This window comes from Heterodontus francisci, chromosome 3 (assembly GCF_036365525.1).
Source record: "Heterodontus francisci isolate sHetFra1 chromosome 3, sHetFra1.hap1, whole genome shotgun sequence".
NCBI classification, from domain to species: Eukaryota; Metazoa; Chordata; class Chondrichthyes; order Heterodontiformes; family Heterodontidae; genus Heterodontus; species Heterodontus francisci.
Genome location: NC_090373.1, coordinates 63,018,749 through 63,090,837, shown reverse-complemented (window position 1 = coordinate 63,090,837; position 72,089 = coordinate 63,018,749). Strand labels below are relative to the sequence as shown.

At 42.3% G+C, this 72,089-nt stretch overlaps 1 protein-coding gene across 4 annotated transcripts; it reads right to left on the bottom strand.

The window, feature by feature from the left end:
• Positions 1–41,442: 41,442 nt before the first annotated feature.
• Positions 41,443–53,531, bottom strand: trib2 (tribbles pseudokinase 2). 4 transcript variants are annotated; one of them, XM_068022730.1, is made up of 3 exons: positions 53,458–53,531; positions 51,413–51,705; positions 41,443–44,614 (listed from the first exon to the last, which is right to left on the bottom strand). In XM_068022730.1, exons 2-3 carry the CDS (start codon positions 51,565–51,567, stop codon positions 44,140–44,142), a joined length of 630 nt encoding a protein of 209 aa, XP_067878831.1. In that variant the 5' UTR covers positions 51,568–51,705; positions 53,458–53,531; the 3' UTR covers positions 41,443–44,139. The 4 variants fall into 4 exon arrangements, with proteins under 4 accessions (XP_067878831.1, XP_067878817.1, XP_067878825.1 ...); XM_068022716.1 differs by having other exon boundaries at positions 52,138–53,521; XM_068022724.1 differs by having other exon boundaries at positions 53,217–53,521.
• Positions 53,532–72,089: the final 18,558 nt, after the last annotated feature.

Sequence of the window (72,089 nt, the reverse complement as noted above, 5' to 3'; positions counted from 1 at the left end):
GACCTGAACACCCAAGTCTCCCTGTACATCAATTTTCCCCAGGACTTTTCCATTTACTGTATAATTCACTCTTGAATTGGATCTTCCAAAATGCATCACCTCGCATTTGCCCTGATTGAACTCCATCTGCCATTTTTCTGCCCAACTCTCCAATCTATTTATATTCTGCTGTATTCTCTGACAGTCCCCTTCACTATCTGCTACTCCACCAATCTTAGTGTCGTCTGCAAACTTGCTAATCAGACCACCTATACTTTCCTCCAAATCATTTGTGTATATCACAAACAACAGTGGTCCCAGCACGGATCCCTGTGGAACACCACTGGTCACACGTCTCCATTTTGAGAAACTCCCTTCCACTGCTACTCTCTGTATCCTGTTGCCCAGCCAGTTCTTTATGCATCTAGCTAGTACGCCCTGGACCCCATGCGACTTCACTTTCTCCATCAGCCTACCATGGGGAACCTTATCAAACGCCTTGCTGAAGTCCATGTATATGACATCTACAGCCCTTCCCTCATCAATCAACTTTGTCACTTCCTCAAAGAATTCTATTAAGTTGGTAAGACATGACCTTCCCTGCACAAAACCATGTTGCCTATCACTGATAAGCCCATTTTCTTCCAAATGGGAATAGATCCTATCCCTCAGTATCTTCTCCAGCAGCTTCCCTACCACTGACGTCAGGCTCACCGGTCTATAATTACCTGGATTATCCCTGCTACCCTTCTTAAACAAGGGGACAACATTAGCAATTCTCCAGTCCTCCGGGACCTCACCCGTGTTTAAGGATGCTGCAAAGATATCTGTTAAGGCCCCAGCTATTTCCTCTCTCGCTTCCCTCAGTAACCTGGGATAGATCCCATCCGGACCTGGGGACTTGTCCACCTTTATGCCTTTTAGAATACCCAACACTTCCTCCCTCCTTATGCCGACTTGACCTAGAGTAATCAAACATCTGTCCCTAACCTGAACATCCGTCATGTCCCTCTCCTCGGTGAATACCGATGCAAAGTACTCGTTTAGAATCTCACCCATTTTCTCTGACTCCACGCATAACTTTCCTCCTTTGTCCATGAGTGGGCCAATCCTTTCTCTAGTTACCCTCTTGCTCCTTATATATGAATAAAAGGCTTTGGGATTTTCCTTAACCCTGTTTGCTAAAGATATTTCATGACCCCTTTTAGCCCTCTTAATTCCTCGTTTCAGATTGGTCCTACATTCCCGATATTCTTTCAAAGCTTCGTCTTTCTTCAGCCTCCTAGACCTTATGTATGCTTCCATTTTCCTCTTAGCTAGTCTCACAATTTCACCTGTCATCCATGGTTCCCTCATCTTGCCATTTCTATCCCTCATTTTCACAGGAACATGTCTCTCCTGCACGCTAATCAACCTCTCTTTAAAAGCCTCCCACATATCAAATGTGGATTTACCTTCAAACAGCTGCTCCCAATCTACATTCCCCAGCTCCTGCCGAATTTTGGTATAGTTGGCCTTCCCCCAATTTAGCACTCTTCCTTTGGGACCACTCTCGTCTTTGTCCATGAGTATTCTAAAACTTACGGAATTGTGATCACTATTCCCAAAGTAGTCCCCGACTGAAACTTCAACCACCTGGCCGGGCTCATTCCCCAACACCAGGTCCAGTATGGCCCCTTCCCGAGTTGGACTATTTACATACTGCTCTAGAAAACCCTCCTGGATGCTCCTTACAAATTCTGCTCCATCTGGACCTCTAACACTAAGTGAATCCCAGTCAATGTTGGGAAAATTAAAATCTCCTATCACCACCACCCTGTTGCTCCTACATCTTTCCATAATCTGTTTACATATTTGTACCTCTATCTCACGCTCGCTGTTGGGAGGCCTGTAGTACAGCCCCAACATTGTTACCGCACCCTTCCTATTTCTGAGTTCTGCCCATATTGCCTCACTGCTCGAGTCCTCCATAGTGCCCTCCTTCAGCACAGCTGTGATATCCTCTTTGACCAGTACTGCAACTCCTCCACCTCTTTTACCTCCCTCTCTATCCCGCCGGAAGCATCGATATCCTGGGATATTTAGTTGCCAATCATGCCCTTCCCTCAACCAAGTCTCAGTAATAGCAATAACATCATACTCCCAACTACTAATCCAGGCCCTAAGTTCATCTGCCTTACCTACTACACATCTTGCATTAAAACAAATGCACCTCAGACCACCAGTCCCTTTGTGTTCATCATCTGCTCCCTGTCTACTCTTTTCCTTAGTCACGCTGACTTCATTATCTAGTTCCTTACAGGCTTTAGTTACTACCTCCTTACTGTCCACTGACCTCCTCATTTGGTTCCCATCCCCCTGCCACATTAGTTTAAACCCTCCCCAACAGCGTTAGCAAAAGCACCCCCAAAGACATTGGTTCCAGTCCGGCCCAGGTGTAGACCATCCAATTTGTAATAGTCCCACCTCCCCCAGAACCGGTCCCAATGTCCCAAAAATCTGAACCCCTCCCTCCTGCACCATCTCTCAAGCCACGCATTCATCCTGACTATTCTTTCATTTCTACTCTGACTATCACGTGGCACTGGTAGCAATCCTGAGATTACTACCTCTGAGGTCCTACTTTTTAACTTGGCTCCTAACTCCCTAAACTCTGCTTGTAGGACCTCATCCCGTTTTTTACCTATATCATTGGTGCCTATGTGCACAACGACAACTGGCTATTCACCTTCGCTTTTCAGAATGTCCTGCAGCCGATCTGAGACATTCTGCACTCTGATGGGTATTGGGGGGGGAAAGGAGTGAATTCTGCACTCTGATGGGTATTGGGGGGGAAAGGAGTGAACTCTGCACTCTGATGGGTATTGGGGGGGAAAGGAGTGAACTCTGCACTCTGATGGGTATTGGGGGGGAAAGGAGTGAACTCTGCACTCTGATGGGTATTGGGGGGGAAAGGAGTGAATTCTGCACTCTGATGGGTATTGGGGGGGAAAGGAGTGAATTCTGCACTCTGATGGGTATTGGGGGGGAAAGGAGTGAATTCTGCACTCTGATGGGTATTGGGGGGGAAAGGAGTGAACTCTGCACTCTGATGGGTATTGGGGGGGTAAGGAGTGAATTCTGCACTCTGATGGGTATTGGGGGGGAAAGGAGTGAACTCTGCACTCTGATGGGTATTGGGGGGGAAAGGAGTGAACTCTGCACTCTGATGGGTATTGGGGGAGGGGTGAACTCTGCTTTATGTTGTGCTGTTTGCAGGGCTGGCAACCTTTTAAAAATTGGCGCCAACACCTGCTCCTTCAACAGGTGACGCTGTGAGTGACTTCGCCAAGTGATTGGGGGTGGGGCGGCTGCCGTGAATATGTAAAATGGCCGCCTGTCATGTAATCGTGTCAGTGCGGGTTCCGTGGGGGACGGCCACCATGTTCTGCCCTGCCGCTGCTCCCGGAGGTGGGAATACAAAATCCAGCCCAATGTTTCTATTATGTGGCAGTTCTTGCATTATTTGAAGGCCTACATAGAATGAATGATTGGACAGGTGCTGGGAGATGAATGATATTCCTTGCAACAATGAAGGATGATCTAATTGAGATGCTTCCAAGACTGCTGCAGAATTTAAATACAACATGACACATGTCTCTGCCAGTAAAGATTCCACTATTTGGACCAGTTAGGCAAATTGCTCCTCTGTGGAACAGCGAAGCTGTCAAAAATTACCAAATGCTGCTGCATGCAACACAACTTTGTGGGACAAAGAGGGGTAAGCATGCAGCAGGACAAAGATAAGGCCCATGGTGTAGCAGTAGCAGAGGATGAGAGAGAGAGAGAGAGAGAGAGAGAGAAAGTAGGAGGAGCAACCAGGAAGATTGATGCACCAGCACTCAGTGATGACTACTTCTAGTAATTTCCAAATATAGCCCTTACACAAGTATTGCAGATGAATGAAACATCAGCGTCCCAGAAATAACGGGCTGGATTTTGCATTCCCGCTGCTGGGAGTGGTGGTGGGTGTGGAACATGGCGGCTGTCCCCAACAGGACCTGTGCCGCTGCGCTGACGTGATTCCACGGCAGGCGGCCATTTTACATATTCAGGGCGGCTGTCCGACCCCCCTCCCCACCCCACACTCCAATCGTGTGGTGGGGGTGGCCTCAATGAAGCCATTCACAGCATCACCTGTTAAAGGAGCTGATGCAGGCACCATTTATAAAAGGCTGCCAGCCCTGCAAACAGTACAACATAATGCAGAGTTCACCCCTTCCTCCCCAGAATCCGGTGGACCATCAAATGTCTAAATATAATTAATGTTTAAATTTTGTATTTTGATTACAGCTGCAATTCAACGCTTTTGCACTTTAACTGCCATGTTCACTTATTTCTTGATTTCTGCAATGTGTTTAATTTGGTTTCTGCTATTTAACTGGGTTTTGCGTTTTTCTGCATCACAATAAAATTTGAATGAACAGCGCCATGAAGAGTGTTTTTAGTTTCATTGCACAACCACAGTACACACCACATAGGAAATTTTCACCTGTTACTGTACTTATATGAACACTTTTCTCAAGTTAATATTCTGGTCTCAAATGGAACAGGTTGAGCCAGAAACCAGTCTAACTGGTCACAACTGTAAGCAATATAATTTTAAACTGGAACCAGGTTCACTGTTCTCAACTGGAACAAATAAAAATAGTCAACTGGTTCAAGTGGACCAGTTACAACTGGTTTAGATTTATGGGAAGGAATTAAAGTAAAATCAGTCCAGGATGCTCTAAAATGCAAAGATTATTAATCCATCAAATGCATAGTTTCTAGTAATGGTTTTGTTCTTTTTGATTAACATAAATTTATTATTTTGAATGTTATCGGACTTGATAATTTATAAAATGGATGAAATTAGTAAGTTTCATTTAAATAAACAGAATCTCATTGAAAGTTCATTTAGCACATTAGCCACAATGATTTAGATCATGAGTTATAAATCCAACCCAGTCAAACAATATTATAATACCCCAAAATAGACCTCATAACCTTTGAAAAGACCATCAGTGCTAACAGGAAGCATTTTAAAATGAGTTTCAATTTTAGGCAAATTAATGTAAATACTTAAATAATTCCCTTTGGAGGTAACTTTTGAAATATCTCCCATTATTGTGGAAAGAGAACTCTTGAATGACATATATTGAAAATTGGTGAATCAAATCTGCATATCTGACAGCAGAGATCCGAACATTATTTATTCCATGTTTAGCAGAGGTTGTACTTTCTCCTGAAAGCATCATAAAAGGTAGAGACGATCAATATCACACAGCTTGACAGAGTTCCATATTTCAAATGTTACAAATTCACATGTGGCACATGTGCTACTGCAGCCTCACATTTAGCTCATTAATAATTTAGTAGCCTGGTTTTAGTTTTTCCACATCATGAGCACATGACCTGGAATAAATGTCAGTAGTTTACAGGCAAACACATTGATCCCTCATTGTAGCATTTCCTTTTCAGTGTAAGTAATTAAAAGGTCAGCAATAAAAAGACTGTACTACACTCTCAATGACAAATTGCAACATCCTAGGCCTGAATGGCAGGCCTATATACTGGATGTCAAGATGAGCTGCTCAACATAAAGAAGATAATTTAATGTAGTGATACAGTGCAAGGCCACATAGAATAGTCAAACAAACAATAAATAATTCCTCAGGCCATCAAGTTCCAAAGGCCAGAAGCTTCCCACAGGAAGTGGGAAAGCTGGAGGAAGATAGGACGACCTTTAAAGGGAGAAGAAAAAATACAACATTGTAGGTGAATTTCAACGCATGAATGCAGCATACTGTTAATTTTATTAAATAGGCTTTACCAGTGGCTCAGAAATTTACTTGTGTCGGGCATTGGTTGAGGTTTTTAACACTCAATTCATGTGCCTGACTTGCTGTGCACTACATTGTGCTCCACAAGCTTTTGAAGCCAAAAAGGGGCTGTGCTGCAAGTGAAAGAATCTTATTTCCCTTCATCATTGTTTGAAAGCAGATACCACACATGAATTTTACATCTTTCAGCAAGACATCACCGATAGAAAACGGACGCAACTGCTCAACTGGAAGCGAGGAAGATGTTGTGTGTATGTATATATATGACACTGCCAGTCAAAATTGGTCTGCTCTGTCATGAAGCCCATCACTTTCACTTACCATCTCAGAAAGCTAACCTTGGGGCCATACTCTCTGGCCACAGGAGAGGTGCCAGAGGACTGGAGGACAGCGAATGTGGTATCATTATTCAAGAAGGCTAATAGGGATAAACCAGGTAATTACAGGCCAGTGAATCTAACATCAGTGGTAGGTAAACTGTTTGGAAAAAATTCTGAGGGACAGGATTAATCTCCACTTGGAGAGGCAGGGAATAAGCAGGAATAGCCAGCATGGCTTTGTCAGGGGGAGAATATGTCTAACAAACTTGATAGAATTTTTCGAGAAGAAGGTGACTCGGTGTGTCGATGAGGGTAAAGCAGTTGATGTAGTCTACATGGATTTCAGTAAGGCTTTTGATAAGGTCCCACATGGGAGATTGGTAAAGAAGAGCAATTTGGCAAATTGGATCCAAAATTGGCTAAGTGGCAGGAGGCAAAGGGTAATGGTCAAGGTTGTTTTTGCGATTGGAAGCCTGTGACAAGTGGTGTACTGCAGGGACCGGTGCTGGGACCCTTGCTCTTTGTAGTGTACATTCATGATTTAGATGTGGATATAGGAGGTATGATCAGTAAGTTCGCAGATGACATGAAAATTGATGGTGTCGTAAATAGTGAGGAGGAAAGCCTGAGATTACAGGATGGTAGATGATGTAGATGGGCTGGTAAGATGGGCAGAGCAGTAGCAAATGGAATTTAATCCTGAGAAGTGTGAGGTGATGCATTTTGGGAGGACTAACAAGGCAAGGGAATATACAATGGATGGTAGGACTATAGGAAGTACAAAGGGTCAGAAGGACCTTGGTGTACTTGTCCATAGATCATTTGCCTTTATTAGCCAAGGCATAGAATACAAGAGCAGGGAGGTTATGATAGAGCTGTATAAAATGCTAGTTAGGCCACAGCTGGCATACTATGTACAGTTCTGGTCGCCACACTATAGGAAGGATGTGATTGGACTGGAGAGGGTGCAGAGGAGATTCTCCAGGATGTTGCCTGGGCTGGAGCATTTCAGTTATGAAGAGAGACTGGATAGGCTAGGGTTGTTTTCCTTAGAGCAGAGGAGGCTGGGGGGGGACCTGGTTGAGGTATACAAAATTATGAGGGGCATAGATAGGGTAGATAGGAAGAAACTTTTTTGCTTAGCGGAGGTGTCAATAACCAGGGGCATAGATTTAAGGTAAGGGGCAGGAGATTTAGAGGGGATTTGGGGAAAACCTTTTTCGCCCAGAGAGTGGTTAGAATTTGGAACGCACTGCGTGAAGGGGTGGTAGAGGTAGGAACACTCACAACATTTAAGAAGTATTTAGATGAGCACTTGAAAGGCCATAGCATACAAGGCTACAAAGGTCAAGTGCTGGAAAATGGGATTAGAATAGATAGGTGCTTAATGGCCAGCACGGACTCGATGGGCCGAAAGGCCTGTTTCTGTGCTGTACAACTCTATGACTCTATACAAATAGGACTCTGGTTGCAATTTTAAGGGGTACATAGGGGCAGAACTGTCGATGGCTAGAATAATTTATTTTAATTCATTTACTTTTGTGGAACCAGAAGGAGGAGTGCTCTGCACAAAATACTGCAGGCTGCTGCCGAGGATGGAGGAGACCCCGGGATACAGGTCTTGCCAAGGGGGGCAGCCATCGCTGCCAGCAGGCCCTCTGGGGACCATGGATTGCTCCCAAAGAAGGGAGCCCCCCAAGGCTGCTAGGAGGCCACAAGGTCTCCTGGCAGAGTCTCCATGTGGCAGCAGACCCCTCCATCTTACATAAAATTGGAGTGGGGGTAAGAAGAGGCCCTCCAGTGGCCATTAATTGGCCTGGGGTGGGAAGGTAATTTCAGCAGACCACACCTTGTCATCTGTGTGACCCTCGCCGCCGATCCCGTTTCCAGCCCAATATCTCATATACAACCAGTTAGTCTCCTGAAGTGTTGCACACAGGGGGCTGAAGTTTATGGAGCCAGCTGGGTCCTGACGCCAGTCCTAAAAGGCAAGTGAAATCCTGCCTCAGCCCCTTGGAGATCCCCATGGCTCTATTTAACAGCACTCGGGCAATTTACTGCTCAGCACCATGGTCTCACCTCCAAGAGCTGCTGGCCAATCAGAGAGCCAGCAGCTCAGTAGTATTGACAGCCACCGCTGTTACAAGAAGCCTGGGCTCCCCAACCAACCTCCCCCCCAACCTCCCCCCCTCACCATCGTTATTTTATGGGTCCCCCGCCTTCCATCCCTTCTCCCAGGTGCCCATTAAATTCCAGCCAGGGAGCCAAGGACGTGCCACATTCAGGTTAAGCAGGGTCAGAGAGTAGGCAAATAGTTGGACCCAGGTGGGGGAGGCAAGAGTAAGGAGACAGTGGGCAGGAAAGGGATGAGCAGCAGAGAGAGAAGCTGCAAGGGAAGAGAAGAGGGAAGGAAAAAAAAGAGAAATGGGACAGGGGAAAGGTAATGGGAATGAAGGAGTCAATATTATTAAACTTCACCAAGGAGAGCACTTTGCAGTCTGGTCCACTGTTTCACTGGACCCAGCTTTCTTTAGTGGGGTTGGGGGAGGTTGGGTTGCTTAGTGGGTGGGTGATGGTCTGTTGCCCATATCAACATGGAGGGACGAGAATTAGATAATTTGTATGTTTTCTAGGAAAGAAGGTAGCTTGCCTTTCTTCTCATTATTTGCTGTTTCTAGAGGGATGGGGGAAATAAGGATTTTTATTTGGTCATCTTTCCTTGGATTTTTGTTTTCACTTTAAAAGGCAATCATGATGCACTCAGCGATTAAAGAGATCAGCTCTGCACTGTTGGCACCAGGTTGGCTTTGGTGACTCACTGAGGGATTTCATTTTATTCTAGGGAAGGTTTATTTCACATGAGTATTCACGATCAGGAATACCCAGAAATTAATATTGATCAGTGATCAGTTGGTATAGCTAGCCAGTGATGGCTATCACCTGATGTTAATTGGGACCTGCTGTACTTAATGGATCACATAACATGACCCTCACGGTACCACTGACTGCCACAATATCTTCAGAACATTGTGGGCACACAGCATTTTTAAATGTAAATATATAAATCAAGGGATATGGACAAAGGCCATATGGAATGAGATTTACATAAAGACCGCAATCCCATTGAATGGGGGACACAGGCTTGAGGGGCTAAATGACCTACTCCTGTTCCTATGTTTCCTGTGACTGGATGCAGGACTGCAGCATAATGTTGGGTTGTCCATATAATGCACAAGGACTTGAAGAATGGAAGGAAGTGCATACAGTCTACAAAATAATAGATATGCTCAGTAACTTGAAATTTGGCCAAGTGGAACATAATAAAAGTAAAAGGAGCTGTCTTCTCATGGCTTACCATCTCATTTAAAATCATTGATTTGATTATAGTATACCCTTGTTATTCATTCTCCAAGTACTGCTGAACAGCATTCAGCAATTTTTTTCTATTATTATAACAAAATTTAATTTCAGTAGTAAAAATATTCAGCACTGATTCAGGTAAAGCCTTTCCGCTTTTATGATGGCATGAACCTTCCTGCAATGGAAATTTGATTACACATTGTGCTACAAAAATTTAAATCTTCCAGAGGAAGTGGTAAGTTGCTTACTCAAAATATTCTCTCCTCCCTCAGATCTCAAAGTTGTAAATGAGAAATAACAAACCTGTAGATCTAATTTTAAAAGGAGTGGGAGAAAATTGTTCTTTCCCCACTTCCTGAATCAGGAAGTGCTATATTTTGTGGAGCTTCAATAGCTTAGCTTGCTAATAATAGTTTTATTGTAGAGAATATCATATGCCTACTTGTTGAACACAGCACTAACTAAATGACTGCATTCCTCATGTAAAAAGGTGATTATGCATATATATATATATATATATAAATAAATCAACAGCAGACACCACACAAATGGAAAAGTATCACCCCTCAGTGTGCACCAGCTGTAGCAACAGTGCAGATTCCTTGCACTCTGAAGTTTTTGTATAAATCAGTATTATAGGAAACACTAATCTGCAAGAGCAAATTTCTAATGGCCATTTTTGGTCTGTAACTCTTCTAATGTTCCAATTGAGAAGGTCACTAGTCATAGAGTCAGAGTTATGCAGCACAGAAACAGGCCCTTCGGCCCATCGTGTCCGTGCCGGCCATCAAGCACCTATCCATTCTAATCCCATTTTCCAGCACTTGGCCCATAGCCTTGTATGCTATGGCATTTCAAGTGCTCATCTAAATACTTCTTAAATGTTGTGAGGGTTCCTGCCTCTACAACCTCTTCAGGTAGTGTGTTCCAGGTTCCAACCACCCTCTGAGTGAAAAGATTTTCCTCAAATCCCCTCTAAACCTTAAATCTATGCCCCCTGGTTATTGACCCTTCCGCTAAGCAAAAAAGTTTCTTCCTATCTACCCTATATATGCCCCTCATAATTTTGTATACCTCAATCAGGTCCCCCCCTCCAGCCTTCTCTGCTCTAAGGAAAACAACCCGAGCCTATCCAGTCTCTCTTCATAGCTGAAATGCTCCAGCCCAGGCAACATCCTGGAGAAGCTCCTCTGTACCCTGTCGAATGCAATCACATCCTTCCTTTAGTGTGGCGACCAGAACTGTGCACAGTACTCCAGCTGTGGCCTAACTAGCGTTTTATATAGCTCCATCACAACCTCCCTACTTTTGTATTCCATGCCTTGGCTGATAAAGGCAAGTATCCCATATGCCTTCCTAACCACCTTATCTACCTGTGCTGCTGCCTTCAGTGATCTATAGACAAATACACCAAGGTCCCTCTGACCCTCTGTACTTCCTAGGGTCCAACCACCCATTGCATATTCCCTTGCCTTGTTAGTCCTCCCAAAATTCATTACCTCACACTTTTCAGGATTAAATTCCATTTGCCACTACTCTGCCCATCTTACCAGCCCATCTATATCATCCTGTAATCTAATGCTTTCCTCCTCACTATTTACGACACCATCAATTTTCATGTCATCTGCGAGCTTACTAATCATACCTCCTATATGCACGCCTAAATCATTAATGTACACTACAAAAAGCAAGGGTCCCAGCACTGATCCCTGCAGTACACCACTTGTCGCAGGCTTCCAATCGCAAAAACAACCCTCGACCATCACCCTCTACTTCCTGTCACTCAGCCAATTTTGGATCCAATTTGCCAAATTGCCCTGGATCCCATGGGCTCTTACCTTCTTAACCAATCTCCCATGCGGGGCCTGATCAAAAGCCTTACTGAAGTCCATATAGACAACATCAACTGCTTTACCCTCATCGACACATCTAGTCAGCGCCTCGAAAAATTCAATCATGTTTGTTAGACATGATCTCCCCCTGACAAAGCCATGCTGACTATCCTTGATTAATCCCTGCCTCTCCAAGTGGAGATTAATCCTGTCCCTCAGAATTTTTTTCCAATAGTTTCCCTACAACTGATGTTAGACTCACCGGCATGTTTTATCCCTGGTTTATCCCTGCTACCCTTCTTGAGTAATGGTACCACATTCGATGTCCCCCAGTCCTCTGGCACCTCTCCTGTGGCCAGAGAGGATTTGAAAATTTGTGTCAGAGCCCCTGCTATCTCCTCCCTTGCCTCACATAACAGCCTGGGATACATCTCATCTGGGCCTGGGAATTTATCCACTTTTAAGCCCATTAAAACCACTAATACCTCCTCCTTTTCAATGCTAATTTGTTTGAGTATATCACAATCCCCCTCCCTGATCTCTAAACCTACATCGTCCTTTTCCATAGTGAACACAGATAGAAAGTAATCATTTAAAATCTCACCTACGTCCTCCGGCTCCACTCACAGATTGCCACTTTGGTCCCTAATGGGCCCTAATCTTTCCCTGGTTATCTTCTTTCCCTGAATATACTTATAAAGGGCCTTGGGATGTTACTTTATCTTGCCTGCCAGTGTTTTTTCATGCCCTCTCTTCATTACTTTTATTAAATACCCCCCCTACACTTTCTATACTCCTCTAGGGCCTCCGCTGTTTTCAACGCTCTGAATCTGCCATAAGCCTCCTTTTTTTCCTCTTATCCAATCCTCTATATCCCTTGGCATCCAGGGTTCCCTGGACTGTTGGTCCTACCCTTCACCTTTATGGGTACATGTTGGCCCTGAACTCTCACTATTTCCTTTTTGAATGTCTCCCACTGGTCTGATGTAGACTTTCCTACAAGTAGCTGCTCCCAGTCCACTTTGGCCAGATCCTGTTTTATCATATTGAAATTGGCCTTCCCCCAATTCAGTACCTTTACTTCCAGTCCATCTTTGTCCTTTTCCATAACTACCTTAAATTTTAGAGTTATGGTCACTATCCCCGAAATGCTCCCCCACTGACACTTCTACCACTTGTCCAGCTTCATTCCCCAAGATTAGGTACAGTGCCGCCCCCTTCTCTTGTAGGACTTTCTGCATGCCAGCTCAAAAAGCTCTCCTGTATGCATTTTAAGAATTCCTCCCCCTTTAAGCCTTTTGCACTAAGACTATCCCAGTTAATAGTGGGGAAGTTGAAATCCCCTATTATTATTACCCTATTATTTTTACTCCTCTCTGAGATTTGCCTACATATCTGCTTCTCTATCTCTCCCTGACAGTTTGGAGACCTGTAGTACACTCCTAACCAAGTGATTGCCCCCTTTTTGTTTATAAGTTCTACCCATATGGCTTGATTTGAGGAACCTTCTAAGATATCATCCCTCCTTACTGCAGTAATTGACTACTTGATCAATAGTGCAATGCCACATCCTCTTTTACACCCACCCCTGTCACACCTGAAGATTCTATATCCTGGAATATTGAGCTACCAGTCTCCTGAAGATTCTATATCCTGGAATATTGAGCTGCCCTTCCCTCAACCATGTCTCTGTGATAGCAATAATATCATGTTCCCATGTGTTAATCAACACCCTCAATTCATCTGCCTTACTTGTATGACTCCTCCCAGCAAAGGATGTTGACCCCATTCTGTGTACTGTGTTACGATCGAGGCGGGAGTAATGCACTGTTAATTCAGTCCCACTACTCCACAGGTCACAGCATATTAGTAAAGTTTCCCACATACTGGAAAAAATAGCCAAATTAATCATTTTATTTATCCCCAGAATAAAGCACACCAAACCAGGTTTCTTTAAACAAAATTAACTATTTATTAATAAACCAAGTTTTAAATGATAATGAGATAAATCTATATGTATGAAAAGACTTTATAACTCTTTAATCTTCCAACCCTCATGCACACACAGACAATCAAAAATTGCTTAACCGGGGAAAATGGTTATTTTGATTTTATAACAGTTTCTTAGGAAAAGTAAAATAATTGGATTGTATCTCCTGAGCATTTTCTCCTGGATCAGGGTGGTGTCCCAGAGTTGAATAGTCAGGTGCCACATGAAGTCTCCAGGTGAAATTAATGAACAGTTTGTGGTGGGTCAGTGTTCAAGGTAGTTCATCTGCAGCAGATGTCACACAGATCTTTCAGCAACAGGCCTATTTAAATTTTAAAGTCGCAATTTAACAATAGAAACTTTCTTGAGAGTTCAGGAACTTCCAAAACACAAAAGTCAACAGGACTTACTCTCAGCAAAGGAGCCTTCTCGACAGAGAACAGCAATTACAGAACTCACTCTTGAGACAGGGATTCTTGTCTGGAGGCAACAGAAAATTACCCCACACCAAACACAGGCTTCCTTTCTCCAAAGAGTGTAGCAATTCCTCTTTTCTCTGGGTCTCTTCCTCTCTCTCCTCAGGCAGGTCAAAACCTCACCTTAAATGTAGTACTTTTCCCTTGAAATGCAGATTTTTTTAAAAAAGAGATTATAGGTCTTTTTCTCTGGTCTATCAGCAAGACACAGCTCCAGCTAACTAGCTATCCTGTTTCCCTCAGGAGAATTAAAACTGAAAGTGTTTTTTACAAACAATAAGAATCACAAGACAATTGTAAAACCATCCTGTTGATTGGATATAAATTGCCTTGCAGCCTGCACTGCAAACCAAATGTTAACATTCAGTCACTGTTCACAGAACATAGCAACCGGTCTTAAAGGCACACAGACCGTTTAGTTTTTTTAAAAAAACAACTCTTCTGCCAACTGTTTTGCCAAGATCTATAATCAATGAGATTGGGCTTTGCTTGAGATAATTATCAAATACTTCCCTTCAGAGAGGTAGGCTTTTGAATTGAAAAAAAATGTCCGAAAAGATATTGCTCATATTAAAAGTGCCGACTTTTTTTTCCAGAGGAAGAATATAGCAAACCATTTAGGAAGGGAAGGTCAACCCAAGAAGCAGTAATAAAGTGGTTAAAAAGTATATGGGTTACTTGGGCTTATTAATGGAGGCAAAGATCATGCTGATCTTTTATTATAAATCACTGACCTACGTTGACTCCCAGTTGAGCAACGCCTTGATATTAAAATTATTATCCTTGTTTTCAAATCCCCCTTGGTCTCACTCTTCCCCATCCCTGTAAGCTCCTCCAGCCCTAGAATCCCCTAAATTGCCCGTGCTCCTCCAACTCGGGCCTCTTGCGCATCCCTGATTTTAATCACTCCACCATTGGTGCCCTTACCTTCAGCTACCAAGGCATTAATCTCTGGAATTCCCTCCCTAAATCTCTCTGCCTCTATCTTTCCTTCTTTAAGCTGCTCCTTAAAACCAACTTCTGAGTAAGCTTTTGGTCATTTGCCCTACTATCTCCTTATGTCTTGCTGTCAAATTTTGTTTGCTAATATTCCTGTGAAGCATCTTGGGATGCTTTATTACATTAAAGGTGCTATATAAATGCAATTTTTTGTTGTTGTTAGGCCTCAGCTGGAGTATTGTGGACAATTCTGGACACCACACTTCAGGAAAGATTTAAAAGCCTTAGAAAGGGTACAGGGGAGGTTTACTAGGGATAGGGACTTCAGTTATGAGGAGAGGTTGGAAAAGTTAGGACCGTTCTCCTTGGGATAGACAAAATTAAGAGTTGACCAAATAGAGGTTTTGAAGATGATGAGGGCTTTTGATAGAGTAAATACAGAAAGTCTGTTCTCTTTGGTGGGTAGGTCAATAACCAGAGGTCATAGATTTTAAATCATTAAGATGTAGAAGGGTGATGAGAAGCTTTTTTCATCCACAGTTATTGGGATTTGGAACAGTTTACTTGAGAAGGTGATGGAAGCCGATCTAAAAAGGGAGTTGGACAGGTACTTGAGGTCGAGGAACTTACAGGGTTACAGACAAAAAGCTGGGGTGTGGGAATAAGTTCAACTGCTCTCTCAAAGAGCTAGCACACGATTCGCAGGCCAAATGGCATCCTTCTATATTGTAAGATTCTATGATTTTCACCAAGGCAATTATACCTTTTATAATTTAAAACAAGCTGTTAAATGCCATGCCACATCAGCAAGTTGCAAATTTAGAAGGGTTTGGAATATGTATGAGCACTTCACAACAATGGAGATATGACCATTTTGGATCAATTTGTGAAGACTTGGGTTGGATCTATTCAAAGACCCTTGTTTTAGTAATATGAGAAAACATGGAGGAATAATCCTACTCAGGCTCTTCCCTGAAGACCTGCATACAAGAATGAGCAGGCAGGCCACTTCAGTGGGTAGTTTAAGAGTGTGTTTGTGTGGCAATGAATTTGCAGACTGGGTAAGGACAGCAGGTTTCTTCCCCCAAAGCAGATTAATAAACCAGCTAGGTTTTTAATGACAATGCCACAGCCCCATATTTACTTTTACTGATACCAGCTTTATATTTCCTGATTCTTAAAAAAATGAATTTAAATCCTCAAACTGCCATTATGAAACTTGAACATGTATTGTCTGGATTATTAGTTTAGGCCTCTGGAGTACTAGTCCAGTAACATAATCGTCAAGAACAGACAAATGACAGTTTTTCTCTTAAGTTAAAAAAAAAAATGTTTATTATACAACAATGCGAACAATTAGTTTATTTTCCTGTCACTAAGCTGTCTGTACAGGCTTTGTCTGTGCCAGTTATCTATTCCAATTAGGAGGGAAGAAAATTCACATGTTCTAGCCCCTGTACAGTTGTTCCTATGCTGTCACAACTCCATTTTTGTGCACTTCACAAAATTAAGTCTTGTATATTGAATTTTAACTCAGCGTTCTTTTGTTGTACACAAACAATGCCCATACAGCAAAGTCCTAACAATGTTAGCAGAATTCAAAATGGTGCACCTTGTAGAGCCATTTCAAGTACAAATGATTCTTATAGGTGAACTTTATTAGTACACAGCTTTATTTTGTCAGTTCCTTTAACTCTGGCATGGCAAGTAAAAATCTGCATGAAGGTATAGATAGAGACAAAGCCAAGGCAATTGCATCAGAGCTCAGATACTATGCAAAGTGATCATTATCACTATCGCAATACATCAAGAATGTAATTCACATTAAGATGTTGACAGACAAAATGTTTTTAAACTACAAGTAACCTTTTAGTTTTGGCTTAGAGGTGAACAAGACAGGCAGCTGCAAAGTCAAAATGAACCAGAGTTCCAGGTCGACTTCCCCAAACCAAACTGGAACTGAATCAAATGGGAAAAACAAATGCGGGCACCATCCAATTCCCTTGTATGGAACTGGAGAATTGGAGGCTGGAAACTTATTCCTGGTTCAGCGGTGAAAATTTCCCATTGTCTAAAAAAAACTGCAGTCTTGGCAATTTTATAATATTAAAAGGCTTTGTTTAAAGATTAAAGTTACTCTGTACTTTGACAGATTATATTGCAGTGCAGTGGATGTTGCTGCACTATGTGCTACATTTTGTTGCCACTAAGCACACACTAATTACAATTATTTTGGCAAAATACTTCTGGCTTTTAGTAAAACTATTTTTAAATTTTTATGTCCGGGAATGAAACTCTATTTTAGAAACCCAACATCAACTTGGGCCAGAGTTTTACCAGCCCTTTGGAGACAGGCTGGAAGGCGACGGGCAGCAGCGGGAGGGAAGCCCAATGTCTTCCCAACACCACGGGATATTCCCAGAAGCAGGAACTGCAGCAGTGTGGCTGCCTGCCAACTGGAGATGGGTGATCAATTAGTTCAATTGTGGCCAATTAGCGGCCACTTTATGACCCCTCCGGCATTTTACCATGTTGGGATGGGCCCCTGCCACGTGGGGAGACTGCTAGGTATATCAAGGTGGCCTACCAGGCTTGGTGGAGAGGAGGCCTTCCATTCTAGCTGCTCCATAGCCCATGGAGAGGCACCCGGGCAGCAATGGCCACTTCCGCAGCTCATGACACCCCCACTGGAAGGTTAACTCCCTCCCCCCTCCCGCCACCACTACCACTCCGATCACTGAGGCCTGCCTTTCCTGTCCTTTGAGCTTTGAGGGTGCGTCAACACGGAGGCACTCTCTCCTTCGCCCTGCAGCCTCAGCCATGACCACATCTATCAGTGGCGCTGCTGAGGCTGCAAAGCTCTCGGCACTCTGATTAGGCTGACAGCTCTGAGAGGCAGGCTGCCATCCTTAATTGGACAGCAGTCCTGGTGGTGGCCACCTCTGGTAAAATCACCCCCGGGTTCCTGCTGTCCACCTGCGTGATCTCGGGACCTTCTCTTGGTCTCAATCGTGTGGCTTCGTACCTTCTGGTAAAATCCAGCTGAATGGAATGCTCTTAGTTCAAGTATGCCCAAGTGTGCTATAGGGTAAAGGTCTCTCTATTCTGCCTCAACACATCTTGATTCCAACCTCTTAAGCGCATTCCTACTATACCAGGGTGGCATTTGTTTCAATTTCCCACACCTGTCATTCTGTTGCTCCAGAGTGAGATTGCTGCTATGTGGCAAATTAGGGGAGGTTTTACACTGTAGGTCCATGACAATCAAGAACTGGACTGAGACTGTCAAAACTTTTTCCCTATAGGGTCCTTCCAGCTAGAAGACAGAGCAGATGCAAAGCTGAATTTGAACCTAGATCCCAGGGGTATCAGGCTAGTGTCTAACCCACTGTGATACTTAGTTTCCCCTTCCCAATTGTGATTTTAATCACACTTGATCCAAGTTGAACTGTTCACTTAAATCTTTCCCTGGCTCAGCATGCTTGACCAATTTTAGTGATGGGGCATGGAAGACAGTCTTACATAGGATTCACCTCTATTGTTAAGTGCAATCCAATATCACCACTGCCAGAAGTCATTACATTACTGAACCTGAAAAGATTCTTCAGATTTACCCGTTTTTCTTTTTGATTGTAGCTTTCCCCTGCCTGCCAGATTTTTCCAGTCCTGAAGGTGACAATCTACGCTGGAGATATGAATCCCAAAATTGCAAGACTACTTCCAGTGCCAAGTCTCACTCAATAGGAGTGCAGATTGGAAAATCAGGTACGTAGATCAGAAAGCTGCACTCTTGATTTCTTGGTAATTTTTGGATTTTGGTTCAATGGTTGCCAATTGGGAACTTCCAATATTCCATGGAGACAGGCCATCTAATGGTATTATCGATCATAAACTTTGCACCATGAACAGTCCAGTAGCTTTCCTTCCCTTCTACTTTAAAAAACAAAAATATAATATGTGGTCAGCGTGGATTTCAAAAGGGAAAGTCTTGTTTGACCAGCCTCATTGAATTTTTTGAAGAGATAACAGAGAGAATTGACAAGGATAATGTGGTAGATCTAATTTATCTAAACTTTCAAAAGTCATTCAATAAGGTACCATATAATAGACTAATGAATAAGGTCAGAGAATGTGGGTCGGGGGAAGTAGAAGAATGGATAATTAGTTGGCTTCAAAACAAAGCAGAGAGTAGGGGTAAAAGGGTAATTGTTCAGTGTGGTAGAATGTGGTGTTCCACAAAAATCAGTGATAGACCACTGTTCACAATTTATATTAACGATTTAGACTTTGGAATCAAAAATACAATTTCTAAATTTGCAGATGACACCAAATTGGGGGTTGGGGGAAAAGAGACACAACCAACACTGAGGAGGACTGCAACAAATTAGAAGAAGATATTAACAATCTTGCAGAATATGCATATAATTGGCAAATGAATTTCAACATATATATATTTATATATAGATATTACATTTTGGCAAGAAAAATAAAGAGGTCACATATTACTTAGAAAATAAGAACCTGAATTGGGTGGAGGAACAAAGGGATCTTGGAAGTACAAATACACAAATCACAAAGTAGTGATGCAAGTTAACAAGGCTGTAAAAAAAGCGAAACAAGCATTAGGGTTTATTTTTAGAAGATAAGAATTGAAAAGTAAAGTAATTATGCTAAAATTGTATTGAAACCTGGCTAGACTGTACTTGGAATATTGCATACAATTCTAGTCCCCATATTACTGGAGAGGGTGCAAAAAAGATTTGAAAGGACAATACCAGAAATGTGGGCGCATAACCATCAGGAGAGGATGGACAGGCTGGATCTTTTCTCCTGAAAAGAGAAGGCTGAAGGATGACCTAATAGGAGGTCTTTAAAATTACGAAAGGTTTTGATAAAGCATACACAGATAGAATGTTTCCACTTGTGGAAAAGAATAAATTTAGAGGCTATCACCAAGGAACCAAACAGGGAATTCATAAGAAACTTCTTTATCCAGACAGTGGTGAGAATATGTAACTTGCTACCACAGGGAGTGACTGAAGCAAATAGAAGAGATGTATTTAAGGGGAGGCTAGATAAGCATATGAGGGAGAAGGGAATAGAGGTTCAAGCTGCTAGAGTTAGATGAGAAAAGGCAGGAGGAGGTTCGAGTGGAGCATTAATGTCAGCACAGATTGGTTGGGTTGAATGGTTTGCTTCTGTGCTGCACATCCGATGTAATAATGTTTCAGATAGGCCATGACTGTCACTCTTTGCTGGAGAAGGCAGCACTAAGAACCCAAGTAACTAGGGCACTTGGGCATATATGGTGGACAAATATATTTTAAAAAATTCCAAGCCATACTAGGTCAGAAAGAAAAGTATGGAAAGGTAGTCCAAGGAGATTCATACATTGAAACTGAAATTTATGTGTTGGTGATAGTGCTGGAGGAGTTCCTCATTCATTCAACTTTGATATATAGGAATAAATATGTGGCACAGAAACGAACAGCTCAGATTACCCACTTCTTCAGGCTAGCTTACAGAACACCATAACTGAAGTGCCCATAGCTACTGGGTCATGGTAATAATGGCCACTGAAAGTCTGAAACGCCAGCATCCAGTTTGCTGAACTTTGCTGAGCATTGTATTTATTTCACATGTTTTCAAATGGAACTGTCTAGACTATGACTTTCATTCTGTTGACAGAGAAAGCTAATACTCTAAGTAAATCAAAATAACACTACGTTCAGTGGTTTATAGTGCTCATTAAGCACAGTTAAATTTCAGAACATTTTACTCAGTGGATTTTGAGTGGACCATGAGTCAGGTATGGTGGAGGAGGAGAAAGGAAAGAGGTTAAGGAGGAATAGAAGCACATAAGGTGTGAAGGTGAAGAGGGAGGTGACAAGGCAGAATTGCAAAGGGAGATAGTTTCAGAGGACAGGAGAATCTGGTTGAAAGGAAACGCTGTCAAATGTGGAGCAGGCATTTAGAAGTAAGCTGGTGCTGAAAAACCAGAAGAAAGTCATCAAGGGTTTTGAAGGTTAGGACAAGAATCTTGATTTGATTCTCAGGAAGCCACTGTAGTTTATTGTGCATATGTGGGCTACATGTAGGTGAGGACATAGGCCGTTGCATTCTAGATGTCATCAGTTGATGAACTATAGAAGCGAAGAGATTTGTATAGTCATCTCTGGTGTGCACCAGGGTTCGTTCTTTACCCAGCTCCCTTTCAACTTATTATTTATGTGGTGTACCTTGACAATGTTATCTGGAATCAGGAATCAATTATCACATGTATATTGATGCCACTCAGTTTTACCTTGCCATTTCTTGCAATGACCTATTGTCACTACTGTCTCCAACTACCTATCTGGTCTGAAGACCTGCATGAACCAAATTTCCCCAGCTATACATCAGTAAAACCAAGGCCCTTGTCTTCAGCTCCTAGAAACACCCTCACAAGTCTGGACTCAACTTCATCTTCCTCCCCGACATTTCATGCTTAGCCCAGAGAAGCAGAATCTTGCCATATTACTTAACCTAAAGTTCAGCTTCCTCCCCTACAGCCTGTCACCAAGACTGCTCTTTGCCATCTGTTCACCATTGCCTTTGCTTTCAAAATAGCAATTTCTTGAGACAAATAAAACACAGATTGAAAGTTTTTGAATGGCAGATAAATGAGTCCTCAGAATTACCTAATGCAAATACTAAACAAGGTGCCTATCTGTGGCTCGATATTTGTTGGTTCTATTTCACTGTGCAGCCTGACCTTTACTAAAAGGTAAGATATAATGCAGGATAACAGTAAAGGAATGCATGAGAAATATTCAGATTTACAGAAACATCCAAGCATAAGAGGAAACAGAGAAAAAGAGACAGAAATCTATAATTTTATAATGTATTACTGTATGTGTCTATATATGCATGCAAAATTCTTCATCTAACTAATGTCCATAGCAAAACACCTGAAGCAAGTTTCAGAAAGTCATACACCATCTTTAAAATATAGTGCAAAAATCATTATTGGTGCAAATAAGATGTTAGCAAATATTAAAGTAACAGTAGCAAAAAGCAAAAGTCGCAAAACAAGATTTTTTTTAAAAATACAAGCTTAGGTCAATGTATATTCAGCATAACAAAATGTAAAAACAAGCACATAAAACGTACCATGATTCGGAAAAAAACTTGCCGATACAATTGATCTTTTGATGTTAGGAATGGCTGCAAGAAGTTGCTACAATGTAGGCCTGCTCGTCTGAGCCCTGAGTTAGAAATGTTACCCGGATACGAGATGTAATTTTCATCTGCTCTCGTGAAATTACAGCAGGTGCATCAACAACCCAAATCACATAGCAGCTAGGTAGAAAAGAACTGCAGATTTCTAATTCCATCTGACAAATCCTATGAGAGCACCTGTGTGTTATGACCAGGTAAGAAAGGGGTCTAGGGTTCCCTCTCAGCCTTCACCTGGTCTTACCGTAACAGGGTTTAATTTTAAACACACCGTGTTTTTAGCTCCACCTTGGTGAATCCTTGTTCACCACTTTCTAATTATAAGGTAAAGAAACCAGCACAAACAGGCTTTCTTAGGTTTAAAGAAGAAAAGTTGAAATTTATTAAACTTAAACTCTAATTCGGTTACTGTCTACGGATACAGGACGCCCCCACGCTAACATGCATATGTGCTAAACATACATGCAGACAGAGACAGAAAAGTGCAGAAGAAATAAAGTGGAAAAGTTTGAGGCAAAAATCTGAAGATGGTTTTGGTTACTATTCTTCGAGCTCACTGTAGAGCCCTCGATTGTGTTACGACCAACGGCTCCTGTCAAAGCCCCCAATCAAAATATACGATTCTAATTGTTGTGGGAGAGATGCACTGATAATTCAATCCTGTCGCTCCACATATCGCCTAACATATCATTGAAAACTTTCCGAATTAAAGAAAGACCCACCAAATTGTACTGTCTATTAACCCCCGAATGCGGCTAACCAAACCAGGTAGGTGTCTTTAAATCAACAAATTAACTCTTTAATTAAAAGAACTAAATTCTTAAACACGATGAACATTTAAAAATAGAAAAATTTGAGTCCTTGCAAATTTACAGTCCAATCTTGTTCGAAGTCCTCGCAGAATGTTGTTAGAAGGCCCTGCAGAATATTGTTCGACGTCCTCGCAGAATGTTGTTCGAAGTCCTCGCAGAACGTCAACAATTAACGACTTGCAAACACTTTCAACAGAATCAATCTGACTTTAGAGTTTTTTGAGGGATAAAAGATTTTCACAGTCTAACTTCCCTTTCTTCAATTTAAATTACCAAAGATCTCTGTCTTGGCTTGACTTTTTAGAATTGAGAGAGATAATAATTAAACAAACAAATGTCCTATTTCCCCCAGTTTAAATGGTTGAGAGCTCTTTTTCATTACTGACACCACAGCTGTCTGTGTCTTCTGTCTGTGTTCAGTTAGGACAAACTGTCTTCAACTGCCAGTTCAAAACTGAATTGTAACAAATGTATCGCATCAGGATCACTCCCAGTGGCTGTTTCCATGGTATTGAGAATGCACCCTTTGAATCACAGTCTCCAAATGGCTGTTTCTAAGGCAACAAAAATGCACCTTCCTATAACTCCTAAAGCTTGCCGGCTCTTAAAGCAATACTGATCCCTTGCAAGCCTTAAAGGAAAACTGCATATTCCGAAAAAACTACAGGACCATGACAATTGTAGGTAGATCTTGCTTTTCGTTGGGACCCAGTATTCTTCTTAAACCTTATTCGATTTAGGAGACTTTTCTCTCGAGGTTCACGTCTTCAGTGGATTTGGAGTTCTGTGAGAAAGAAATGGGAGAAGGCAGGAGAGTTATTCTCAGTCCAGGAGCAAACAGTCTCTCTCATTTCAAACTCTTGTACAATTCAGAAAAACCCGGGTTGCCAAGAAGGTTAGTCATGTGACTAGCTGGTTTAACCAGTACTGGCTTTTGTGGATTGTATCACCTTAGCAGTCTCTGGAAAGCTCTTCCTTATACCTTCAATGTCTGGTGATCAATATCCATTGTGGGTGAAGTGGACCAGGGAATAGCCTTTTGTCTCCACAAGCATTGTCTGTTACTATGCAAATGTCCTTCCAGCCAAGTGTCTGGTGATTTTTTTTAACAAGTCCTTTCTTCACTCCAGCAACAGTTTAAAAATCAATGTTCATATGACAAAATTAATATACCTCCTTCTTAGCAGATGGGGGCCTGCATGACAAGTGTAACAGAAATGTTGGAAGTTAGGAGTTTTCACTGCATCCCTGAGGAACTACAATACAAAATTGGGCAGAAAACTGTTGAATAGCTGAGGCACTGCATAGAAATTGAGAATCTCATTTTCCCCCTCTATTTAATAAATAAAACCCTGAGCAGTGTTGTTTGAGACTAAATTTTATTGTGCCACAAATAAGGAAAGACATTTGCACCAAGCAGGAGATAGGTATATATGAAAGTCTGATGTAGACCTCAACTATTATGACTGCAGTCAGCTATCAAGATACCGACCATGACAAATTACTATCTGTTAAGGTGCTGGTCAGTGGAGAGTTCAACAGCTGGAAAAGTTTCACCAGGTAATGTTACCACCAATTACAGTTTCATCATGAACGACAGACCCATTGTGGAAAGCAAGTTAGTGAAAAATATCCTTCATCACCAAATAAATACCCAAGAACAAGGAGGAAAGTTTTAGACAGGCAAAGATCAAACAAATAGAGCAGGAGCATCTGAACACTAGAGAAATACACATTGGGAGAAAGAGAAAGAAATAACTGGGATAAAAGACAGGGAAAGAACAAAGTTATTTGCAAGTTTAATAAATTATTAGGCAACTAGTATTCCAAGAATAATTGGGCAATTTTACCAGGCAGAGTGAGTTTGAAGGCCGATTTGGGGGGGGCGACCGTAAAATAGGAACGGACTGCATTTGGCCGGAAGTCCGATGTCACGACATCACTTCCAGATTTTACCAGCTGCGGGAACCAAGAAGGGCAGACTTCCAACATCAAGGCGGCAGGACACCAATTTAGATATTTAAAAGGCCAATTAATTCCAATTTTACAGGGTGTTTTGAATTTTATCAATGGCACACAGGGACAACGGGGTTTTCAAGTCCCAACTGGTGAAATGAGGTGGGAAGGAAATGGTGGCTAAGTGCTCGGTCTCTAAAAAAGCCATCGGGAGAGCCAGCATGAGGTGGCAGGAAGGGTGGTGCACAAAGGGAACTGCCAGATGTAGGCAGAAGCTGGGGGAGAGGTGTCCAGGAGTGTGGGGGAGTGTGGCCAGGGTCACATAGGGGCAGTGGCACATGCTCTGAGGAAGGGACTCAGGAACAGGTTTGGGGGGTGGCGGTGGGGGCCATCCTTGTAAAAGGTCTAGGAATCATATAAAGGACACATAACATGGACCTCATTCACCCAGGCCTCGTGACCCCCGTTGAGGAGGAGGGGCATTTCAGAGGGAGGTCCAGGCACTGGTGGGGGCACATCATCAAACTTACGAACAGCAAGAGGGCCAGCCTCAAGGTAGGCATGCACAAAAGGGCACAGAGGGGAATGCCAATAGCCATATGCATGCAGAACAGCCTACCCCAAGGAGAGTCTACCTCCCCAGGCTGAACCTTCTCGAAATGCCAGTGTCAGCAGAGACTGCAGCTCTCCAGGGAGGCTGTTACCGATCGCTGCGCCATGCCGCAGGATGAGCTGAGACTCATTGGGTTTGGTGGATATCCAATGCCAGTGGCCCCGAAAATCACTGTGGTTCTCAAATTCTACACATCCGGATCTTTCCAGAGATCCACTGGGGACATGTGTGGTGTCTTCCAGTCTGAAGCCCATCAGTGCATCAAGCAGGTAACCAATGCTTTCAAGAGGGCCAGCAACTATGAACGCTAAAACACCAATCTGGAAAGTCAGGCGGCGAGGTCCATTGGGCTTAGGGCCATCGCTGGATTCCCCCAGGTCCACGGTGACATCAACTGCACTCAATTCTCCCATGGACCAGCTAGCACCTTCAACAGGAATGCCCAACTGGTCTGCGACCACTGAAAGCACATCCTTCAGGGAAGCAGCCACAATGCCTACATACTTTGGCAGTCCTAGGTCGCACAGATTTTCACAACCCTTCAGGGATGGGTACTTGGAGACAAGGGCTACCTATTGAAAATATGGCTACTCACATCTGTGAGGAACCCCATACACAAATGCAGAGGAGAAGTACAACACCTGCTATGGGTCAACCTGAGCAACCATCAAGCCAGTCACTGACCTTCTGAAGATGCTATTTAGGTGCCTAGACTGATCCGGTGGAGCCCATGAGTACGCCCCAGCAAGGGTCTCATGTATCGTGGTAATCTGCTGTGCTCGGCACAACCTAGCACTGCAGACAGAGGAGAGGCGTTCAGCGATAAAGACTTTGTTGTTTGCGATGTTTCCTCCGACGATGAGGATGTGGAGGAGCCTGCTAACCAGGCAATGCAAGATAAGGGACTCCTTGGACCACAGGCAAGACACAATGAGATACGTGCAAAGGAGGTATGGGATGCCCAATGCATAGCCATTTCCTGTGACCCTTCTGCCCTTTCAGAAAGATTCTAATAAAGCCTTAACTTGAATCAGCCCTGCTGTTGCCTCCTTCATTTTGCACTCCATCGCCTATTGCCCCAGTGCACAGTGGCAAGGCTGAGGAGCTGAACGACTGTGCCTTACTCCACTGCTTCCAGTCCCTTGAGGGAGCAAGGATGTAGATTAGATCGCACAAGGCATCGAGAGTTAGAATGAGAAGCAGGAAGAGTGAGTGAAAGATTTATTGTGGTGCACAACAGAAAGGAAACTTAACACCTAGATATTGTAATCACCCGTGAACCCCAAGTGCAGCTAGGTGCTCTTCTTAACTGTCTTCTGGGTGCTCCTACGTGATGATCTCCCTGTGCTTGCAGCTGAGGTTGTGGCAGGCTGTTGATCGGGCCACCCTGTGGCTTGGGAGGACCTTGGCGACTGTCCTCTGGCTGCCTGAGGCCAGGAAGGGTCCGGTATGCTGAGGGGCTCCTGCATAGCTGCATGACCCTCCTCTGTTGTCATGGCTTTTTGAGGCAATGATGCCACTAGCAGAGGGGTTAAGGAGCTGCTCTCCACACAAGGGAACGCCAAGAGGAGGCCCCAGAAGCAGAAGGCAGCTGCTCCTCCTCCTTTGCCAGGCACATTGTACTTCCCTGCTCACCGGAGACGGATGAGGACCTGGTGGAGAATCCAGGCACCTTGTCATCCTCTCGCTTTGTCAATGAGCTCAATGCAGCATTCGCAAGGCAATGGCATGGAGGTTTGCATGCATCTCCGGCATCCACAGAGTGGTCTTCTGGAGCTGTCTCTCCATGAGGGTTGCAAATCGCTTGCTATTGGAAGCCAAGCACGCACCCATCAGAGACATGGCAGCACTCATGGCCTGGATGGACTTCTCCATCATCCGCGCACAGGTGTGCATATATCCTGGAAGATCCACCAATTAGATGTGCATTTTTTTTATTCATTCATGGGATGTGGGCATCGCTGGCTAGGCCAGCAGTTATTGCCCATCCCTAATCGCCCTTGAGAAGGTGGTGGTGAGCTGCCTTCTTGAACCGCTGCAGCCCATGTGGGATAGGCACACCCACAGTGCTGTTAGGAAGGGAGTTCCAGGATTTTGACCCAGTGACAGTGAAGGAACAGAGATATAGTTCCAAGTCAGGGTGGTGTGTGACTTGGATGGGAACCTGCAGGTGGTGATGTCCTCATGCATTTGCTGCCCTTGTCCTTCTAGTTGGTAGAGGTCGCGGGTTTGGAAGGTGCTGTCTAAGGAGCCTTGGTGTTTTGCTGCAGAGCATCTTATAGATGGTACACATTGCTGCCACTGTGCGTCGGTGGTAGAGGGAGTGAATGGGGTGGATGGAGTGCCAATCAAGCAGGCTGCTTTGTCCTGGATGGCATCGAGCTTCTTGAGTGTTGTTGGAGCTGCACCCATCCAGGCAAGTGGAAAGTATTCCATCACACTGATGGCTTGTGCCTTGTAGATTGTGGACAGGCTTTGGGGAGTCAGGAGGTGAGTTACCCGCCGCAGGATTCCTAGCCTCTGGTCTGCTCTTGTAGCCACGGTATTTATATGGCTACTCCAGTTCAGTTTCTGGTCAATGGTAACCCCCTGGATGTTGATTGTGGGGGATTCAGTGATCGTAATGCCATTGAATGTCAAGGGGAGATGGTTAGATTCTCTCTTGTTGGAGATGGTCATTGCCTGGCACTTGTGTGGCGCGAATGTAACTTGCCGCTTAGCAGCCCAAGCTTGGATATCGTCCAGGTCTTGCTGCATTTCTACACGGACTGCTTCAGTATCTGAGGAGTTGAGAATGGTGCTGAACGTTGTGCAATCATCAGCGAACATCCCCACTTCTGACCTTATGATTGAAGGAAGGTCATTGATGAAGCAGCTGAAGATGGTTAGGCCTAGAACTCCTGCAGTGTTGTCCTGGAGCTGAGAAGATAGACCTCCGACAATCACAATCATCTTCCTTTGTGCTAGGTATGACTCCAACCAGCGGAGAGTTTTCCCCCTGATTCCCATTGACTTCAGTTTTGCTAGGGCTCCTTGATGCCATACTCGGTCAAATGCTGACTTGATGTCAAGGGCAGTAACTCTCACCTCACCTCTTGAGTTCAGCTCTTTTGTCCATGTTTGAACCAAGGCTGTAATGAGGTCAGGAGCTGAGTGGTCTTGCCGGAACCCAAACTGAGCAGGTTATTGCTAAGCAAGTGCCGCTTGATAGCACTGTCAATGATACTTTCCATCACTTTACCGATGATTGAGAGTAGACTGATGGGGCGGTAATTGGCCGAGTTGGACTTGTCCTGCTTTTTGTGTATAGGACATACCTAGGCAATTTTCCACAATGCCGGGTAGATGCCAGTGTTGTAGCTGTACTGGAACAGCGTGGCTAGGGATGCAGCAAGTTCTGGAGCACAGGTCTTCAGTACTGTTGCCGGACTATTGTCAGGGCCCATAGCTTTTGTAGTATTCAGTGCCTTCAGTCATTGCTTGATCTCACGTGGAGTGAATCGAATTGTCTGAAGTCTGGCATCTGTGATGCTGGGGACTTCAGGAGGAGGTGGCCGAGATAGATCAGCAACTCAGCACTTCTGGCTGATGATTTTTGCAAATGCTTCAGCCTTATCTTTTGCACTCATGTGCTGGGGTCCCCCATCATTGAGGATTTGTAGAGCCACCTCCTTTAGTTAGTTGTTTAATTGTCAACCACCATTCATGGCTGGATGTGGCAGGACTGCAGAGTTTAGATCTGATCCGTTGCTTACGGGATTGCTTAGCTGTGTCTATCGCATGCTGCTTATGCAGTTTGGCACGCAAGTAGTCCTGGGTTGTAGCTTCACCAGGTTGACACCTCATTTTGAGATAAGCCTGGCACTGCTCCTGCACTCTTCATTGAACCAGGGTTGATCCCCCGGCTTGATGGTAATGGTAGAGCAGCGGGAATGCCATACCATGATGTTACAGATTGTGTTTGAGTACAATTCTGCTGCTGCTGATGGCCCACAGCACCTCATGGATGCCCAGTTTTGCATTTCTAGATCTGTTCGAAATCTATCCCATTTAGCACGGTGATAGTGCCACACAACACGATGGACGGTATCCTCAATGTGAAGGCGGGACTTCGTCTCCATAAAGATTGTGTGGTGGTCACTCCTTCCAATACGGTCATGGACAGATGCATCTGCAGCAGGCAGATTGGTGAGGATGAGGTCAAGTATGTTTTTCCCTCTTGTTGGTTCTGTCACCACCTGCCGCATACCCAGTCTAGCAGCTACGTCCTTTAGAGCAGTGGTGCTACCAAGCCACTCTTGGTGATGGACATTGAAGTCCCCCACGCAGAGTACATTCTGTGCCCTTGCCAGGTGGGGGACTTCAAGTGGTGTTCAACATGGAGGATTACTGATTCATCAGCTGAGGGAGGGTGCTAGGTGGCAATCAGCAGAAGGTTTCCTTGCCCATGTTTGGCCTGATGCCACAACGTTTGGAGTAGATGTTGAGGGCTCCCAGGGCCACTCCTTCCTGACTGTATACCACTGTGCCACTGCCTCTGCTGGATCTGTCCTGCCGGTGGGACAGGACATATCTGGGGATGGTATTGGCGGTGTCTGGGACATTGTAAGGTATGATTCCGTGAGTATGACTATGTCAGGCTGTTCCTTGACTACTCTGTGGGACAGCTCTCCCAACTTTGGCACAAGCCCCTAGATGTTAGTAAGGAGGACTTTGCAGGGTCAACAGGGCTGGGTTTGCGATTGTCGTTTCCAGTGCCTAGGTTGATGCTGTGTGGTCTGTCCGGTTTCATTCCTTTGCTTAGGCTTCATAGTAGTTTGATACAACTGATTGGCTTGCTAGGCCATTTCAGAGGGCATTTAAGAATCAACCACATTGCTGTGGGTCTGGTAAGGACAGCCAATTTCCTTCCCTAAAGGACATTAGTGAACCAGATGGGTTTTTACAACAATCGACAATGGTTTCATGGCCATCATTAGACTAGCTTTTAATTCCAGATTTATTAATTGAATTCAAATTCCATCTTCTGCTGTGGTGGGATTCAAACCCATGTCCCCAGAGCAATACCCTGGATCTCTGGGTTACTAGTCCAGTGTCAATAGTACTACGCCATCACCTCCCCCTTCTCACTGTAGCTGCAACAGGTGCCATTTTGCTGATGAATCCAGAGGCACATCATCAGTCTGGGGCTCAACATGGGCCTGGTCTCCCACAGTCCTCCAACTGTCACAACCTCCGTCAGCTGCTCAGGTATGTCAGTGATGTGCTCACCAGATTGTGACCCTGAATCTAATTGCAAAAGCATACCAGTGATGTGCGAGTATTTGCGCTGGTGGGAGGGTGCGAGGGGATGACGTGACTCTACACTCTCTGAAGATCCCTCCTCCTCTCACAGGTGGCCAGCTGGCCCCTGGCCTTCAAGTTCTCAGTACTTCGGCATGACCCTAACCTATATGAGAGTACAGAAACATGAAAGGATTAAGTGCTTACCATTTCCTCATCCCAACTATGCCTGGTGTAGAGTTCCATGTGTCCAGCATTGGTCACATGGACACTATGCATTGTGTGTGCCAGGTGCACCCGCCCTCGTTCACTCACCCTCGTGGCTTGGCACTCCTATCTCGCTATCAGCGATTGCACAACCACCCTTGTTGCCTGCCAACTCCAAGGCCTCCTCCTCCATGCAGATGAGGATGTGAAGGTATGACACTCCTCCGCTGATCTTGGCCCTCTTTAATGTTGTGTGCAGTCTTTTCCTGCAAGCACAAAAAGACGACTGCTGGTTTCCCCATGGAGTCGAGCACAACACCTAGGTTGGTGGGAGCCCAGTGGTCCATGATGCGGTACACAGATGCCACCCGCATACAGCCACTCTCAAGCAACATTGTGGGCATCAGCAAAGACGGATGAGCACCTCTCACTGAAAGGCAGCTATGCCTCTGACAGGATATGTGGTTGCCTCATCCCCTTGCCACCGACTGGGTGGTCACTCCTTCAGCACCAAGTGAACCCTCTTGCATTACCACATACCGGGAAAAGAGGTACCGAGTACTCAACTTGGCAGACCAAATGAGGTCATTGACGAGCTTGCGGCAGCAGATCCAGGCTATGGGTATGACTCCACGGCTGCTGACCACCTCTGCAATCTCTATCCAGGCTTGCTTGGACAGAGGGGGGGTCCTTTTCTCCTGCTGTCCCTTGGGAAGAGAACCTCCTGCCTTGCTCTTGCAGCCTGGAGGAGAACCTGCAGTGAGGCATCGCTGAACCATCGGGCCACCCAGAGTCTTCTTTCCAGTGAGCTCCTCGGTTGCTTTACGTCTTCAGTGCGGGGAGCTGCTGCAGCAGCAGGACAACAAGACAGCAGAAGGAAGAGGTCCTTTGTTCAGGCAGTAACGAATGCAGGGCTGGCAGTCCTTTAAATAGTGTACCAGCACCTGCTGCGGCGTCAGCTGACACTGGCAATGTCGCCACCTCAGGCCAGGAATAGGATTGCTGACGTGAGGTCGTGTGTGGCTGGCCACCTAACACCCAAATAGAAATGCACTGTCTTCATGACTGGCGTCCTCAGGAGAAAATTCTGCCTAATTATCTGTGTTGGTGCTCCTTCCCCACTAAGAGTGTATACCTGAGGTTTTAACATGTGCTTTGAGAGAAATTGAAACTACTATTTTAAAATGGGTGGCATTGCACTTGAATTTCCTATACATGCTCCTGGAGGCGAGCTTCCTACTGTGAGTGCAATGTCTGAAAATGCCATCTTACACCAATGAAGCCGGTGTCTTTTAGTATCAGTGAAGTATATAACATTTTATCTCATCTATCGTAGGATATATTGCTTCAATAAATTTGTTGCACCATGGTGACGGGTGAATCACTGCTGCGCTTTGACTGTAGAAGCATGATGATAAACCAATCATCATTGCCACAGGAGATTTATTATATGATACATTGAGAGTTATATGGTACAATGCTCTAATTATAAAACAGTATTGTCTGACCCAGTATATGCAACAGCACAAAAGATCTGCTATTTATAAAATGTTACCACAAAATGATTTATCATCTTCTTTGCTAACTCAGAGCTGCACTGCTTATTCTATGCTTCTTCTTCTACCATTTTCTGCATCACTTCTCACTCCCTCAGCTCCATATTATTTGAGCCCAATATCCCTTCAGGTCTTCCTCGCTCCGTCCAGAAGTAATCAATCATCACTCTTTTCTCCTCTGCAATAATTCCAGCTATACCAACCAATCTCCAATATGGAATAGCAGTTTTCTACAGTAGGAATGCATCACTTTTACGTAAGAACATAAGAATATAAGAAATAGGAGCAGGAGTAGACCAATCGGTCCCTCAAGCCTGCTCCACCATTCAATAAGATCATGACTGATCTGCTTGTGGCCGAAACTCCACTTTCCTGCCTTCCCCCACAGCCCTTGACTCCCTCGTAGATCAAAAGATTGTATAACTCAGCCTTGAATATATTCAATAACTCAGACTCCACTGCTCACTGGGAAGAGAATTCTACAGACTAATGACCCTCTGAGAGAAGAAATTCCTCCTCATCTCCATATTAAATAGGAGATCCCTCAACTTGAAACTGTGAGCCCTAGTTCTAGATTCCCCCACAAGGGGAAACATCCTCTCAGCATCTATCCTGTCAAAGCCCCTCAAAATCCTATATGTTGCAATAAGATCAGCTCTCATTCTTCTAAACTGCAATGAGTAGAGGCCCAACCTGCTTAACCTTTCCTCATAAGACAAACCCTTCATTTCAGGAATCAGCCCAGTGAACCTTCTCTGAACTGCTTCCAATGCAAATATGTTTCTCCTTAAATAAGTTGACAAAACTGTACACAGCACTCTAGATACGGTCTCCCAAATGCCTTGTGCAGTTGTAGCAAGACTTCCCTACTTTTATATTCCATTCCCCTTGCAATAAAGGCCAACATTCTGTTTGCCTTCCTAATTACTTGCTGTACCTGCATGCTGACATTTTGACATTCATGTATAAGGAGACCCAGATCCCTCTGTACTGCAGCATTCTGCAGTCTCTCTCCATTTAAATAATATTCTGTTTTTCTATTCTTCCTGCCAAAGTGGACAAACTCACATTTTCCCCACATTATACTCCAACAGCCAAATTTTTGCCCACTCACATAACTGATCTATCTCCCTTTGCATAAATAAAAGCAAAATACTGTTTTTTTTCATGTTTGTACTTGCTGCTGTTCAATTTTCAGTCCGTTAATACCCTATCTGTACTAATGCTTTGTCCTTCAACACACCATTAACATATTGTTTGCCTTTGCTCCACGACCTTCTGGTCAGCTATTCTGTGACCTTGTCCCATTTACACTTTCTCCTTTGTTATCTCTTGCCCCACCCCCGCTTTACTTGCTTATAACCTTTTACATTTCTAATATTTGTTAGTTCTGAAGAAGGGTCACTGACCTGAAATGTTAACTCTGTTTCTCTCTCCACAGATGCTGCCAGACTTGCTATTTCCAGCATTTCTTGTTTTTATATCCCTTTGCAGACTCTGTGTCCTCCTCACAACTTGCTTTCCTACCTATCGTCGTATCAACAGCAAATGTGGCTACAATACCGTCGGTTCCTTCATCCAAGTCATTAATATAGATTGCAAATAGTTGAGGTCCCAGCACTGATCCTTGTGGCACTCCACTAGTTACAGTTTGCAATCCTGAAAATGACCATTTTCCAGACTCTCTGTTTTCTGTTAGATAGCCAGTCATCTATCCACGCTAACATATCACCACCAACACCATGAGCTCTTAACTTGTGTAGTCACCTTTTATGTGGCACCTTTTTGAATGCCTTTTGGAAATCTAAATAGCTAACTGAGTTATAGATTCCTGCTTCCCGTCCCCCTCCTTTCTTGAACAGAAGTGTTACATATGTGGTTTTACAATCTGCTGGGACCTTTCCACAATCCAGGCAATTTTGGAAGATTACAACCAATACATCCATGATCTCTGCAGCCACGTCCTTTAAGACCTTCAGATGCAGGCCATCAGGTCCAGGAGACTTGTCAGCCTTTAGTCCCATTAGTATTCCCATATCTTTTTCTCTAGTGATAAGTGATTGTTTTAAGTTCCTTCCTCCTTTTGTCTCCTGATTTTCTGCTGTTTATCTGATTAATCCTGTCTCATTATACAAATAATCTGCTTCCTAATAGGTTCCAGAACTCATCCGTCAGGCTACCTTTGCCAATTTGATTTGTCCTATCAATGGGAAGATTAAAATTACCCACAATTATTGCTGTATGTTTCAGAGACAGTTGAGATAGACCCACCAAACAGCAAAACTGAACAGATATCCATGATGGTAGAGAGAAGCAGAGCAAACAAGTAGATGATGTGATTAGATAAACAGAAGAGCAACAAGAATCATATATACATATATCACCATTCCTTCATCTTCACAGTGTTAAAATCCTGGAAGACCCTACCTAACAGCATTGTAGGAGCACCTTCACCACATGAATTGCAGCTATTCAAGGTAGCTTCACCGTCTTCTCAAGGGCAACTAGGAATAGGCAATAAATACTGGCCTTTTCAGCGATACCCATATTCAGAGAATGAACGTTAATAAATGAAAAAAAAAACTGCAAGGTCAGAGGAAGTGAAGAGTAAAAGTCGTGGAGCAAAATGTAAAGAAAAACACACGTAAACAATATGTATGACTTTAGCTTTTAAAATGTCTGCAAAAGTGAATCCATGAAATGTGGAAACTTAGGTTTTTTATTGCATAAACAAGATATACAGAAATAGAAATGCAGGAAAACATGGTAAATGGCAAGAGCTTGGACAAAATATCGGAGCACTGGCAGCATTTGTTTATTTACAATAGCCACAGGGCCATAGAACAAACATATACTGCACTTATAATGGTGCATTACAGGAATTTCGAGTTGATGTAAGGGTACTGAAAATATGCCTGTTAGGAATCCTAAATGGAAAGTCGCATTACAAGTTCACTGGCACCATTTGTAGCATTTTACTTTGTTTTTTTAAAAACACAACCTCAATACTCATGAGAGATTTATACTGCCATTCAACACTGCAGGCTCATTTTCAAATCAGATTTTTATTGACATTTCAAGTAGAAATGAAAATATTTAAAGGGCATAAAACACTAAAACAAACCCTACTTTATCCATACTGAACTCATATTTTGTAATCCAGTTAACATGGTCAGATCTGATCATAACCAAAAACAGCATAAGCACACAGTAAAACTCATAGGCTGGCAGTTAATGTCGCCAAAGCAAGCCATGCAAACACATTATCCTTCAGTAAACACCAATGATGCTGCTCATTTAATTTCTCATCAAGGAGTATGATAAGCATATTGTAATTGCTGGTCTGGAGAGAAGCACACTTTTGCTAACAGCAAGCTGTAGCAAGGTTAAAACTTTGTTAATTCGCATCCTTGTTTTGAAAGCTCTCCATGGCCTTGCCCTTTTCTCTAGCTCTGTAAACTCCTCCAGCTCCACAACCCTCAGAGATATCTGCACTCTTCCAATTCTGACGTCTTGAGCATCCACAATTTTAATTGAGCCACCATTGGTGACTATGCCTTCAGCTGCCTAGGCCCTAAGCTCTGGATTTCCTTCCCTTGCGTTCCTCCTTCAAGACATTCCTCAAAACCTCTTTGACCAAGTTTTTGGTCATCTGACCTAATATCTCCTTGGCTGAATTTTACCAGCCCCTCGGCGCCACGGGGGGGGGGGGGGGGGGGGGGGGGGTGGGAGGCGGTAAAATTCTGCAGGGAGAGGCCTGCCTCGACCCGCGATGTCGAGAAGGGCCTACCGCATATTATCGGCGGCGGGGGGACCTCAGTGACCTTCATCCACATATTAAAATGAACCTAAATGATATACAAATAAACTTACCTGCAGGTCAGCACCACAGTCTCACAGCTCCAGTGACCCGGGTTCGGTTCTGGGTACTGCCTGTGTGGAGTTTGTAAGTTCTCCCTGTTTCCGTCGGGTGCGCCAGTTTCCTTCCACCACCAAAGACCTGCAGATTGATAGGTAAATTGGCCATTGTAAATTGTCCCTAGTGTAGGTAGGTGGTAGGGAATATGGGATTAATGTAGGAGGGGATGTGGTAGGGAATATGGGATTATTGTGGGATTAGTATAAATGGGTGGTTGATGGTCGGCACAGACTCAGTGGGCCGAAGGGCCTGTTTCAGTGCTGTATGACTATGACTCTAGGTGGCGGCCGTCCCACGCTGCTTCTTTTTACTGCCACCATTCGTATGGAATTCTGAGAACCTTAGGGGGGGAATGTTCAGGATATCAAAACAAGTTACTTATAGAGGGAAAGAGAGATTAGTATATAAATTACCCATTGTGGGGTGGGAGACAGAATTTAGAGTGTTAATAAAATCTTAGTTATTTCCCAGAGACCGCGACCTTTAACTATTGAAATATCGCTGAAGGGCTGGAACCGCTTTAAAAATGGCGCCGGCACCTGTGCAGCGGCACTGAGCGCTGTTGCCATGGACTCGGTGGCCATCCCCTCTATGTCATCAGGGGCGGCCGCTCCACTCCCTCTACTTAAATGAGCCCCCGCACGTAATATCGCGGGGGCTGTGCAGCGGTACTTCCAAGTCAGAAGGCTGCAGAGTTTAAAGCTCAGCATGCAAATAACATCCAGCCCCTTGTGTGGCTTGGTATCATATTTTGTTTTATAATGCTCCCATAAAGTGCCTTGAAATGTTTTATTGCATTAAAAGTTTAATATAAATATAAGTTGTTGGAAAAATAAAAGAATTATATTTACATTTAAACATATGGGATTTGACTAGTTTTGTAGAAAAATTGAAAAATCCAATCCAAATGACTAACAAAGCTTGTTTTGACAAGTTAGCAGTGATACCCATCAGTTTTGACACGTTAGTCGCGCGGTATTACATTCCAAGAGGCAAACGACATGTTTTTATGCACATGCTGGAAAGATTAGTCCCTACAAGTTGTCCTGTTGGATCCAAAGTATCTTCAGCAATTTTTACATTTGTCTACTGCAATGGTAAACTGGCCAGAGTACCAATCTAGATTACCACAACCAGGCTTTTGTCTTGCTGAAGCATGCCATTACTTGAAATATTGCAATGCTTAATAGTAAATGGACTCCTTCCATTGAAACCCACAGTGCAATAAGTTATCACTGAACACTGCAGCGTCAGTTGTTGAATCCTTTTAGTTCAACTGTTGCTCTTATTAGTCCCAATAAATAATTCTCATAGGGAGCCAAGAATGGGTGACTTCACCTTGGAAGTAGAGCTAGGCTGTTCAGGGGTGGTGTCAAGGGCACTTCTTCACATAAAGGGTGATGGAAATCTAGAACTTCTTGCCCCCAAAAAGTCATTGAGGCTAGCTTAATAAAAAATTTTATAAAAAGATTTTTGCTTAGCAATGATATTAAGGGTTATGGAGCCAAAACGGGTAGATAAACACAAGATAGAAATCAAATTTGATCTAACAGAATGAGGGAACAGGTCGCGTACTATATCTAAGATTATATCTAAAATGAGAAGAAAAGACCCAGAGATGAGTATTACTAAAGATGTTAAAAACAATACTAGATTGATCTCAATTTCAGCAAGAAGGATAAAACTGAAAACTGCAGTGAAATTAAAGATTGTTTGAATGTTTTTCCAGGGATATGCAGTAGAGGGTATTATTAACTATTAATTTTTTTATACTGAATGTACAACAGAAATTAAGTCAATATGGCAGATTTAACTTGTTACATTAAGGGAACTAAAGGAAAATTGCAGTTGATCTTATGACATATCCAAGAGTACTTAAGAGGGTTGTGGATGAAACATGGGGGACACCCTCATCATGGCAGAACTACTGGGGACTGTTAAAGTTCTAGATGGCTAGAAGTAGGAATACATATCACATTTTTTTAAAAAACATATTTGCCCAGGCAATTTATAAACCCATTAGCCTGACATGAATAGCAGATGAAATAGTGGAACCTAATGTTGAAAGCTGCAAGAGTACTTATGTAGCAATAATTTAAGTAAAAGCCAGTACAGAGTTAAAAGGAAAAGATCCAATATGACAAGCCCATACTTTTGTGGAGGTTACAGATTAAGTAGTGTTTTTCTCCACAACACACTCTTCATTGCAAGTTCAGTTGATGACAATGGGACATTTCGGGTTCATTGCTGTCTAATGTAGATATAGGATTTTACAGCAGAGTACATGCCTTCTGGCTTGCTGAACACAAGCTACGAAATGTTGCTTCCCTCGCCCTGACTTGAGGCTGTCTTTTTTTTTTAAAAAAAGACAGCTGTTTTACTTCTCACCTTCTGGTAGGAGACGTTCTCATCTTTTCCCCAGGGTGATCGCACAATGGACCAGGACGTGGCTATTTCACACCTTCTTTGTTTCAGAAAGCAACATTCAATCCAGGAATGTCTTAGGATGAAGTGCAATTGACACCTCTTACCTTTGAAGATTTGTCCTTTGGTGGCCATTTTGGACAATTATTTTAAAAAGTGAACAAAGGTTCATTTTTTTTTTAAAAAGACAGTATTTCATACCTCTTCGGTTAGTCTATAGATTGTAGGGCACTTCCGGTGTGCGTGACACCATGATAACAACATCTAGGAATGGTACAAAGTACTTCCCTTCATCAAGGAGATTCATTTTTACAACAGTATTCGATGTGACAGTGTAACATTCAGCAAAGAGCTTCGATATGTGTGGAAAATCAGATTTTTGTTTGGGTTGCTCCAGTTCACTTTGAAAACAAACTTACAATAGTTCAATAATGCTAGACTCACCAGTTATGGGATTAATTCCCAAGCCCGTGCACATTTCTGCCCAATAAACCAGCCACTAGTTGAGAGCTAGTCTTGATGATAGGAATCTACTTGGAGGGGCAGTCGTTATCTATAATCTCAATCATCATTTTAACATTGAGAGAATGACTCTTTGCAACAACTGGTTGCCCATTTTGTTATTTCATTCTACTCTCAGTTAATGAAGAAGCTGCGAAGTCTATTGTACCCACAAGGTTAGTGGGCTCTCAACCCAAGATGGTAATTTTGTCAGTGTGGTAGACTGATCCCCCACTTCACAGATTTAAGTTGGGGAGGCAGTTTACAGAGTAGATTGCAAATTTGGCATTCAGCAGCAAAAAAATACTTTTTACTGTTTGAAAACCTGAACTATTTTAGGATTAAGCTAAGAGAAATTTAAAGCAAAAACTCATGTTGTCATTTTGTTTTCCATGATCAAACAATGAAGAGAAATACATGTTCTCACTGTGTAAACTGTACACCAATCACATAATCTAATTTTTAAAAAAACAACCAGTGCTCAGAGGCTGCACATCATCTGCAAAGCCCAATTTCTGTCCATCTTCCACAAAGAAAAATTCACATGGCAACATGCATCATATTTCAGTAGCTGCATAGGGTGGATGGGTTTGATTCCCAGGCTATGTTATTATTTAAATAAGTGTCAGAAATAGATGCGTTCCAGATAATGGGGGCATGAACACTCCTTTTGGCACAAAACTGTTATTAAACCCAACTATCTAGTGTAAAAAAAACCAAAAGGGACAAAAGGCCTGCCTACTCCTGCATGTGGTTAGTGCTATTAACACACTATTCAATGAGTTTTAAAAATTGGCTTTGTAACTTTAGAAGTCAGTATTGCTTTAAAAAAAAAGACAAATGGATTGACAATTCAGCCAAGCTATATATTTAGGGAAAAAAAGCTATTAAAAAAATGCATGTAATACTGCTGTTATGTTCAGGTAAGGACAGGTGAGGTGCTATATTTCATTATTTAAAATAAACTGTGTGGTCGAGTCTTCAAATTTCTTTCAGGGTCAGAGCAGAATTTTCCTTCACAAACCAGAAAAAGTCACCCAAAGCTCCTCAGAACCAGAGGTGTACGTCAGTTTTCCAGCAGATGATGGCGGTGAAAACAAAAAAAAAAAAATGAATGGAGCCAGTTAATAATCAAATCAGTCTCTGCCTTGAAGAGCTGGCAGCTGGAGTTTCCCCCAGGAGCAGAGGTTCCACCTGCCCTCCTAGAAAACAGCCTTTCAAAAATGAGGCAGAGCTGGTGGGATGGCATTAGCTAAAATTTCCACTGCTCCCACCTCCTCTGCCCCAAAGGAAGTGAGCATCAGGAAGATTCTGGTGTTCAGATCATTAAAATAGCATTTATGATAGGGCTCATAGTTTACTTAACCTGGAATACTGCAGAAGGTGAAAAGCTGCCAAAATGAAGTTGGCTGATTTTTAACTCAAATGCTTTTAGAAGCTGATTTACCCATTTGGTCATGTGGCCTGCAAGCCTTGCACTTTGCAGCCATTCCAGACACTCAAAAATGAGCCAATACTGGTATGGGCACACGAGTTTTATGCAAATATCCCGATTTTAGAAACTAGAGCTGGGTCGGGCTCCAGCGCCTTGCTCACTGAAAATTACAACCAGGATTGCTGGGGTTGAAGGGGTGGGGGTGAGAAGACCAAAAAGGGAAAAGAAAATAATGAGAATGCTGAAATTAACATAGAAGTGATGCAATTCCAAACCCTGGTTCTCTGGAACAATTTTAAGACGACTTGCATTTATAAAGCGCCTTTCATGACCACAGGACGTTCCAAAGCACTTTACAGCCCATGACGGCAGCCAACTTGTAGACAGCGAGCTTATAAAAATAGCAATGTGATAATGATCAGATAATCTGTTGTTGTGACATTGGAACAAATTATTGGAATAAACAAACCAAAATTATTCAGAAGTGTCAACAGATATCACAACACAAATTTGATAGCCATGTAATATGAGCATTGTCTCTGCCCAGATGTTACATTTAGCCACAGGGAAACAGTGGGTGTAAAAAGTAATGCTTACTACCCAATCTCCATATATATCCCATTGTATTTCTCTCCCACCCTCCCAAGAGTACAGCTGGAACCATACCCATTGGTTGAAGGATTTCCACTTTTTGGTCACAAAAGAAAAACAGAACGTACACCAATCTCGAAGAAATAGCAGCACTCAAGTTAGTTGTGCAATTCACAATTTATTTACTGAAGAAGATTAGGACAAAACATCAAACCAAATACAATACAAACACCAGAGGCAGTAAAACCCACCATGCAGTCTCCTCTGTTCCCCTTTAGACTGAAACAAAGACAAGTAGTCCCTCTCAACATAGCACCATCCATAGAGTGAATATGAATTCACTCCCATTTTCTTGTGGTTTTTTTTGAAAAATTTTAAATTAACACTTGGCAGGTCAGCTGCAGCATTCCCCCCACCCCCAAATGAGAATGTTAATTAACCATCCTCTTCTGTATTTTTAATTGGCATATACAAGCTCTCCTGAAATGCAGGCAATAGCATCCATAAGCCAAATAGGTCAAGTAGCTGTACGTACATGCAACATACTATAAAAGCACAAATTCAAGTTAACAGATACGTACTACAGAGTCCACGTATACCTACCCAAGAACACGACCATTTTACAGAACTGGTACAGGCAGTAATCAAACAACTGAGGTACTGGAGACAACAGGAAAAAAAAGTATGCAGAATAAAAATTCCTAATATAAAGCAATTTGAAAGCAGAAGGAAAGTAATCTGACAAGCTAAAATTAAAAACAAATCTACAACCTATCCAGGGTTTGAAATACATACTGTATGCAGAATTGTCTGTGCTCAATAGTTTTACAAATATAGGCCCATAAACGTGCATGTATTGAATATAATTCTTTGTAAAAAAGGTCATAGTTATACTTTATTTTCACAAAATTTTGATCATAGGCAAAGCCATGAGTAAGTCACTAAACTGTCAAAGTATTATTCCAACTCTTTAGCTGAATCGTACAACCTTTTACACAATTTAATCTAGGCACATAATGTCTTCACAACCACATCATTTTTAAAAAAGGGAAAAAAAGTGTAAATTAACTGATGTTTATGCATACAACTGTATCACACTGAGCTCAAAGTGAAGGGAACATACTTGACAAATGGATTCCTAACAATGGCAGATATTCATCATGATCGGTCAGTCCCAGGCACCAGAAATAATTTTCAGACACCAGGTAGGGTGCCTCATGGAAGCACAACTTTGAAATAACAGGAATGTTTAAAGAACAATTACAATCTAATCCTGCTAATTCAAAGCCATTTAATTTTAATTCAAAATTTATTTTTTTTAAAATAAAAAATGACTGAATTGTCAGGAGTAGACTGAATACCCAATCCAGGATTAAATTTCAGAATTCATTAAACTATATAGCACCAAGCTATGGAAAAGAACATTAGACCGCTGATCAGTTACTCATTCACTCGTGAGAGAGCTTAAACTCACTTGTATTGTGGTATTACTAAATTATGGGTATTTAACACTTACACAAGAATTTTTAAGTCTTTGTCACATGTAAGAAGTACTGTGTTTGCAGCAGGGCAAAGCTGACAAAGACTTTATTTTGATTAAATAAACAAATACTCACTGATATTGCAAAATTTACTTGTTCACCAACTTTAACCATCAACTTTTCAGCTGCCAAAAACAGGGAGCTATGATGCAGACATGATTGTGCAATCTATAGCATCACTGAGACAGTACATGCATTTGTTGCTGTTTTAATAAGTATGTTTTTTCCCACACAATAAAATTTGATTGGTCTCAAGAGGGCTAGATAAAAATTGTGTCTGGGACATGATAGCTTAATTTCATTACCATACCTTTGCACAGCCCACAGCAATTGTTACCTAGCAGTAATGGAAGGACAAATGAGCAGAGAGAAAGAGTGCGGGAATTTAAGCAAAACCATTTTAACACAGTTGTAGGAAAAAACAAATTATATTGAAGTCTAAAATAAATACACTACCAAACTTGCAACATTGTATTATAGGGTAGGAAACGGTTTTCTTTGCACTAGTACAATGGTTCCAGTAGTTGTATTTCAAACCCTGAATGTTTGCCAATAAGGGCTTCCCTACCAGTGAAGTAACATATGATATTTCATTTCAATAGGGCCTGCCAACCTGCACTGAAGTATTGTACACTCAACAGACAACAGTTATTCCCTCTTTAGGGAACAGAGCATTAAAATGCTCATTTTCTGACAATATTTAGTTTATTCAGAAAAAAAGAATTACACAAGATAATGAAAATAGCTACATATAAACACAAGCAGAACTTTTAGCACCCGCATTGTATGTCGGTTCATGTGCACCTAAATTTTTTTTTAATGAATCACATCAAGTAGAATGTTAAAACATCAGAAACAATTTAGGAGACTCTTACAGAAGGATTGTACATTCCCTGAATAATGAGAGAAGGAAAATAATCTAACAGTGCGATGCCAATGTGTTACATTGTGTCGAGGCTAATTAAGTTTCTATTTATTGTGATTTGCAATCATTATAAAATGGAGTGATGAACTGCACAGTTATGCACATGTGCAGTATTCAGCGCTCTCCGTGGCTCCATGAGATGAGAAGCTGCAACATTTTACACTGCCTTTTCCTCCCAATCAATCTAACTTGGTAGCAAAACCACCTAATTAGTTGTGCTACGTGTTAAACCTTAGAAGTCTCACCCTGCTAGTCATTTTAAGTTACAGTACATCTGCACCACTTTTGCTACCAAGCTAGGTCGATTCAAGGTACCGTTAAATCAGTTCAGGAAGGACTTCATGTGGTGGGTACCAGCTGTTAATATCTTCTTGACAACACCCATACTATGGGTAAACTTAGTTGAAAAATGGATCCAACTCAACATCCATATTCACATCAGGCACCAGCTGATCAATTGCTTCTTTTTCATTAGCACCATATCCGGAACTAGAAGCTGCGAAATCAGAGGCAAACCAGGGATGGTCCAAGATTTCCCGGGATGTTAGCCTTTCCAAAGGCTCACGACGCAAGATGCTACGGATAAGGCATTTCGCCCGTGGGGAAAGAGTTTCTGGAATGTTAAACTGGCCACGCCGAATCTTGCTAAAGAGTGAACTTGGCTCCACATCATGGAAGGGATACCGTCCAACAAGCATTGTGTACAGCATTACACCTAGACTCCAAACATCAGCTGCCTTACCAGAGTAGCTACCATTGGTGTTAAGGATCTCGGGGCTGACATAAGCTGGACATCCGTGTTTGTCTGAAAGAGCATCAACTTCACCATTCAAGATATAAGCATCCTCCAAGCTTTCTAACTTCACTTGTGTCCTACAACAGAGAAAAAAAAATCATAACACATCTTGCTAAGCAGCATTTTCCTAGAATTTCAAATAAACTGTCCAATATACATGTTGTGCAAATTAGACAATGACTTTAAATCAACAGGCTGGATTTGTTTTGCTCATTGACTATGAATGGGTGCAAATATAGACTCTCGATATGGCAGACTTAAAATTTCTCCATTTCACATTAGCAACAGATAACTACTTGCTGTCCATTTCAAATCTCTTGCTCGGTTAAATATAACTGGAAATTAGATAATATTTACACACAGGTTTTAGTAAGATAAATGGAAAAGCCATCAAAAACTAAATACCACTCCATGCCATGGGCAGGGAACTTCTATTACTAGTCATAATAACTAAAACTATAATTCATTCCTAGCACTTTTCAACAACATTATGGCTCAATGCTACCAGTCTCCATAATAGGGCTTTCAACCATATAGGGATAACATGGCAGTTCAAATGATATTCATGTGCCTTACAGTTCCCCATACATCCAACTCCCATCCAAGACAGGTCACAAACTTCCTCCTCCCCCAAGAACCAGGCAGTTCCTCAGAAAACAGCAGAAAGGAAGAATGTGGATCAAAATGTATTTCACTGCTTGCTATCTGCCACATGGAGATGCAGAGTTGTACTGGCAGACACAGCAATCCAATCTCTTGGCTAGGAACTTCAGAGACAGTGAATGATGCTAGCAGCACAGTCAGCTCCATATTTCAGAGGAAAATGAAAACAGATTCTGAATGAACGTTTTGAAAACAGCAATCCTACAGGTAACACCAACAACAGCACGCCTTTATACAAAATCCTATATGGCAAGCACCTCTGAATAGAACACAACCTTACGTGGAGAACAATGGACACTTCAAACTCATTGCAAGCCTAGGTTATAAAATTAAAATGTACACGACCTGATAATTTTTGGCTTAAAAAGTAAAACCAGATAAGTCACAGATAACACATTTCCTTCTTACTCATGGAATAATCGTGATGCTTCAGTTTCCAATTCAGTATTTCCTGTAATCCACCCACTTAATTGAGAGACACTCCAGTATGTCTTCAAACCATTTATTTTTCAAATACAATCCATCCAATACATACAAAACCCAATTTCCACAACCTTTTCTACAGTGCACCCTGAACTAATGCATATGCAAAGACTACTAAAGAACAGCTTTTAATATTCAAAATAACCTTTCATGCATTTAGGATTTCTATCTTAGTTTGTTTCCATAGTGATACTGTGCATGAAATTATACTTGAAATGTGAAAGCACCAGCTGTCACAGCATTAGCTCTTTGCTACATTAATTCCTAGGATATTATTGTGCATGCATATTTTGTCAGCACCCCCACGTGCCCAAAGATGGAAGCTATTAAAAAATTACATGAATATGAGCTGAAAACTAACATGATAGGAAAAGCTAAAAATTGTCATACAATAAAAGGTTAAAAAGTAATACAATATAGAATTCATACAACAGGCAACAACTTTAACAATGGAACTGCTTGTTGAATCTGAACATATGAACAAAATAGATGCTGTTTGGGAGAAAATTACAGCAGCAATCTACTCTGAATGGGGCAGACTCCCACATCAATGACAGCTCTCTGCAAATACAAAGAATACTACAAATAAACAAAGCATTATTCAATCAAATAATTCAAAACACTACTACGCAACTAAATATAAAAATTGTGATTGCACAACTTGGACAGGAATGTGGCTATTTATTTTGATATCTGAACAGTCTCCTCCTTGTTGCAACAGTTCATTTGGAAATTAAAGCTCAGCTTGTACAGCTCTCTGGTGAAATGCACATTCAGCAGTTACACAGCAGTGGACTAGTGGGAGTCAGGCTTAATGAATTCTGCCTCAGGTTAAAAATTCAGCCATTACATTTTGCCATCTTTTAAAATTATACATTTGTTCATCACAGCTCCAGTCTTTCAGAGATCATGTCATACAAATGGATACTGCTGCAAGTCCATACAAGAAGCTTTTCATATACAGTCACAACTTCAACCTCTGGTCTGTTAGATTAACTCAACCTGGGAATCCACAGCTCACCTCAGTGCCTCAGAGCTGGTTTTAAAATATAAAAAGAAATGGCTCCTGATCATTATCCAGGAGCCACCATTGGGAAAGGTGCATGTGTGGTCAGGACAGGAGTCAGCTGCACTACTCCTCATGGCGGAATTTCCCACCAACACTCACTATTTAGAATATACAATAAGAATAGCTACTTGGACAAGGTACCAAAGTCTCTAAGTACCAGAAACCATAATCAAAATGAATCATTTCACTCACAAAGGTGAAGGAAGAAAAACGGTCAGTTACAGAGCAATAACGGCAGTGGAGAGGTGGTACATCTGTTGCACCTCAATGTGAAAAATGCAGCCTCAGCTGTCTCAGGTTATTCTCTCAAGAGTTTCAACCAGACGGAGAACTTAATCTCCAATGTTCTTGCTCAAAGGGGGATTGGTTGAGAATCAGTATAGAAAGCGATCATATCCCCCAGTATGTGTGTGTTAAATCCCCAAACAATAGCACTGAAGGCAGCTATGGAAAATTCTACAACCTAGGTAATATTTCCCTCCAGCTAATGGAGCAAATTATTGACAAAAATTCAAAAGAAACTGAAGTGTGTAAATCAACATAGTGTATGTACATATTTGGGGCTATGAAATTTATAGAGACACTGAAAAACCACTGTTTCCAAACAGAGCTGCTGCTGGTGTCAGAAAGAGTAGGTACCGAAATTTGGAAAATGATTTCAAAACCTGTAATATTAATCCTTGTAACTCACTCCAAGACTAACACTTTTGTGTTCTAGAACACAACTTCCCCTTGCTCCAAACACCAAAATGCTTGAGTGCAAGCAATTCTGCCAGAATTGTGCCTGGTGCCTTCTGCTGTTGACCCAGCCCATCCACCCCAAGCTAGGCAGAAGAAGTTGGAAGTCACTCAATCAGCAGACCATGAGTGGGCATCTGTGCCACTGGGGATGCATCTTGGGCAATCACCTGCCCCCAGTTGCCAGGAAATACAGTAGTATCCATTGCTTCCAGGCAATCCAATTCAGGATATATCAAAAAATCAAAAGCAGCCTTAGAAGCAAGTAAACTTGTCCCCAATGTAACAACAGTTAACACACTCATACACAGAGGCAGGCAAACTTCAAACTAGTCACAATTCATTGCTCAGAACTTGGAGAAGACTCCACTTTCAATCTACATTGCATTCAAAGAAAGTAAAATGTTCAAAACTAAGTGACGCTGTGGCTATTAATCCCATACTTTTCTCATGAAATCTAGAAAAAGTAAGCTTTTAAATTAGTTATCTATGTTTCAAATAAATTGATGGCGCAAAGTAGATTATTGACAGAACTTCATGCTAAGCTCTGGAAAGGAATACTTTATTCCATCAGAAATATTTCTCAACTGTTTCTTAATGCTCTGGTTAAGAGCTTCTCATGCTCATTTTAGCCAGTTAAACTGACCAGCCATGGCAACCTATGTAAAGGTTACCCCCATGACACTCGTTTAAAATGAAGAGATGTAATGGGACAAGTGTTTGAATTAATAACATTAAGCAAGACATTACTATCATGCCTATCTAAACTGTTCAAGTAAACAAAGACTGTACTTTAACTGCAGCAAGAGACAATAAAAGTTCTCACCATTTAATTGCTGTGAAAGCCAAAAGTACCCAGATACATTATTTCACTGCTGGGGATTCAGCTTTGCCTAGAGTTGCTGCTTAGCTTTTAAAAAATATGCAAGGAATATAGATGGTGAGTTTGTGGTACCTAAAATATTAAGCATTTTGAATCCTTTTCCTGCAATTTGAGTCTGCCAACAATTCTTTACATCGAAAAGTATTAAATATTAGATAATTTGCTCATCAGTGCATACTCCATTTGTACCACTAGATGCCACAAGCTATTTATGTAAAGTCTCAAGTGACTCAACACAACGCAGTAGTTGAAATACAGACTAATTTGTTATGCAAGCAAATGATTAGTTTATTCACTTGTCTGCAACATTTGCATTTGTCAGCTCATTATAAATTTGTAGCAAGGTGATACGTGCATGCAGACACACCCCTTTTAACCAATAAATGCAAAGAACCAGCACATTGTGAGCTCCTACCACCTCTTCCTCCCTCTCTGCAGCATCAGCAAGTACCAAAACACTTGTGCAGACATTAGCCAGCCACATACCTGATACTTACAGTGAACAACATATTCTCAACTGCCCAGTTATACAACAGGAGTTGCAGGATTTTTTTTTTTTTTTAAATTTCAGGTATTTTGTTGCTTATTAAACATTTTTAGGTGACAAATTTATTAAACTGGACATTTCAACTGATCAATGAAAGGTCAAGACAGGCTCAATAAAAAAAAGTGCTATCAAAAAGAAAGGCATGTGCAAAACAAAAAGCAGCTGGGGAGTTATGCCAGCAAAACTAAATTTTTTTAAAGTTGATTTTTTTTTGCATTTTATTCTGGTTTACCAGCATGATTACTTTGAAACCTGCCTGCTGTACTTTCAACTAAAGTTTTAAACACTTACTGCTGCAATTAATAACCATAGACAACTTCCTCTTCCACACATACAGGCTGAGTCACTCTGGCCACTTGTTTCTCTTTGCAATCTTGTCCATGCCTGGTGGCCCTAGAGAAGGAGCATGCGGCACCTACTGGTATGCTGGAGGCCTTCCGTAAGCAGTGGCATCGAAGGGACCAGAGTGTTTGGCAGATACGGGCAATAGCAAGTTCCCTTTTAGGATTTCATTTATTAACTGTGCCCCTTTAAAGACACTTCTGTTTGATGTCACTGGGGCAACCTAGCGTCTCCTAACCATTTAAATTAAGAAAAGGGCATACATAATCTGACAACTCCTCCTTTGGCTGTTACTCAGGCAGGCTTTAATGGGAGAAAGTAATGGTGACTTTAAAATTGCAACAAAAAAAAAATGATGCCAAATAAACCTCTTGCCAGATTATTGCAAAACAGCTGTCTAGGTAGCAGAGAGGAAACTACGTGTGTCAATGCCTTCCCATTGCTGTGTGAATGAGACCGCAGAGCAACCCGCCGGAAATGCGCTTCTGTCGCCATAGAGACTGGGGGAACCTGCCACCAGGGTAAGCCTCAGCTCACCCTCACGGAGACCACAATCTCAGAGATGGATGTAGCTTCAGAGAAATACAATGCACCGGCAGCTAGCTGGAGATAGCAGACTTCAGTGAGCAGCAGCGCGGTGGCAGTTCTGCAGGAACCACAACGTGTAGAAAACAAGACACGCGGCGAGATTCTCCCCGTACCCAGTTTATAAAGTCCGTTTAAAAGCTGCACATCGCAAAATAAAATGTCGCCGTCAAAAATACAATTTGCATTTTACATGCTGCATTTTCAACCAACCGGTCGCAGTGCGTACGCGCCCCGATTGCTGAGCTCAATTAGAATCAATATTCGGCTCTTGCGGTTCTGCCGTGGGGAGCCGGTTACCGACTGCACCAGACACACGTACTGCAGCACATGCTGAAATCGTGCCTGTTCACTGCACAGGGCGGCAGCACACTGGCAAATATTCCACTCAATTCCCAATTTAATATGCACCCTCGACCTTCTATTAGTTAAAAGGTGCATTACTCGTCCCATATACACACGCCTGCATTACAACTATTAGCATCCACGATAGTTGTACTGTTGTTCATTTTCAGCTATATTCTTAGCAACCTAGAAATCACTTGCTAAATCTCCCTAAATTAAATGAAACATCGTTCATTTGTACATTCAAGGCAGACGCATCATAAAGTCTCCCTCTGCTATATGACTATTGCACCAAGTATGAAATACTTCAATACTGTATTGCTGCAGATGGTTCAAAATGGTCCTTGCATTAACGCTAAATGAACCTCAACACAATAAGAAATCGGTATTAAATTAAGCTATTTTCTTCCATACCGAGTAGGTATTTAGCGCACACTCCGGTATTGTTAATGTGTACAGTAAATGCAGAATCAAATTCATTCACACTGCAGTAGCACGTGGCTGACGCAGTCAGTTCTTTTAAGTTTTGCACCAAATGTGTTAGCTACAAAACAGACTCCTTCCGTTACTGTAATCTGCAAGAGTTTATGACCTAGGTTTCATTGCGTGGGATCAGCACTCATCTTGTAACAAGGCAGCCCATCCATGTCAATGAAGTTTGTGGTTGTGATGACCCTCGATTTGATCAATCTGCCCAATCAGTGCGGAAGGAGCTGAAACTACAGCATTATTTCAGGCTTCGAGCAAGAGTGCCAGCATGCTGATCTAACAAAGGGAAGAGTCCAATGTCGCTGTGTGCCTTCCCATTGAGGGAAAAAATGCAGTGACTGATAATAAAGGCACATTTTAAGATAAACGTTCAAACTATAGTTCCACAGAAAGCGTAATCATGTACTTCTGTTGCCCACTCGTGGGACAAAATTTCCATGAAAGAGTTAAAAAATGACGTTTCCAATTTATTTGTATGTATCAGAGACTTCAGTCTCCGAAATGTTGATCTAGACAAAGCCAGCAACGTAATAAGTTACTTAAATATTTACCAACTGATGGAAACGTCATTGGCAAAAGATCATTGAAGCATGAGTGTAACAGTTTAAACAAAGTGCAGAATGTTGTTTAATGCTGCCGTATGTCGGACTATGCAATCGTGGGCCGGTTTATATTTAAATATTTACGTTATATTCGATGGACTAAAACGATCATAGGGTTGCCTATCTTACCGTTCCTCGTCTTTAAATACAAATTTTCTTAATTTGAGATCTCGCAGTACCACGCCATTGTCATGGCAGTGTGCCACAGCAGACGTTATCTGGTAAAACAATCTTGCTGCTTCATCCTCTTTGAGCCGCTTGCAAGTGCGAACAAATGAATGCATATCCCCATGGCTCTTTTCAAAGAAAACATACGATCTTTGCTCCCCTAGAAGAATTTCAGTTATCTGGTTGATGCTTTCATGTGCAGACAAATAAAAATAAGCTGCTAATGTTTCTTGATATCGCCCAACATCGAATACCTGTGGAAACAAAATAAAATGAAATTTGGCATCCTTGCCTACCACTCCAAGAAGCAATACAGAATTAAAGGTAAAGTAGCCCAACGGATAGATCGTTTTACATTAAAGGAAACCATGACTATGATAGATCAAACACAATGGCCCCTATGTTACGTATCCGCATGGTACAACTTCAAAGTTTCAGTGAAATGTCCCCTACCAAAATCCCAATAGATACAATTACCGAATAAAATTACCGAGTTTGCGATTTAATTATAGAAATTTACTAAATTTCAAGGATTCAACAAGATTTTTGACTCTAGCGTCACGATAACAAAGAGGCTGAACTTTCATACAGTTGCATCTGGTGTTATTATGTTACATTGTGTGTGCACGTCATTGATTTTGAAGCAAATGGCGTTTTACTGTTTAAAGGTATCGGGTTTTTTTTACCTTACAAACGAGCTCCTCGCCGCTATGCAACTGCACAGCCCCAAGAACGTGGTCACCCTCTAAAGGCTCCAACAATAGATACTGTCCGATTTGAGAAATGCAATGAGAAGAGTTAGGGGTTTCAGGTGGGCTGGGAGAGCCTAGGTTCGGGCTGAAACTCTGGCTGCAGTCACTAGTCCTCACACAAGATAATTCTTCATATTCGTGATGAGTCTTATGCCTCGATCGTCCATACCTTACAATGCTGATTGGACTGGATCTCTGTATGCTCATGGGGCTGTAAATAGTAGTCCTCTTAAAAACTTCACTGACAAGCGTTCAAGTTCTAACAAGAGTTTAAGAAGGTCTTTTTTAAAACTCCAGAAACGGGTAGGAGCGTTTCCCCCCTCTCTTTTCGGACTTTGGTCTAGACTTGTAGGTCCAGTTGTGTTTTGTTCCCCCAGCAGGAGTAAAGGAGATTTCTTTATTTTACAATAAGCACCATTTGGAGTAATAATGCAGACTGTATGTTTATTGCTACAGCTTTTGTCTTTTGCATAGATGGTTCGGATGGGTCATATAATGCAGCTTTTAAAGCGAACAGTCAAATGCAATCAAAGCCCTGATATTGTCGAAGCGGAATGTGGAGCGCCAGCTCACAATGCTTTTTGTTCTTGTGGTTACGTGAGGGCATTCGCCGCAGCAAAACACACACACCACACACACACACACTGACTGGCCGAGGCACTTGCACACAAGCCAACCAGGTGGCGACGGACGGGAGAATTTAACTCAACTCCTCGCCCTCCGACTCTAGATGGCGTCCGATCCCCTCTCTCGCCGTCTTTCTCTTTGCAGCTGAAACAAAATAGCCTCAAACTATCAAACAAGAGTACGGCATTCACCCTCTCATCATCTGCTTTGCAACGTCCAAGTACAACTTTGAAGGGGATTTGTTTTGCACGCACGCACTCATGAGAAAGTCTTTGGCTGGCGAGTACTTTCCGATATTGGCAAGCACCTATTATATATGCATATATATAAAAATAAAAAAGGTAACAAGTCAAGGACAAAAGAGATCAATCGTATCGTGTTCCCACCGTGCAGCCTTAATTCCTCCAAGCCTAGGTTCCAAACACAGCGATGACTGAGAAAGTCCCGATGGCTACAACTGCAGTTGTTGAGATGACGACCTTGGATGCAATTTTTTTTTGCAAAACAAAATATTCCGAAAAAGAAAATAAATATCTACAGCCGGTTTGCTCTAACTTAAGGGATGGCCGATCCCTTTTAGCAAGAGCCGACATAAAACATCATTTTTCCGCTGGCTGTGTTACTTACGTGGCTGCAATCTGAATAATGTCAGCAGCAACACTGAAACTCATTCAATGCAATCGCTGACTGCGGTCCACTGCGCCTCACACTAACCTGATAAGTAAATGGCCCGCTTCCCGGTTCCACCGACATGTCAATCACCCAGACCAGGACAGATGATTGGATGGCAGAGCTGTCAATCAAACCGTGCGTCAGCGCTGCTGATCAGATTAGGCTGCGCTCTCTCTCACTTGGTTAAGTAGGTGATATCCCTCCGCGCCGTGTGTGCAGCTCCAACCTCTCCAGGGCATTGGAGGGATTTGTATGCATCCCAGTTCATATGGCACGGAACGATGCTTCTTAAGAGTAGCAGTGCAAAAGAAGAGTGGAGTTCCTGTGCTTTTGGCTTTGTATTACGGGAGTGGGAAAAGACTGGTTCGCCGCACTATTTTCTTGCTACTTTGGTATTCAATGAAGCTGCGGAGGGTTCGGCGAGGTGTGTGAGTGGGCTCGCAACCTGATCCCGAGCAGCTGCGTCTCTTTATTCATAGTTATCATAGAGGAGGTGAATGCTGAGGGCACGTTTGCGCAATACATTGAGGAATGTAGGCAGCAGGAAGAAAGCCACAGGCAACAGCATTCTTTCTGTTGGGTTTCTCCCTCTCCTTTCCAAAGTAATGAAGATGTAGTATACCCCCCGCCTGATACCCACGGTTGCTAAAGGAAATGTTTGTATCTTCGGTTTATTCATGCATTGCAATCACAGAATATGTAATAGCTAAGATTGAACTTGAGGGTTTCTCGCATCAATGTCCATATGAGGTATTTAATAGGCTCAATGCCATGTACTTCCTAAAAAAAAAAGTTGGCATCATATGGCTTTTGTACTTTATGCCTCTACTTTTGAAGTCCAGGATCCCGTATGCTTTACTAAATGCTTTCTCAACCTGCCCCGCCACCTTCAACGATTTGTGTATGTATACCTCTGCTCCTGTAACCCCTTTAGAATTGTCTTTATTTTATATTGCCTCTCCTTGTTCTTCCTACTAAAATGTATCACTTCACACTTCTCTGCATTAAATTTCATCTGCCACTTGTCCGCCCATTCCATCTGTCTGTCTATGACCGCTTGAAGTCGATCACTATCCTCCTCACAGTTTTGTGTTGTTTGCAAATTATGAAATTGTGCCCTGCACACCAAAGTCTAGGTGATTACCATATATCAAGAAAAGCAGTGGTCCTAATACTGAGCTCGAGAGAACCCCATGATATATCTTCCTCCAGCCTGAAAAACAACCATTCACCACTACTCTCCGTTTCCTGTCCCCCAGCCAAATTCCTGTCCATTTATATTACTCAGTGCTCAGGATCTCTGGTTCCTCACACTGAAAGGGCTGAATTACTGCATGTTGATACCCTAAATATATTTCTTTGAATTCTGCCACATGGGGAATGGTAGCACGGTAGTAATGTTGTAGGACTAGTAATCCAGCGGCCTGGACTAATGCTCTGGTGACATGGCAGCTGGGGGAATTTAAATCAATTATGAATAAACCTGGAATTAAAAGCTGGTCTCAGTAACGATGATCATGAAATTGCTGGATTGTAGTAAAATCCCATCTGGTTCACTAATGTCCTTCAGGGAAGGAAATCTGCTGTCCTTACTCAGTCTTGCATGCATGTGACTCCAGACTCACAGCAATGTGGTTGACTCTTAGCTACCCTCTGAAATAGCCTAGCAAGCCATTCAGTTGGACTAGTCAAGCAACAGCCTCAGCCTGACATAGTCATACTCACCAAATTATACCGTACAACCAATGTCCCAGACTCCTCCATCACCATACCTGGATACGTCCTGTCCACCGGCAGGACAATCCTACCAAAGGTGGGATCACAGTGTTATACAGTCAGGAGGGACTGACCCCGGGAGTCCTCAATATTGACTCTGGAACCCATGAATTCTCATGGCGTCAGGTCAAACGTGAGCAAGGAAACCTGCTGCTGATTACACCCTACTGCCCTCCCTCAGCTGGTGAATTAGTGCTCCTTCATGTTGAGCACCGCTTCGAAGAAGCACTGAGGGTAACAAGGCACAGAATGTACTCTGGGTGGGGGATTTGAATTTCCATCACCAAAGAGCAGGGTAGCATCACTACTAATCAAGCTGGCTGAGTCCTGAAGGACATATTACCAGACTGGACCTGGGGCAGGGGATGAGAGAACTAACAAAAGAGAAAACCTTACTTGACCTCGTCCTCACCAATCTACCTGTCACAAATACATCTATCCATGACAGTATTAGTAGGAGTGACGATGTCACGGTCCTTGTGGAGATGAAGTCCTGTCTTCACACCGAGAACACCCTTTGTTGTGTGGCACTGCCACCGTGCTAAATGGGTTAGTTTCAGAACAGAACTAGCAGATCAAAACTGGACATCCATAAGACACTGTATGCCATCAGCAGCACATATTCAACCATAATCTGCAACCTCATGGCCAGGCATATCCTCACTTTATCATTACCATCAAGCTAGAAGACCAACTAGTGTAGGAGAGCATGCCAGGAGCAGCAGCAGGTGTACTTAAAAATGAGATGCCAACCTGATTAAGCTACAACACACGACTATGTGCATGCTAAACAGTGGAAGCAGCATGCTATGGACAGAGATAAGCGATCCCACAGCCAACGAATCAGATAAAAGCTCTGCAGTCCTGCCACATCCAATCGTGAATGGTAGTGGACAATTAAACAACTAACCTGAAGAAGAGGCTGCAAATGCATCCCCATCTTCAATAATAGGGAGTTTAGCATGTCAATGCAATAGACAAGGCTGAAATATTTGCAACCATCATCAGCCAGAAGTGCCAAGTGGATGATCCATCTCAGCCTTCGCCTGAGGTCCTCAGCATCACAGATGCCAGCCTTCAGCCAATTTGATTCACTCTGTGTGATATCAAGAAACAGCTGTAGGCACTAGATACAGCAAAGGCTATGGGCCCTGACAACATCCTGGCTATAGTACTGAAGATTTGTACACCAGAACTGGCTGGCTGCTCACAAAGCTGTTCCAGTACAGCTACAATACTGGCAACTACCCTACAAAGTGGATAACTGACCAGGTATGTCCTGTCCACAGAAAGCAGGAAAGTTCGATCCAACCACTTACCACCCCATCAGTCTACTCCCAATCATCAGCAAAAAGATGGAAAGTGTCGTCGACAGTTCTATCAAGCGGCACTTACTCAGCAATAACCTGATCACTGACGCTCAGTTTGGGTTCCACCAGGGCCGCTCAGCTCCAGATCTCATTACAGCCTTAGTCCAAAAATGGACAAAAGAGCTGAATTCCAGAGGTGAGGTGAGGGTGACTGCCCTTGACATCAAGGTAGCATTTGGTTGAGTGTGGCTTCGAGGAGCCCTTGTAAAATTGAAGTCAATGGGAATCAGGGGAAACTCTCAACTAGTTGCAGTCATCCTTAGGTAGAAGATAGTTGTAGTTGTTGGAGGCCAATAACCTCAGCCCCAGGGCATCGCATCCTCACGGTAGTGTGCTAGGCCCAAACATCTTCAGCTGCTTCATCTATGACCTTCCTTCCATCATAAGGTCAGAAGTGGGGATATTTGTTGATAATTGCACAGTGTTCAGCACCATTCGTGACTCCTCCATACTGAAACACAAGTGTCAGGCAATGACCATCACAAACAAGAGAAAATCTATCCATCTCCCCTTGACTTTCAATGACATTACCATTGCTGAATTCCACCACCCTCAACATCCTGGGGTTACCATTGACAGAAACTTAACTGGACCAGCCACGTAAATTCTGTGGCTACAAGAGTGGGTCAGAAACTGGGAATTCAGCAGCAAGGAATACACCTCCTGACTCCCCAAACCCTGTCCCCCATCTGCAAGACACAAGTCAGGAGTGTGATGGAATACTCTCTACTTGCCTGGATGAGTGCAGCGCTAGCACTCAAGAAACTCAGCACCATCCAGGACAAAGCAGCCCACTAGATCAGCATCCCATCCATCACCTTAAACATTCACTTTCGCCCTCCATCACTGGTGCACCATGGCAGCAGTGTGTACCATCTGCAAGATGCACTTCTGCAACTCGCCAAGGCTCCTTCGACAGGCTCTTCCTAACCCGCGACCTCTACCACCTAGAAGGACAAGAGCAGCAGACATATGGGAACACCACCACCTCCAAGATCTCATCCAAGTCACATACCTTCCTGACTTGGAACTATATCACCGTTTCTTCACTGCTGCCGGGTTAAAATCATTGAACTCTCTCTCTAACAACACTGTGGGTGTCCCTACATCGCAAGGACTGGAGCGGTTCAAGATGGTGGCTCATCATCACCTTCTTAAGGGCAATTAGGGATGGGCAATAAGTACTGGGCTTGCCAGCAATGCTCACATCCCATGAATGAATAAAAAGAAAACACTCACAATCCAGGTAAATTTAACCTAACCCACCCAGCAGGAAAATGATGACATTGGACGGTTTGCCTGTTTTACATGCCATCTGCTTTTATTTCGCTTTAAAGTCAATGGAAAGTAAATCGTGTTGGGTGGGTTAGGTTAAAATTACCCTCAGTGTCTTCATGACTTTTGTAAATTTAACATCTTGCTACCCAGCTACCAGTTCTTGCTTTTGATCATCAACCCATATCCCTCCTTCGTCCACCAATGTTCTTAGTTCCATTGAGGCCAAAGCAGATTGTGAGGCTATCACATCTCTTCCATTTCTGTAGTCCTCTGTTTTGGTGACAAATATGTTTTACCCTCATTAATTCTCAACTCTTTATGTAACACCAGTCTGACAATATTGTTCCTCTTTACAAGGACCCCCACCAAAATTTGTCCTACTCTTATGCAGGAAGTGAGAAAAAATTGTCATCTGATAGGTAATCCTTCTTTCCACTGTAGTTTTCTCACTTTATTTCCCTGCTAGAACCTTTCTTGTTTTGATTATTAATACTGCTACCGTCCATGCTCCTCTAAACGTTCTACTTTTATTCCTTTAAAGCTGTAAATATGGTATCCGATATGTTCTTCTTACATCCTCACAATGTTGAAACCAAGAGACATTGCAGTTTCCAACTTTAGTTCAAGTTTTCCAAGACCTGCAGATCTATGGAACTCCATATGTCCCTCAGAACTTCCAACCTCTTACAATTTCTAGAACTTTAAAACCCAAGTTTGGTGTCATTAATAACTGTTTCCTGATTTATCGTGTCTTCTCCATTGCTGTTTTCAACCCTGATGGTTTTCAGTCCGGCTCTACTCAGCCTTGGCCCTTCACCTTGGTTTATCACAAAAAAAAATACTTTCTGTAAATATTATAGCTGTAGTGGCCAGATTTTTTTTTTTTGCCTTTAATAGGCACCTGTTACAGCACCTGTGATATTGTTTTTTTTCTCATAAGGTCTCTTTCTTTGCAAAGTTCATCCACCTCATATTCCTTATTTCCCCAGCTATTTTTCACCAACTGGTGGGTAGCTTGAAGTACTGAACAACAGATGGCCAGACTGGATTCCCTCATTTTCTTTGAGCTTATATACAGGCAAACTTGTGGAAAACTACCTTGGGTGAATAGTGGCCTAATTTGCACTAACTTGCACTAAACATTAGGGGAGTATTGTGAACAATACTCTGCTTCCCGATGTTCTCCTTTTCTCCAGTTCCCACTCAGCTGTCTAAATCTCTGCCAGTCCTCTTTTACCCACGATCCCTGCCTGTGCCCACCTACTGGCCCTGGAGTAATTTACTAGTTGGTATAGCAACCCTCGGAGTCAACACACTCTCTGTGCACCAAGACTTTAACCACAGGGACTTTCAAAATGTTAATGCTTTTAAATCTCATTTATTGCGCTAGTGGGCAGAGCACATGTTGACTAAGACCAGCTGGTTAATTCCTCCAAGAGCAGCTGAGTTGTTGTAGACAGGCAGAGAGTTGGGGGCCTACATATTAATTTATGCCAGTTTTAAAGTTCTAATTGGGTGCAGGGAACAATCCCAACTTCTACCCCAGGATCTGGCAGGCTGGTGGGAGTTTATGAAATCTCAGGCCCTGGATGAGCGTGTGGCAGCTAGTAGAATCATGGGTGGGCTTATGGAGGTTGAAGAACTGCAGAGAATAAAATCCAGAGGCCTTTGAAAACACACAGACACTCAGGATGTTTGTTGTTTGTGGCACCCATACACTTGGTATACAGGTTTGAAATGTTAATATTGGCAGACCAGGGTTTTCCTTTGAGATGTGGTGGGGCAGGATTGCCACTCATCCAAAGAATGCACTGCTGACCCCAATAACTTTCTCAGATTAATCTATTTTGCATGGCTTTTGGAGGCTTTGAGCTGTATTCCTTCATGTCCTAGGAGCTCAGCTTGTGAGGTGGAAATCACTGCCTCAGGCCTTAGACTCCTGGGGGATCAGAGTATCAACTGACTGTGGAACAGAAAAAGGCATCTCAAATTTTTGCTTCCAAAATCCATGCGAAAGGAGTGAATTGATTGCTGGATGATTGATTTACTCCATGAAAGAGGAGTTAAATTTTAAAGGGCTTCCATTTGCCCATTACAACATTGGATGCCATTTCTTGCTTGCAGTGGTAATGATGAGAAATAAAATGCATGATGTCATTCCCTCAGTACCATCTACTTTGAATTTGCCTGCCATGTTTAGGGTAATGTATTCAAAAGCCATCCTTGCTTCTTGCCAAAAATCCCAGACCTGGCAGCAATCAGTGGTGAACTAGGAAACAGGTTGTAATCCTGATGATAATATATTTGGCACAGTCACCTGATGTCCTCAACACACCAACATTAGAGTCCCTCTCAGCTACTTTAATTCCTCTATTGTCTTCCATTCAGCATTTATTTTTATGCCATAGTGCTCACTTGTTGAATTTGGAATGGGGTAATTGTTTTATATTAATGCCGCTCCCATTGCTGCCTAATTCTTAAATCCACCAATGGGAACAGAGCTGAGAACAGATTATTCCAAATCTGTCAAATTCAAATAGGTGAGGCCAACAGCTTGAATATATGCACAGATATGAAACTAAACCTCAGCTGCCATGACTCTTGTAGCAATCACCTACCTTTTGACGAGGCAAAACTAAATTATTCAGGCTGAGGATTTATTGCTCCCCCCCCCATCGCAGCATCCATGAATGGCATCAAACAAACTGTTGAAATACAAGTCTGTAATTTACCTCTGACTGCCTATTATACCGCACATAACCATGATTCAAGTTGGGCCCTATGATTACTTGATTTTGGATGGAAATTTTTTGGTTATTTACATTTAACCCTACAATTTTGCAATTTAGATAACACAACAATGAAATATGAAATACTATAATGGATATAGATTCAGTTGTGGAAAAGAGAATTGGATAAGCTCCTGAAGGTAAAAATTTGGAGGGTTACGAGGAAAGGGCAGGGAAAGTAGGAACAGCTGAATTGCTCTTGCAGAGAACCGGTGCAGACTCGATGGGCCAAATAGCCTCCTGCTGTGCTGTAACCATTCTATGATTCCATAAAGCGATCACAGAATTGTGTCCTATTTTCCTCTTTTCCCAGTGATCAATATATTTAGATGTCAATCATTTTACAAAATCAAATCTGATAATTATTGCCCCATCAATGTTTAAAACAAAGAACAAAGAACAGTACAGCACAGGAACAGGCCATTCAGCCCTCCAAGCCTGCGCCGATCTTGAAGCCTGTCTAAACTAAAACCTTCTGCACTTCCGAGGACCGTAGCCCTCTATTCCCATCCTATTCATGTATTTGTCAAGATGCCTCTTAAATGTCGCTATCGTACCTGCTTCCACCACCTCCCCTGGCAGCAAGTTCCAGGCACTCACCACCCTCTGTGTAAAGAACTTGCCTCGCACATCCCCTCTAAACTTTGCCCCTCTCACCTTAAACCTATGTCCCCTAGTAACTGACTCGTCCACCCTGGGAAAAAGCTTCTGACTATCCACTCTGTCCATGCCGCTCATAACTTTGTAAACCTCTATCATGTCACCCCTCCACCTCCGTCGTTCCAGTGAAAACAATCCGAGTTTTTCCAACCTCTGCTCATAGCTAATGCCCTCCAGACCAGGCAACATCCTGGTAAACCTCTTCTGTACCCTCTCCAAAGCCTCCACGTCCTTCTGGTAGTGTGGCGACCAGAATTGCACGCATTATTCTAAGTGTGGCCTAACTAAAGTTCTGTACAGCTGCAGCATGACTTGCCAATTTTTATATTCTATGCCCCGACCGATGAAGGCAAGCATGCCGTATGCCTTCTTGACTACCTTATCCACCTGCATTGCCACTTTCAGTGACCTGTGGACCTGTACGCCCAGATCTCTCTGCCTGTCAATACTCCTAAAGGTTCTGCCATTTACTGTATACTTCCCACCTGCATTAGGTCTTCCAAAATGCATTACCTCACATTTGTAGTGAAATACTCTTTTAAAAAAAGTATTACAATATCAACCAATTCTTTTGAAGCCATATCACATAATAAACCATCTGAAGTAAATATTCCTCAGTGTTGAAAATGCGTATGGGTGATCTAGTGTGTTCACATATTGGCCTTTCATTTCTGGGACCTGAATTTCAATCCAGTCCAGATTGAATGTTGATCATAGTTGTTCTGTATGAAATGAGTTTCAATACTCTTCATTAAATTTTTTGTGGGTATGGGCACACATCAGAAAAACTGTAATTGATTTAATGCCAAACTGATAGCCTCATTCAACAGAGCAACTGGATGTTTGGTGTGGAAAATGAAAAATGTTCTCTTAATGCAATATAAGACTTTCAAATTTGATTCTGAGGTACATTATTGGAGCCAAACTAGTGGGAGTGCTTGATGCTGACAATGGGTGCCTAAGAAGAGAAAATGTTTAATTTCCATCATCAAAACAGTTCTGATGAAAGGCTATGAACCTGAAACTTTAACCCAATGTTTTTCTCTCCCCACCCTGCCTAACCTGTTGAGCGTTTCCAGCATTCTATGTTATTATTTCAAATTTCCAATATACGTAAACTTTTGTTTTTTGATAACACTAAGGATACTGAGGTTTAAATTTGGGGGAAAATAAGAAAAAAGATTAATGTGAGTAATTTCATAAAACATGTCAAATTATATTATTAGGAATCATGAGAGTATAAGTGTACTTTACTGATAATTTGTCAGAAAGGTATACAGACATATAAACACAGGAGAAGGTTATTTGGTCTTTCTTGCCTGTGCCCAATTTAAGCCCCTTAGAAAATTAGTTTTACTTAGTCCCATTTTCCAGCTTTCTTATCAAACTAATTCCATTTTACTGCTTTCTCCACATTCTCTTTTATAATCTCTATAAGTAATTATCCAGTATCTTGGAAGTTGTAACTTATTTCACATTGATTACCACTCGTGGCAAAAAATTTAACGTTCTGATATCTCTTGTATGAAGAATTTTCTTCTAATCCCTTCTTTTACGTATCTGGTCTTCATCTTAGCTCTTGGTCTCTTGTGCTTACTCCATCAATCAATGGAAATAATCTATCTGTGTTTGCCATGTCTATTTTATCATTTTGAATGCTTCTATTAAAACCACAGTGTGGTTTTGTTGGTATATGTGGCAGGAATTTCTGTATAGAATATTCCAGTTGGTTCATTATATCAACAGTATATAAATATAATTAATGTTGTTACAAAAGGTGAAACAGTTGGCAGAATGCTGTGAGAAAAAAAAATAATTGTGATCGTTAAACAAAATTGCTGTAACTTGATAGGCAACCCAGGAAGATGTGTAGTTTTTTTTATTTAGTAGAGTACTATCTTGTTCAATGCCTACTGCATCACTTTTAGAACTCAAAAGAAAAATCAACCAATTTTGGCAGGCAGTAGAAGGATATGGGGTTGAAGTTAGACAGAGAGAAAAAAAACTTTATTTCATCCACATCACAGAGTTGAAGCGAGCCATCTACTCCATCTAGTCTCCTTTACTCTAAATTCTTATATTTGTTTAGCACCTTAGCTTTATATGAGTCAATGAGGTACTTTTGAAATCAGACTTTTTTTTGTAAACCCTGTTCTTTCCTCCCTCTTCCAACAAATAAAATGAATTTAATTTCTTAATTGATTTTATTGTGTATGATTTGTACAGAGCAATGCTTAATCTGCACCAATGCTGACATAAGTTATCTATAGTTCTTAATAGAACCCCACCCCAGAAACCAAAAAACTGAATAAGTGAATCAAATCCTTTGATGAGAACAGAACAAAAATAATTCAGAAACAGGGTAATTAAATAATTAGACAAGTTATATAATATTGTGAAATAGATTAGTTCTCCATTGTGTTTTAATTCTCATTTAAAATCACAATTAATTATATTCTACACAAAAATATAAAAATGTTCTGCATACCAACAGTCTTGCTTTAAATTGTTTCAATATAATATTGGGCTGAATTTTATGAACCCTCTAGGGATGGGCAGAGTAACAGGGTGGATCATAAAATTGTGAGGGAAGGCGGGGGTGGATGTCCGTCGCCTTCACGATGCCATGGAACTTTGTCCAGAGCGGGGAAGATCAAGGACAGTCTTCCCACCCAGAGACCAATTGAGGCCCTTAAGGGCCTCTTCCCGCCACGGTTGCCATTTTAGCAGCGGTGGGGGGTTGCATCCATAATGTGAGGAGGCTACCCAGTAACTCCAGGTGGCCTCCTGGTGAGGGAAGGGGGTGACAGGACCCCTTCTCAGTGGGCAAGCAGTGACCCACGGAGGGCCCCTGGTGGCATAGACCACCAATGTGCCCCACACCCCCCTGCCCTCAACTACCTAACCCCCCCTCCCCCATCCCCTGCCTGACTGGCCCCAGCGAGTCCACTCCCACTTACCTGTAGTCTAGGGCTCCTGGTCTGGTGAGTGCTGCAGTTCCAGCAGTGGCCACCACTCCCTGTGGCACTGCTGAGCTGCCGGCCCTCTGATTAGCCAACAGCTCTTGGAGGCATGATCATCGCCCTTAAAGGGACGGGGACCCCAGAGCTGGGTAGCTAATTGCCAATCACCATAAGATGCAGCAGGAGGTCCCCCAAACGGCCAAGGCAGGGTCCTCCTTGCCTTTTTTTGGCCAGCATCAGGACCTCGCCAGCTGCTTAAAATACAGCCCGATGTCACTTAAATTCAAGGGCCTTAACCTCAACATGACTACTGCTATAAATCTGATACAAAATAAGTCTGATAAATAGAAAGCATTATATGCTGCATACAAAATTTGCTAACCTTTCCAAATACAGTGAAGAAAAATAGTTTGTGGTCAACTAACATGACAATTTTGATCAATTTCAATTTCGATCAAAATAGGAAATGAGATGTGGCAGTGAAGGGAATGAATGACTTCTGAAATAATCTATTTTTATATAGTGAGATTTGTATTGACTTTGCTTTTTTGTTCTGCAAGATTCAATTTGGCAGCATGTGTTCTTTTGGGAGGTAGGTGTGCGGTACTCCTATTTCCTAGTTTTCATCTCCCACTTTCCCACCCCAAGCCATTCAGATACCCGATGATCTTCACCTGGTCTTACTGTAACAGGGTTTTATTTTAAACACAATTTTTTTTTGTCTCCCCCTTGGTGAACCCTTGTTCACCACTTTCCAATTACAAGGCAAAGAAACCAGCACAAACAGGCTTTCTTAGGTTTAGAGAAGAAAAGTTGAAACTTATTAAACTTAAACTCTAATCCGGTTAATGCCTAGGGATACACGACGCGCCCAAGCTAGCATGCATATGCGATACATGCAAGAGACAGAAAAGAGCAAAAGAAAAATGAAGTGGGAAAGTTTGAGGCAATATCTGAAGAGTTGCTGTTACAGTTCTTCAAGCTCACTGATTGTAGGTAGATCTTGCTTTTTGTTGGGGCCCAGTGTTCTTCTTAAACCTTGTTTGCTGTCGGAGACTTTTCTCTCTTGGGGTTCATGTGTCTTCAGTGGATTCAGAGGCTTGTGAGAAAGAGATGGGAACAGACAGGAGAGAGATCTTCTCAGTCCAGGAGCAAACATCTTTCTGCCCAAACTGTTTGTCCAAATTCAAAAAGCTCAGGTTGCCCAGCAGGTTAGTCACGTGACTAGCTGGCTTGACCATGTCCGTTTGCGTATTCGGCCATCTTAGCCGTCAACCTGGAATGCGAGCTCCCTCATCTTCAACATCTGGGTTGAATGTTAGGGAATGGCTGCTTTGTCCTTCCAAACACTGCCTGTTAATATGCAACTGTCTTTTCCATCCACGGCTGATCTGTTTAACAAGTCTTCTTCACTCCAGTAACTGTTTAAAATCAATATTCATGACAAAATTAATGTGCCTCATTCTTGGCAGGTGGGGGCCTAGCATGACAATATATTTTGAAGTCATCTGCGCTGAACTGTTCATCCATCCACAACTAAAAGTAACTGCATATATTTTGGACTGAGGATTGCAGTTTTATATACTGTACATACATTTTCATTCATGTAGTGGGCTTATAAAAAAGATTTATTTTATTTCACAGTATATATTTATGTCATGAATATTTGTTTATAATAATTATTCCAATAGCAGCATGCACACATTATCAGGCCCCATAGTTAGTATTAAATAAATGCAATTTTCGACGTTTGTGGTGTATTTTGCTCTGTTGTTTTCCCTTTTGCAGACATTGTTTCAAGAATCCCTATAGAAGATATTTACTTATTGATTATACTTTACATTCTATTACTTTAAAATTGAAGGTTTCCATAGAGTCCTGATGTAAACACTGCACGGTTTACTGTTTTCTTTCTCACGACTGTTCATTGTGAGGTCATGGGAATGTTGCTATTATCTATGTGGTAATCTCTGGATGCTATATCTGTTTGCCAAAAACAAATAAAGGGCATTTCCATCTGTCACATTAAAATATTGTGAACGTCTCCCCTGCATCTACATGACAGTATACAATGTGCCTCAGAACTGTATTGACTAAATAATCTTTATTGTTTTAAAAAAGTAAAAGGAAGATGTACACATTGCAGTTGCAATTCTAGATCTTTGAGCAAGAAGAGGAGCAAAAGCAGGAGTAGGGTGATGATGAGGAGGTGCAAATGAAGAGGTGGAAGAGCAGGAGCAGCATCAATCACCAGTGCCCCTAGCTGCCAGAGCTCTCATAGATCAGCTCATCCAAGAGCACTTCACATGTACTATTCCTCCCATCTCTAATACACCAACAATCCCACACTCCTTATCACCACTGTCTTTACTACCACAATCCTATTACATAGGATACACAGCACAGAAACCAGCCATTTGGCCCAGCCACTCCATGCTGGTGTTTATGATCCACTTGAGCCTCCTTCCATCACTTGAGCCTTCCTTTAGCCAGCCTTTTAGGTCTCTGCTCACTTCAGTACAAATATAAACACCAACACCAAAACCAGAACAAAAATAAATGTATCCAACAAGTCAATTTCTTCTCCGTCTAATAGTTAACGGGAATAATTAAGAATCACTATTGGACAACCCCTTAGTGCCTGGCTTGTGTGTTTGTTTACTCTAAGTACTTCTATGAGGTTTTTCCCCCAGTGGTACAGCTTGGCCATTACAGCCATCAACAAAGGTGCACCAAAAGAAGACACCCATGGAAATGGATTGTTTGCTGCATGTCCATCATCTTTCATAGATGGAAGGATGCTAACCAACTAACTCCTATGAAATTTTTCCCCCAATGGTACAGCTTGGGAGGTAGAAGGTTATTGAGCTTCCAGCGAGGGTACTTCAGATGTCCATGGTGGGCAACCTTGAACAGTTCTCATCCTAGAATCCTAGGCTGCAGACTGCAGCATCCCAGCGTTTGCTGGAGCAGTCTGGCCCAGCTTGCTGTATGATAATAACAAGGGCAATGGCACAGTGGGTGGCAGGAGAGCAGGCATGCTGTCATCCTTAGAAAGGACAGCATTGCTTCTCCCACAGAGCCAGGACTACTCTCCTGAGACTGTGATAACTGCACAGCTGAATCATAATTAGCTGTGAGCACCAATTTCATGTAATCCCTAGGACCTCATGAACACGCGTGTGTAACGCACACCCTTCCCCCTGCATGCCCATTCCCAGATGTGGTCAAGTTTCTAGGCCATCACTTCTAGGTGAGGTAGCAATGAAGAAAACTGTTGCGCCACCCAGAAGTGCTGATTCCGACAATTAGATTGAAAAGACAATCGAGCAGAAGAGGCAGCACATGAATTAGATATAGGCAATATCCTTTCGTTGACTTGATTAGTAGAAGTAATGCTGAGCTAGTATTAGAGCAGTGGAGAATGGTCATTGAACATATTCAAGGTTGAGCTAGACAGATTTTTGATCTACAAGGGAGTAAAGGGTTATGGGGGAGAGGCAGGAAAGTGGAGTTAAGGCCACAATTGGATCAGCCATGATTGCATTGTATGGTGGAGCAGGCCCAAGGGGCCAAATGGCCTATTCCTGCTCCCATTTCTTATATTTTTATATAAAGGGTATGGTAGCACAATGGTTATGTTACTTGACCAGTAATCCAGAGACCTGGACTAATGATCTGGGGACATGAACTCAAAGCCCACCTCCGTAGTTGGGGAATTAAAATTCAATTAAATAAAATACGGAATAAAAAGCTAGTATTAGTAATGATAACCATGAAACGACTGTATTGTTATAAAAACCAATCTGGTTAACTAATGTCTTATTGGGAAGAAAATCTGCTGTCCTAACTCAATCTGGCCTACACGTGACTCCAGACCCACAGTAACATGGTTAACTCTTAACTTCCATTGTTATGAAAGTGCTTCCATTTTTAAATATTTTTTGAGGACTTATTTTTTAAAAGTGTAGAAATGGATTCATTTGGAAGACTGAAGAGATTACATAGATGCTGGACTATTTTTTTTATAAAGGTCACCGGAAGGACTTGAGATTTTGTTTAAAAACAAACCTTTGCTCAAAGTCACAGATCATAAGCTAAGTAAACAGTGGGAGCCTTGGTGACCAGGGGAGTTGTTTACAGAGAAGTGACATGTCAAGATTAATGGTGGTCGAGTTGGTTTTGTTTTTGGATATTGTTTTGAGTCATTTGGGGGGAGGTGGGGTCAACCTGCTAATAGAGATGCCACTAGCTCATCCTTTTCCACCTTTTTGAGAAACCCTGAGAATCCAGTGTGTGGACTGGAGAAATTGATTCCGCATTTCTCCTGAAAAGTCTGCCAGACTAATCCTCAACGTCGCCTGAACAGAACTACTCCAAAAAGATCCCAGTGACAGCTGTCTACAAGTATCTGGATGCCAGACTAAAAGGGCCAGCGGAGAACATCACATATCTTTTCCTCTATTCCTTCATGAATTAACAAGTGTTTGGCCATAGTATTTTTTGTCCTTTTTGTAAAGAGATCTCTGCGGAGAAAACATTTTTTTTCTTTAACCAGTGAGTGTGTGTGCATGTATGTTGGGTTAATTTAGAAGGGAACTTCCATATTTCAACCTGCTTCTTAATGATTTGCATCTTTATTGAATAAGTCTTGTTTGATAATAAATTAATAATTTTGTTGTTTATTAAAGAAACCTGGTTGGTGTATTTTATTTTGCCATAAAAGTAGAGTATATAATTGGCTGTATCGGTAACTGGGTAAAACATTTAAATATGCGCTGAAATCCGTGGAGAAGTGGAACTAGACAAAGACAGTGCACTCCTCCAGCTTCGGTCATAACGCCATCTAAAATGGCTGAGCAAGCCTCCACCACCTTCTCAAGGGCAATTAGAAATGGGCAATAAATGTGGCTTACATACTGTGAATGAATAAATGAAAATTCTAGTTCACTGCTGGAACTGTATCCATAGAACATAGAACATAGAACATACAGCACAGAACAGGCCCTTCGGCCCACAATGTTGTGCCGATCCTTTGTCCTCTGTCAAGGACAATTTAATCTATACCCCATCATTCTCCTTTATCCATATACCTATCCAAAAGCCTTTTGAAAGTCCCTAAAGTTTCTGACTCAACAACTTCCCCGGGCAAGGCATTCCATGCCTCGACCACTCTCTGGGTAAAGAACCTTCCCCTGACATCCCCCTTATATCTCCCACCCTTCACCTTAAATTTATGACCCCTTGTAACGCTTTGCTCCACCCGGGGAAAAAGTTTCTGACTGTCTACCCTATCTATTCCCCTGATCATCTTATAAACCTCTATCATGTCACCCCTCATCCTTCTCCTTTCTAATGAGAAGAGGCCTAGAATGTTCAGCCTTTCCTCGTAAGACTTATTCTCCATTCCAGGCAACATCCTGGTAAATCTCCTCTGCACCCTCTCCAAGGCTTCCACATCCTTCCTAAAATGAGGCGACCAGAACTGCACACAGTACTCCAAATGAGGCCTTACCAAGGTCCTGTACAGCTGCATCATCACCTCACGGCTCTTAAATTCAATCCCTCTGCTAATGAACGCTAACACCCCATATGCCTTCTTCACAGCCCTATCCACTTGAGTTGCAACTTTCAATGATCTATGCACATAGACCCCAAGGTCTCTCTGCTCCTCCACATGCCCAAGAACCCTACCGTTAACCCAGTATTTTGCATTCATGTTTGTCCTTCCAAAATGGACGACCTCACACTTTTCAGGGTTAAACTCCATCTGCCACTTTTCAGCCCAGCACTGCAACCTATCCAAGTCCCTTTGCAGACGACAATAGCCCTCCTCGGTATCCACAACTCCACCAACCTTTGTATCATCTGCAAATTTACTGACCCACCCTTCGACTTCCTCATCCAAGTCGTTAACAAAAATCACAAACAGGAGAGGACCCAGAACTGATCCCTGTGGCACGCCACTGGTAACTGGGCTCCAGGCTGAGTATTTACCATCTAAGACCACTCTCTGCCTTCTATCAGTTAGCCAATTCTTAATCCAACTGGCCACATTCCCCACTATCCCATGCCTCCTGACTTTCTCCATAAGTCTACCATGGGGGACCTTATCAAATGCCTTACTAAAATCCATGTACACCACATCCACTGGTTTACCCTCATCCACTTGCTTGGTCACCTGCTCAAAGAATTCAATCAGGCTTGTGAGGCAAGACCTACCCCTCACAAAACCGTGCTGACTGTCCCGAATCAAGCAGTGTCTTTCCAGATGCTCATAAATCCTATCCCTCAGCACCTTTTCCATCAACTTGCCTATCCGGACATTAATTGCAAAAGAGGAGGTCAATAAAGTGCAAGGATAAATTGACATTGACATTTTGAACCATAGTTGTCTTACAGAAAAGAAAGTTGCATAGGCAATTTGGAATATAGTTGATGCTACAATTCTTGTGGATTCTGGAATCACTGGTAATTACAGAGCTTGGCATCAAACACAAATCTACATTAAAACACAATACAAGTATTTTAAAAACATCCATATTTTATACAGCACACGAAATGCTGGAGTCACTCAGCAGGTCTGGCAGCATCTGTAGAAAGAGAAGCAGAGTTAACGTTTCGGGTCAGTGACCCTTCTTCAGAACTTCTTCGGGTCACTGACCCGAAACGTTAACTCTGCTTCTCTTTCCACAGATGCTGCCAGACCTGCTGAGTGACTCCAGCATTTCTTGTTTTTGTTTCAGATTTCCAGCATCCGCAGTATTTTGCTCATATTTTATACAGTTTGGAAAATGCTGAAAATAAGTTTATTTGTTTTATTTTTATTATTTTAAATTAAAGGCAAGATGCATGTAAAGGAAAAAATTATCCTTTGTGCTGACATGATATAATTCTCTCATTATAAGTTCCTCTCCAGGGTGGGTAGTTTTAGGTCTGGGAAACATTTGACACAGATAAGTCTATTTTGAAGAAAGCGGTATATTTACATAATTCCTTTGTTAAGAAAATGGCACTCATTTATCTGCACAACTGGGAAGTTGCAGTGGTTATTTAATCATCATTGCCCATGTTCAACACTTGATTGAGAGAAAAAAAGCTGAATTTTAGAATTTACTCAAAAAAGTAGTAATTTTTTCATTGAAGGCATCAAATTTGACAGATTTTCCTGTAAACATGTGCAATTTATTTCAAATAAAATACACATCTTAAATGCATTTTTCTCATTGAAGTTCAATGGTAGATGGCTGTTTTTTTTCATTATAATTATTTGACGTGGCATTACTGTGGTCAACAGACTGCTTACTTGTCTTTGTCCTGAAATTAAAGGGGTTTATTTTTACCAGTGTCTAATAGTTTGGAGAGATGTCTTCTTGAAAATCTGAAGCTGAGATAAGAGTGGTCGTATCAGACATTGAATATTTTTGGAAAAGAAAACTGATGTAGTTCTTAATTTAAATGTCTCAAATAATCACACTCTCTGAGCACATTGGATGCTGACTATTTTAGTTGCAGTGTTAGATATTGACAATGTGTGAATGTCAAGTGGATGATAGTAGCATGTTTAGCCTGGACAACGACACACATGTGTATAATTCAATTGATGGCAATGGTGTTATGCAGATTACTGCTTCTAGTTATGTAGAATTTAATTGGTGGTTTTAGCACAATTAATCTATATTACTACATCTGGCTGTGAAAGGATAAAACCTAATGCAGGTGTTCCCAGCTGTGGGTCCACCATCCCCCTA

Coding starts and splice junctions, on each gene's coding strand:
- trib2 (XM_068022716.1), bottom strand. CDS start 52,410: ATGAGCATACAGAGATCCAGTCCAATCAGCATTGTAAGGTATGGACGA. Junction 51,706..52,137: donor GCGAGGAGCTCGTTTGTAAG/GTAAAAAAAACC, acceptor TTGTTTCCACAG/GTATTCGATGTTGGGCGATA. Junction 44,615..51,412: donor GTATTTAAAGACGAGGAACG/GTAAGATAGGCA, acceptor TCTCTGTTGTAG/GACACAAGTGAAGTTAGAAA.